Genomic DNA, 72,089 nt, shown 5'->3' on the forward strand with positions numbered 1-72,089 from the left:
TTACCGGGGAGATGCGGATTTCTTCTTTTCTTGTGCAATGCCAGAATTTTAGAAACAACGTTTTGTGGTAAACACACAGGGGCTTTCTCTCTGTTGCTGTCGGGCTATTTCACCTTATATGTGATATTTGGTATAAAAATTGTTCGAGTTTACTCTCGGCTGCCTTCACCGCATTTAATTTTTTGTTATAGTACATAGTACAGTATTGTACGGACCAAGTAGGATGGCAGTAAAAAAAGGTACACTACACGCATTGTATAAATAAATACATATCCGGCTATTACCATTGTGCGATCCCACACAAACAATATATATGCAAGTAAGAGCAAAAGAACTTTTAATACAAAAGCCGTCTTAGATTGAAAAACCCATTGTACCTTAAAAGTTACAAGAGGCAACTAAAGGTTTCCACATCAAGAGAAACAGCAAGGATAAATTAAATACCCAAACATCCAAACAGAAAGACCCCTGAATCGCGCAAGAGAAACAAGGACATAAAATAACGCAAAAAATCAGTAGCCAAACCTCTGACCCAAGAATGCAGACGATTAGAGAGCAGCAGACACCTCTGCTAAAAAAAGGTTCAGTTCGAGCAGAAAAACGAAATTCCGTAATGCGATCCACTCCGCAATTCTGCCTTGAGAGGAATATTGTTCGTATTAATTTGTGCGGCATTTGTGATGAATAAAATTGCGTTAATGCCGATGTCTGGACCATCCGGACAAGACCGGCTTAACCTAAGCGTTTGCGTTGAGCTTTAGGGGCCCTTTAGAAAGTGAAACTAGAAACGTTTAAGCGAGCTAGTTGCGTCGTTGGTCTAATTTTGACATTATAAGTTGCGCCATTGGTGGAGAAGGAGAATCAGCTAGTGGACCTGTACATCCTGAAAATGAAATGTACTGCTCGTCTTTCACCAATTCTAGCTTTTGCATGTCTTTCTTCGAAAAGGGGCGCCAAACAGTGTTAGCGTATTTAAGTTTCGGTGATACGAAAGGTTTATAAGCCATCATTTTCGCTTCTGTAGGGGCAGCCTAAAGTTTGTGGCTTATGAACCCAAGCTTCGCATAGTAGCTTCACAGGCGTTTTTAATGTTTTTAGACCATGATAATGTATTCGTAATTGTCGCAACTTCACATTTGTATTCAGGTTATTTTTAATAGTTAACCCATCAATGCGATAAAAATATAAAGGACCCGTTTGTCTTTGTGATTAGGAGTAGGATTGTTGAATCTTAGTTCGACTTTGTGGACCAAAAGGCGCACCAATATCGAATACGATTCACGCTGTCATTTAAGGTTTTTTGATCCTGAGGGCACGTACCATTTCTGAAAATGATGCAATCATCTGAAAATAATCTAATATGGGCGTCAAAGGAGACAGCTGAAGATGTATAATTCACGTATATTTAAAAAGAATTTGCGCAAGACCCTCACTTTCGGAACAGCTGATCAGACTGGTGGTGCACCTGACGAGTAACCGGAGATCTCCACATATTGGGTCCTGTTCAACAAGTAACAGTTAATCCGACTAACACGAAAATCGGCAATTCTAAGGTTTTGTAGTTCACTGAAGTTTACAATGAGGAACGCGATCCAAGGCCTTAGCGCAATCAAGGAACACTAGGTCGATCTTACTGACCCAAGCAAGGGCAGAGCCGATTTCATGAACAATAGCTATCGTCTGCGTGCACTTCGACAGACTTCTACGAAAGCCATAATGGAATTTCGAAATAAACTTATTTCGTTCGAGAAAACCCGTTATACAATGAGCAACCCCGTGTTCCTTTAGTTTACAGCATGTTGATGGTAATAAGATGAGACGGTAATTTTCGTTTAGTTAGGGGTTACGTTTTTTTTATGCCGCAATACTCAAGCCACTAGCCAATCATAAGCCAACAAAGGAGATGCAAAAGCCAAACAAAATTTTGAGTTAAGGTATGGCATAAGATCGCGGGTTCGATTTCCGGCCGCGGCTGCCGCTTTTCTGATGGATGCAGAAAGCAAAAAAGGCCCCATCTCCCCGCGAGGGGGACTCGAGTAAATGCGTCGCATAGGGGGTGGGTGTATTGCGTTAACGTTTAGTGTTTGCGGAGTTGGTGGTAGTGAATGCGTTGTATCAGCAGCTTCTTCACGTAGTTTGAATGAGTCAAGGATATAAGGCGCGTAAGTAGCCTTTCATTTTGTGTCGGTTTTGTGGCGCCGGGGGAAGAGCACCATGTACCTCGCGTTCCGCCCACAGGTAGTGAATGTGTTGTATCAGCAGCTTCTTGACGTAGTTTGAAAGAGTCAAGGATATAAGGTGCGTTCGAAGCCTTCCATTCTGTGTCGGCTTTGTGGCGCAATGGGTAGAGCACCACGTACCTTGCGTTCCGCCCGCAGGGTCGTGGGATCGAAACCAGGCGCCGGTAAGTATTATTTTTTTATATGGTGTAGGGGGAGGGGTGCGGACCTGTTGTTGAGAGCAAGGAGAGTAGCGTGATGCGGGAGAGGAGGAGTGGGGGAGAGGGCGCACCTGGAACGGCTGTTGCGGACGCCGAGGCACGCCAAAGCCGGGTGACATCGTGAGTTACAGAAATGCTCTGCATTAAAAAAACGCCCTATGTACGAGATTTTGGCGCGCGTTAGCGATCCCTAGGTGATGAAAATTAATCCGGAGCCCTCCAGTACGGCGTGCCTCATTGCCTGCGTTGTGTCGGCGCGTTAAATACTACAATCAATCAATCAATCAATCAATCAATCAATCAATCAATCAATCAATCAATCAATCAATCAATCAATCAATGGAGTTAAGAAGTGGGATATTGGTTCGGTTTGGTGTAACGTCGTAAAACGTGTTACGTATGCTATCTGGACCACCAAATGACCTTTCTCGTATATTAGGCAGCAAGGATAACACGGCGTTTGACATGAAATCGGCAGGAGGGCATGATGCAGAAATCAATCAATAACGGTTGTCGGGCGGTGCGGAAAATACGGAATGGACGTAGTCGTTTCACTTGTTAACCACTGGACGGGCATCACTGATAATAACAACGTTTTGTTTTATTTTATCAAGGTTAGCCCCCCATGCAGCACAGGACTGTTCGGCCTAACACAGGCCGGTGTACTTTGGCCGGTGATTTTCTGTACGGCCGTTTTCCGGCAGCTATGTTCGGCCCATGTCCAAATGTGGGCCTTTTGGCCGATTGCGGCCGTACTCCCATGGCTGTCCAACGGCCAGTGTCCGTCGGCCAGCCGACCGGCTTACGGTCATAGGGCCAGATTCCAGCCGTAGGGCTCCGGCCATTCCAAAGCCACCCGTGTACGGCCGAAGTAAGGCTGCCGAATTACAGCCGAGATGCGGTCGTGGGACTCCAACTGGACTAAAGCTACCGGAAATACGGCCGTGCTACGGGCATTGGAGTTCAGCCACAGTACGTTAACTGTACTGAGGCCGGTCACTGCATGTTGCGCAAGCATATGACTCATTCGCGCAGTGCAGAAGCAGCACAAACCCGGAATTTTGGGTCCAACGCGGCCACATCAAAGTGAGCTCGCGCGCAACCACCAGCCCTCAAACTTTCAGCGCAGCCTTGCTTCATTACCAGCCTCAGTTGACAGCAAAATTCATTTATTAAACAGTGCTCACAAATTGTCGTTCCTTTAATTGTTGTGCCTCTTTTACTGTCGAACACAGAAAATCCCTCTGTGTTCACGTAAGGAAAGGCGTAAAATTAGAGTTACATAATTTGTTTCAAACCAATACCATAGCAATGGACGCGGGAAGCAGGCAGCAGCAACAACGGCAGCGGCCACCCCAACCGCAACGAGACGGCGGACGCCGCCGCGCGCGCGCTCACCAACCGCGCGGCGGCTCGCCCGGTGGGCCCCTCCACCACCACCGGGATCCCCCCCGGCTCAGCGGCACCGAGGGACGGAGAACCGCAAGGCGATGACGGCTGCCAGGACATCGAACAGCAGGAGCCCCTCGTCGAGTATGCCGAGGTCCTGCGCTGGTATCGGCTCAAAAGTCGGACTATGCCGCAACCCCACCCGGGACTGACGAGGGCGCAGGCAGTGCTCTTCCGGCAGTTGCAGACCAGATCGGTAATCACGCCGGCGCTCGCGCGCCACGTGTGCCCAGACATTTATGAAAGTGACGTGTGCAGTGTGTGCGCGAGTGCCAGAGCAACTCTGACCCACATCCTATGGGACTGTTCTCGCTACCCAACGGAAGCGGCCGCGCCACAGGGGCGGCTGCCGGATCCCATCGCACGAGCGGTTGCATCGTCGGACCTGACGGAGCAGCTGCAAGCCGTCCAGCAGCTCGAGGCGGCTCTCGCCAGGCAGAAGCCCGGGGAGGCGCCGACGGAGGCCTCGAGGGGACATCCCCGAAGGCCCCTCGCGCGCCGAACTGGCGGACGCCTCCGGGGCAATGGTTCGAGGACGCCCTAGGCAGCGTCGAGAGACGGGGTGGCTCCGCGGAGCCTTTGCTCGTCCCTCCTGCAGGCGAACATTCAATAAAGTCTTTTCTCTCTCTCTCTCTAGCATGCATACAGGAAACCTTGCATACTGCAATGAATACGGCAATAAATATTTCATTGGTCAAGGTTGAATACGTATGGTTCTCAGCCCGTCGGAGGCAAACTGGCGCCTCTGGAAGTTTATTTATTTATTTATTTATTTATTTATTTATTTATTTATTTATTTATTTATTTATTTATTTATTTATTTATTTATTTATGTGAATATTTATTTATTTATTTATTTATTTATTTGTTTATTTATTTGTTTGATGCCTGCTTGCCTTTGCATGCATTACAGAAGGGAGATAAATAACACTAAGCATTAAATATGAGACAAAATAATAGAATAATTCTACAAACAGCGCTGAAAATCGTCAATATAAACAGTTAATGCAATCATACGTGGAAGATAATTACACTGCAGTATTGATGTAAAATAAAATGAATCGCGCATGGCGTCACCTTTAAAGGAAAGTTAATAATTTGCTTTAAGCTAGCGGTCCCACTTTGCGATATGTAGAATGGCGCTAGGACATACTTCTCCCCTTCTACTCCAGTTTTCGAATGATAGATATTACGAAAAAAGTTCAACCTGTGGTTTGGTCTGTGATCTTTCACGTCCTGCCATTTCAGTTTACTTTTACTTTCTCTCATGCTAAGTTTAGCGTGACAATTACCTAATACGAATCGCACTGACATATTCTGTATGTTTTCGAGCGTATCAACCAGCTCTTTGGTGTAGTGATCCACGAAAACACATGCGTACTCCAAGATTGAGCGCACATGAGTGAAATACGGTTGTTCTTTTCAGTTAGATGGAGGTTCACGGAAATTTCGTCTCAGAAAGCCAAAAACATATGCAGCCGTAACTTTTATGGTGTGAACCTGCCTATTGAACCCCTAACCACTCCCTAAATAAACTCCTAGGTATTTATATTCCTCGGCCCTTGTCACAGCAGCACATTTTACGGTATACGTATCCAATTGGAATGAAGGTTTTCTTGTAAAGGTGCCACGTTAACACACTGTTTAACACCCAAAAACTTTTCTGAATCAGCACACCACGCTGTTATTAAATTCGAATAAAGCTGCAGGTATATGGAATCACGTTCATTCATTATAGTCCGGTAAACTACAAAATACTTTTGAACAAAGCTATAGGGCCAATAGTAATAACAATGCAAAAACCGATTTTTCAGTTCATAGGATGAAATGTACTACGCAGAAGGGGATATGGAACACCATCATTTGCTTTTTTGCAGTCCAAGAATATACAGTCAACCACTTTAAGCTTATCTATTGCAAGAGCCAAATCGTGCGTGAACTCAACAATCTGCGTTGAGCAAGAAAATCCTGACAAAATCCGTGTTTGCTAGGATGCTGGCGATTACGTTTAGCCAAATGAGCCATATCCCAAGAGTAGCTAAGCTCACCTTCAAACATCGGAACTAAATTAACAGCTAGGCTTCGTCAGCGACGAGGCTCTGTTGTTATCGCAAATTTAAAATAGTTTTTTTTTTATAAATAGGCAGTCGTAAAATCCCATGAACTAACATATTGCAGGGCATGAAGTTCATCCTACCAATGCGCGAGCGAGTCTCTTCTACGTTTATCACCAACAACATAGTGCAACATTGCTTGTCGCAGTTTAATTGTACGCAGAATAACTTGCGCATTTGCTCGCACTTGCCTTTCTTTGGTGGGGAGTCCTTAACATGGTGGCGTTTTAGCTCCTGCGTGGTTGCCGCTTGCTCGAAGCCCTTGAAGGCCAGTTGTTCTGGTGAACCATCTTCATCTCGGATAGGACATCTCTGCCGGGTCGATGTCTCTAATGCTCTCCATTTCTTGAGGGGGCGAATATCCTCGAGCTGATGCGTCGACGAAGCCGGCAGCAGAGGCGTCGTAGCGGCGATGACTGGCGAGGCTTAGCTCACCCGTCGGTGTGGCACAGTCTTCTTGTCGCAATAAATGACATTTCGATGGCCTAAAAGGTTCCCTGCTAATGTCCAGTGAGTCCTTGCACCTTGCCCGTTCACCGAGAACACTCATTACTGTATGAAAAACGATGTTCGTTCATAGAAAACGTAGAAACACGGAGCGGAAGAAAAACGCGTCCCCATCGTTCGGCTCCCTAACGGCTTTTTCTGCCCCCACGAAAAAACCGGTCGGTCTCCGTCCAAACACGTCTGTGCATGAATTCTCGGCGCCCAGGCGCGTGCCGTTGTTCGGCTGTATGCCGTTTGCCGAAAAAATGACGTATAACCAGATACCTTACGTAGGCCGGTCTCCTCTTGAACACCGGTTGCCAAGTATTCGGTAGCCATTCGCTTGCCGTAATTCGGCCGAGGACAGCTAACCGAATGAAAAACGTATATTCTGGGGCCGTACGTCGGCCGGTATCCTTCATAACACTGGTTCTTCGAAGAAAACGAATATTCTACCGCCGGACGCGCGGCTCACCGTTGAAACAACGAATGCACGGCAGCCGCGCTCCGGCCGGTCTCCTTTCGAACACCAGCTGCCGCAAGAATACGCATATTCTGTGGCCGGTCGCTAGCCGTGCTTCGGCCTGTTACCGCTTCCCGAAGAAAAAACGGATGCCCTAAGGCCGGACTTCGGCCGCTCTCTTTCTAAACATCGGCAGCCGTAAGAGAACTGAATATCTGGCAGCCGGTTAGCTGCCGTTGTGCGTCCGGACACGGGCGGACGGAAAAATACCGAAGCGCGGGTTGCCGAATGTTGGCCGGTGAACGCATGATCAGTGGCTGCCAGAACCTGGATGCTGGCCGGACATGCCAGAAAGCGGCCATAGATGGCCGGTCTTGGGGCACACTTTCTGTGCCGCCTGGGCCTCATGGAGGGAAGATAATGACAAAATTCTCCGCGCTTTCCTACAGGAAGTTTCGCATCGTTGTTCTAAATTATTTTTTTCTAGGAGTTTCTAGTGCAGCGTCTGAATAAGCTTAAAACTTACGACCTTTTTTTTTGGACGATTTGATGATGATGGTTGGATGTTAATGGCGCAAGGCCAACTTGGGCAAAGAGTGCCAGAACAGTGGTAAATATGAGAGGTGAGAATGTAAACACTAAAATCAGTAAGCAAGAACAAAAGTAAAATCAATAAAAAAACAGTGAGGATGGTTGGTGTATAAGGCCAGGTTGGGATAATGCGGGGTATAAAACAAGTCTAAGAATTTAACTTCTGCTAAAATTTAAAAACGCCCTTGACAGAAAATGTTGGATTATCACAGAGGAAAAACGCTGGATGTAACGGAATGTTTTGTCTGTAAAGTTGGGTGAAGTGTTTATGTCGTGTTGTGTCGAGTGCTTTGCATTGGAGTAGTACGTGGATTACAGATAGGGCCTCTCCACACCCGCTACACAGGGGTTTTGGAGATCCTGTGAGCAGGTGGGAGTGTGTTATATGAGTGTGACCTATCCGTAACCTCGCAAGGGCAACTTCAGTTGGTCTGTTGTGTGTGTCAGTCATGTATGGTTCCAGGAGTGGCTTTATTATGTGCAGTTTGTTGTCGGTCTGTTGATTCCAAAGTGATTGCAATGTTTCGCGAAGGTGTTGTCTGATGTGTGGCTTGAGGTCGGTGTAGGGTACTCTTGCTATGTCCGGTGTATTTGTATGTGCAGCTGCAGCGGCCATCTGATCCGCGGTCTCATTTCCCGCAATCCCAGAGTGGCCTTGAACCCAACACATGATCACCTCGAGATTTAATGCATACGCTGACATAATGGTTTTATACACTACATTAGGAACATGGTTGACTATGCATGTACAACACTCAGTGAATCGGTGAAAATAATAGACTTGGGTATTTCGTGTTGCACTATGTGATTTAAAACAAGCAAAACTTCATGGGCTTTCGCCGTAAAAAGGCTGGTCTTAGAGACTCTAAAATCGGGTCCGTGTGCCGCACACGACACTGTAAGGGCAGTTTTTGATGCGTCGCTATAAAACTCTGCACATTCATACTTAAACTGCAGGGACGAGAAGTGCTGCAGAATAGCAGTTTGTGTTGCCCTGGTTTTATCAATTTTCACGAAGGACAAGTCACAACACACAGGTTGAAGCTGCGAGGGTGGTAAGACGTCAGTAAAAGAAGATGTGGAAATGTCTGAAAAGAAGATGTCGAAATGTGAAGCTTCCTGTCTCACTCTAAGTGAGAACGGCAAAGGAACGGACGGGCGGTTTGCAAACAGCGGTGATGTATATGTATCATAAAAACAGGTTTAAAAGGATAGTTATTCAACGATGAAATTTTAGAAGCGTAGAGTATGTCCATGTACGTTCGTTGGTCCTCAAGGCACCACTTATTACACTCAACATATAGACTCTGGGCCGGGCTAGTGCGGAACGCACCCGACGCAAGGCGGAGGCCAAAGTGGAGAACTGGATCAATAATCTTTAGTGTCGTTTTTGTTGCTGACCCATACACTACACTGCCGTAGTCTAACCGAGACCAGACTAAGGCGGTAAAGACCCGGAGCAGCAGTTCTTTGTCTGCACCATAGGATTGGTGTGAGAGGACCTTGAGAATGTTTAGTGTTTTGAGGCATTTATGTTTAAGTGCTTTGATGTGTGGGATGGACGTGAGCTTATTATTAAATATGACACCTAAAAACTTGATCTCCCGTTTAACAGGAATAGATGAACGGTTATGAGTAATCTCAGGGTCCGCATTAAGGCCGCGCTTACGGGAGAACAGAACACACGTACTTTTGCCCGGGTTTAGTTTAAAACCATTAAGGTCCGCACATCCAGCAAGTTTCATAACACCGAGCTGAACGTTGCGTTCGCAAATTGACAGTTTACAGGATTTAAAAGATATTTGCACATCGTCAACATAGATGGAACAGGAAATGGTTGGTGGCAATGCCTTTTGGAGGGAGCTCATCTTAACTATAAACCATGTGCAGCTTAGAGCTCCACCTTGTGGCACACCATTTTTCTGCACATGTATAGCGGACAGGGAGGACCCAACCTTAACACGAAATGTCCTTGTGTACATGTAACTAGAAATGGTGTTTAACATGTTACCTGACACACCAAAGGACTTGAGGTCGCTAAGGATGCCGTATCGCCAGGCTGTGTCGTAAGCCTTTTCAAGATCAAAAAATACCGTAAGGCATAACTGCTTATGAACAAATGCCTCTTTGATGAAGGATTCCATTGCAACAAGTTGATCGTTGGTAGATCGCCCCACGTTGAAGCCTGCTTGGCAGCTCTCGCAAAGACCGTTGTACTCAAGGAAGTACAGGAGCCTGCGATTTATCATCTTCTGGAGCAGCTTACACAGGCAGCTTGTCAGGGCGATGAAACCATATCTGGAGGGAGAGGAACGGTCCTTCCCTTCCTTCAGGAATGCAAACTACTATGGCCTCCCTCCAAGAGTGTGGAATGTGCCCCGAAAGCCATATTAATTTGTAAAAGTGTAGGAGTGTTTCAAGAGTGTCTGGGTGTAGGTGTTGTATTATGGTGTATGTTATCTGCCCCTGGATGTGAAGGTTTACATGTGCTCAGCGCAACCCTCAACTCATAGAGTGTAAATTCAGAATTGTAACCAGATGTTGACCGGTTGTTGTCATGTATGGACTTGTTTTCCCAAGCGATTTTATGTTTCAGGAAAGTGTTTGTGTAGTGTGCAGAGCTAGATACGTGTTGGAAGTGTTGTACGAGTGTGTTAGCCTGGTCTTCCAGTGTGTCCCCTGCTGTACTAATCAGGGGCAGGCTGTGTGTTTGTTGTCCTTTTAGTTTTCGTATTCGTGTCCAGACTTTGTGTGTGTCTGTGTATGAATTGATGGAAGTGAGGAAGGTGCACCAACTCTCCCCTTTCGCGTCACGACGCCCTCGCTTCCCAATAGCATTTGCCCGTTTAAACGAAATGAGGTTATCTGACGTGGGGTACCGGCGAAGGACAAGCCACGCCTTATTCTGGGCCTCTCGCGCCCGCCTACAGTCCTCATTCCACCACGGCCTCCTTTGGTTGCGTGGAGCACCGGGGGCGTGGGGAATGGACTTTTCGGCGGCGTCGAGGTTGTGCGCCGTGATGAGTTGGGCTGCTTCCTGCACGTGTAGGTGTTTTATGGATGTGTGGTCTAGTTGGGATGTTTGTGTGAATGTGCTCCGGTTTGCGTTTGATTCATTAAACCTTTTATCTGAAGATGGAATGCTCGGCCCTGAACCTGTATACGTTAATGAAGTTGGGAAGTGATCACTACTATATGGGTCCGTGCCCACACCCCAATAAAGACATGAAAAGAGAACTGCAAAACGAATAGCCAAGTCAAGATGTGAGTATGTATTGTGTCCTAAGTTATGGTATGTAGGCTGTTTTTTGTTGAAAAGGCATGCTCCAGAGGATGTAAGAAACTTCTCAATCAGGCGACCTCGGGTATCCGTTATGGAGGAGCCCCAAAGTGAGTTGTGCGAATTAAGGTCTCCTGTTAGGATGTATGGTTCTGGCAGCTGGTCAACCAGTGCCTCGAAATCGGAGCTCAGAAGTGCAAAATCAGGAGATATGTAAATGGAGCACACCGTTATGAACCTATTAAATATTATCGTAGGAATTGATATACCCTGAAAGACAGAGTTTAAAGAGAGATGGTGGCATGTTAATGATTTCTGGGCGACAATGGCCACCCCTCTCGAAGAGTGCGTGCAGCCAACCCTATCCTTTTTGAATACCATGTACCTATTTAAGAAATTTGTTTGTTTATAGTTGTAGTGGGTTTCCTGGAGACATTTGATACTTGGCTGATTGCCATGCAGCATCTCATACACATCGTCAAGATTTTTAAGGAGGCCTCTGCAGTTCCATCAGAGGATGTTTTCTGTTCCCATTATTTAAATTTAAAGGAGTACTGACACGAAATTTCTCGCTTTAGGTTTTTATGCCGTAAACAATACCTATTGGCCCAGTAATTACGAAAACCGAACCGAAAGCCGTCAGCCGCCAACACAGAATTAATTATAGCACGCTTATTGCAACCAATTTCAAATTTGGTCGCAGCGGGGGAAAAAGGCCGTTCGAAGGCCAGCCTGCAGGCGGGCCAGCCTTATATCACGGTCTCACCCGTGACGTCAGGGACGTTTTTTTTCCTCCATGCGTTCGCCGCATCGCCTGCTACGATTGCACATGATCCGCACTCGCCCGCGCAGTCGACATGTCGTCTCAATCGTCAGACTCGGATGAGTCGCTGCCACCCGACAAACAGAACAACTTTATTTGGCCAGGCGATTAGGCCGGCGATGTCTTCGCCATCGTCCGTTTTTTTAATATCACTACGGCTCGAACGGTGCAGACCCTGATAGCGACAGCTTGTCGCCACTCTTCTAATCAATCTGATCGCGAAAAAGAAGTTCCACATGCGATAAAGTAGATGTTAGTGTGTTGAAACATTGTGCTAGGGGTTGTTATCAGCGCTGAATTTAAAAGTGGCGTTCAGATATTTGCCGCAATGGTAAGCCTACGCTGACCGGCGGCGGAGGTTCGGCGCTCCGACCAAGCACTGCCGGCACCGCGGTGCGGCGAGCGGCCGAAAGATGGCGCCACCTGCGCGCTAGAATCAAAACAGGCCGCGGCAGATGTCTTGGTCACCGATCGCTGAAACGGAAATTATCCAAAATCCAGCTTCATATGCGAAAAAGGGGATGATAGTATGGTGAAAAGTTGTGTAAGGGATGGTCATTCGCAGTTGTACAGATACCAGCGATCAAATATTCACCACGACACTAAGCCTAAAGTTCCCAACACCCAAGGTGACCCGTGCAACCCCAAGCCCGCTGGCTTGCGCGACAGTTCTTGCGGCCGCTGCCGCGCACAAACTCAGTCCACGTTTTGCGCTGCATGTCGTCGCGTGGAAAATAATGCATCTTGGCATCTTCGTCGATTTGCTCGGACAGGCTTCCACGAGCAGTACTTCGCATACCGCGAGCTTGCGATAGCACAACTTGGGCGAGCTCGGCGACGCGCACCGCCGCGTCGCCGCGGTGCGCGTCGACATCGCGCACCGCGCGGTGCCGGCACCGCGCAGTTTTCGGCACCAGTACAAGGGAACACCATGCGCCGGCCACGAACTGAAGAGCAAAGACGTCGAACACGCAACATTTACAAGCATTGCTCACACAGCTACGCCCACGTCTCCTGCCCAAACGAATACCACCGACAACAGCAGCGCAGAATATCGTTTCCGGTTCCGAAAATGACTATATGACGTCATCCTGAACCGGCCAGACACGCAGGCCGATGTTTCGTCACATCGAAAGCGATTTCGCTAGTGCTGCCGATTTGTGGAAGCTCGCGGCCTGGACAATCAAAATCGATTTTAGATGTGATTCCTGCCTCGTATCGCTGGAAAAATTTCTGTGAGGCATCTATACAAACTACTGAAGCCAATTATATCATTTTTTAGGCGTCAAACTTTGGTGTCAGTACTCCTTTAGGAATAACTGGAGTGTGTGTGTGCGTGTGTGTTCATGTGTTGTCTTTCGATTCTGTTATTCTGAGATTTTTGGGCCTGTCGGTCGGCTTGGATATCGGAGGCCGCTCCTTGCGATGCATTGCAGGCAGGAACGGCGCGACATCCATCTCCTCGTCGGATGTCAGAGGGGTGACTGGTGGACCGGGTCCCCTGGACTTGGCCCCCTTTCGGGAGCCCTTCGTTTGAGCCAAGAGACGAAAGGAAAAGGCCCGGGCATACAAGGCTACCGTTCTTATGAGGTACCCCCCATTCGCTACACCTCCATTTCTGACCAAGCTACCAGCGTAGTGATCCAACAGACAGCTTTATACGTTCTGGGAGGAACCCCTCACTGCCAGGTGCCTACTGCAGGCATGTGCAACGATGTTCAGGAAGTAGTGGCCGTCCGCGTGTCCTTTGGACGGAGGACCTTACTTGTGGCATCGACCTATGTGCGTCCTGAATTACCAGGTGCAAATTTTCACTGGATGCGGCAGTTGCGTGCTCTGTACCCCCGGTACGAAGTTGCGATTGGGGGTGATTTCAATGCCCTCAGCACGACGTGGGGATATCGCGTTACCAACATCCGCGGCCGCAACCTCGAGGAATCAGCAGAAGATGCGGACCTCATGCTTGTTAATGATCTGTCGTGTCCCACGCGGCTGGGGCAGTCGCCGAGCCAGTGGGACACCCTTCCCGATTTGACCTGGGCCACTCCTTCCACGGTGTCATTATGGAAATGTGACTGTTCATCTTGGGGAAGTGACCACTACCCCATTTGGATCACGCTTTCCTGCACTGCGCGGAAAATTAACAACAAGGTCCGGTATGTAGACTGGCCCTGTCTCAGGGCGGTTCAATTTTCCGGAACAGAAAGACATCGCAACTCGAACTTAGACTCCCTCACAATTCTGCTAAATCGCATTTTGATTGCTGCAAATGGTGCTACAACGGTCGTCGAAGTGGACCAGGACACTCCTGCTCCTGACCGACACCTGATCAATCTATGGAATGTTCGCGACGACTTGCAGGAGCGCTATCGGACCTGAGGTCGCACTTATGTTGACCTTGTGCGCCTCCGCCACCAGACAGCGAACATTAGAAAATACGCGAAGCTCCTTGCCCGCAAGCGTTGGGAAGAGCACTGCGACTCTTTTTCCTCTCACACTGGGTCCCGGAAACTGTGGAGCACCTTCCGAAGCATAGCAGGGCGTACAAAGCTGCAGGGTACAGTAGATACGGTTCTACTTCGTACTGGGCAACCCCGTGAGGTCTTCGAAAGAGAGGCGGCACGTATTTTCTTCACCCAACCCCCGTCCCAACCGCCAGTTTATATCTCCGCTCTGGAGCCAGTGGACGACAGCGAACAGATTGAGATGCCATTTACATCTGCTGAGCTCACGGTTGCCCTTGAGCAAATCAATGTGTCTAGCACACCAGGAAAAGACGGTGTGTCTTGGTCTATGCTTCGCAATCTGCCAGTAGCACAGAAAGAGGAGCTTCTTCAGGCACTTAACGACATATGAAACAGTGGCGTCGTCCCTTCATCCCTCAAGCACGCTGTTGTGGTACCCATTCCCAAGGCAGCCAAGGATCCTGCAGTCCTTGCAAATTTACGTCCAATCTCGCTTACGTCTACCGCCTGTAAGTTGATTGAGCGGATGGCCACTACTTGACTGAGTCATCACTTGGAAGAAGAAAACAACTACTTCCACCCGGCTCAGACACCTTCCGACCAAATTTAAGCACCCACGAAAGTCTCTACCTTCTACGAAAGTTGGTGCAAAGAAGCCGGTATAAGCGGCCACACATTCTGGTTCCTATTGATTTGCAAAAGGCTTACGACACCGTATCACAAGCAGCGGTACTCGATGCCCTATTAGATGCTTATCCGGGTAAGCGGCTACGCAATTTTGTACGGAGCTTCCTGGCTAACCGCACATACGAGATTCAATCCGGCCGCCACAGCACCATTTCCTTCACCAATTGCTTTGGGGTGCCCCAGGGGCTACCATCTCCCCTCTTCTTTTTAAATTGGCTCTCAGGAAGTTGATTCATGGGGTGTCTGCGGTGGAAGGTGTTCATGTCACAGCCTATGCCGATGACATCACAATTTGGACTGAGGCAAATGACCACCCCACAACCGATGCTGCGATGCGTCAATTACAGAAGGCCCTAGACATGGTCAGCGCTATTTTAGCTCCCACTGGAATGCAAATATCGCTGGCGAAAACACAATTCCTGGCCATACGGGGCCCACCTGCAGAGCGCTCCCGGATTCATTTAACCATTGACGGCGTTTCGCTCCAGCCTGCTCCACAGGATTGGGTGCGTGTTCTCGGAGTGCCCGTTCACTAGAACGGTGGCGCTACAGAATGGATCAAGCTACTTCGGCCGCAGTGGCGTAGCCTCCTGCACCTCATTCGCCGCATCTCCAACACCTTTGGCGGGGCATCGCAGGACGTAGCTCGGCTTAGTACAAAGTGTACTTGTGTCCAAAGCCACATTTGGCGCCATGTGCTATTCCCTCACCCAAACACCAGACCCACCAGCTGGAAGTCCTTTACCGGGAAGTGCTTCGAGCTATAACTGGGCTTCCACGACACACACGGATTGAGGAGCTCTATCGGTACGCTGGTCTTCCCACTCTCGAAAGCATAATCCAATCCAGGGCAGAGCGGGCGAAAGACCATCGCAATCTCACTCACCAGGGCCGTCGCTTACTGTGCCATGCCGGTGAGGATTTCGACACGTCTGTGCCAACCATACATAAGCACATTCCACCTTGAGAGGATGAGCTCAATACTGAGCAACGGCCAGCACCCACTCCACGTCACCAAGGAACTTACCCATCGCATAGACATGTTCCTTCGGTCACCGCACCTCCCTTGAACACAGAAGACTCAGCAACACTTTCGGTCTTCGTGGCTGCTTTGTGGCGGGGCCATTTACAAACGGCGTCCCTCCCCGCCGTTACACACGTACAGGACGTAGACACAACCCGCACCTTCAAGATGACCATACCACCTACCGCCACAGCGCTGGAGCTTCGCGCCATCGACGAGGGGGTCCAGCTGGCTGTACGCCTACTGGCAGCTGATCCCCAAACGTACCGAAGCGTCAGCATATTTACGGACAGCCCAGAGGCTTTACGTTATCTCATTGGACCACCCAGACGGCACTCAGTCGCTCATAACATTAAACGTTCCTGTGCAACGTTGCGGCTGCGCACTGGCATTACTGTGACCGCTCGCCTGACACCCGGGCACGCAAGAGCCCTCGGTAGTCAGTGGGCCCATTCGCTGGCGATCGAGGCTTGTTGAAATTTCCCGTGACGGCTCCCGCACTGAGGAGTTCTGCTTTGATCCCCATAGCGAACGCCGCTGCAACAAACAGCGCCGCCGACAGGAGATCCTTTCAACACTGCCCATCAACCCGGACCCAGTGCCTCCTGGGCTTAGCCGCGCTGCACATGTCTTCCGTAACCGTGCGCGCTCCGGATACGCTTTAACTGATGACGTCATGGCCAGGTGGAGGCACGCCTCGAATAGAACAATGAGGAGCGACAATTCCACGGCAGCAGTTTCCGAAGACCTTTCATCTGCGGTGGCATCACCATCCGACCCTTCGTACATCTGCTACGCATGTGGGCAGTCACTGAAGCCAACCATCCATCACCTTGTATGGGACTGCATAGGTCTCTTAGGGCCACGTGAGACACATCGGCATTGAGGTCTTCATCTGCCCTCCCTCCTCTTTCCCATGTGGCCTTGAGCCATCCCTTTAATAAATGTCGCTTGTTTGCACCACAACCGCTGCTGCCTGAGCAAGCGGCGTGGTGCCGGGTTGGGCTGCGTGAGGCAACCCAGCGGGGGGCGGGGGCGGGACCAGGTCAGACTCGCTGAACTGGGTCCCTGTGGACACCAGACGCCGCTCCGCCCTCCGGCGAGCTGCGTCGGCATACCTCCCCAGGGGGAAACAGGCGAACCTATTTCGCGCCTCTAGGAAGGTGATGTTTTCCGTGACCTTCACGCTGATGATTTGCTTTTTTTGTTTATATTTTTCGAATTTCCGTGAGTATGCAGCGTGGGGACCCTGGCAGTTTGCGCGGGTGAAATTCTCAGTATTGCAGTTCTCGGATGAATGGTCGTGCTGGGCGCATTGTGCACAGGTAAGTCTGCCACGGCAGGAGTTTGTGCCGTGCTCGAAACGTTGGCACTTGAAACAGCGCCGCGTGTTCGGGATGTAAGGCCGGACTTGGCATCGGATAAAGCCTGCGTTGACACATCTGGGGACGGTCGGTTTGTCGAAGGTAAGTATGAGGTGCTTCGTGGGTAGTTGTTTGTCATCTGTACGTATGGTTATACGCCTGACACCAGTTACACCCTGACCACAAAGGCCCTCCAGCAGGTCAGCTTCAGTTTTATTCGAGAGGTCATGTTCGGAGATCACGCCCTGGGAGCTGTTTAGGCAGCGGTGGGGCGTGACTAGGATGGCTAGATCGACGATGCAACTTTCTGCAAGAAGTTTATCAGCCTGATCCTGGCTACTGACTTCAACAAGGATTTCACCGGTTCTTTGTTGTTTGGCTTTATATGATTCGCCGATGACACCTGCAAGAAATTTGGAGACGAGAAATACTGACTTTGAAGCAAGAGGGTTAAACAGGTCAACTGATTCTATCACTAAGAAGCGAGAGTAGTTGTTCGGTTTCGGAATACTCAAGTTAGGAAGTGGTGAAAAGGAAACTTCGGTGCGGCCCCTTTTCGGGGGCCAATCATGTTTGGGGGGGGGGTTGGAAAATGCCATATGATACATGGGAAAGCAGGGAGACGGGGGTACTTTCTCCTTTGATCTTACCCTGGATGTCAGAGAGGTCCCGGAGATCCCTGCCTGGTAGACAGGCAGGGAGCCCATCGGCCGGAGGTTGACCAAGGCTCCGACGGGCACCGTTTACGGCTTCTACCCTTCACCTTTCAACACCTCGCCACGGTTGGACACAGCTTATGTATGGGAGCTCGGGGTCCGTGTTGTCGCTGTTCACCGTCACCAAGAATACTCAAGGTGGCCCGCGCGGGGTTTTGTACGTTTTAGTTTGCTTCTCAACTGTATAACATTTCGATCAATGCAAGGACTTTTGCGCTGCCACTTGATGCGCCGTAATGGAACATATTTTTAATACAGTCCCTCACAGTTGTCTTGAAAATTTGCCAAAGCGCATGAAGAATCAAAATCGGAAATATTGTGGACAAGCTACCACTGTGTGTCATGTGTGGATTGATCGTAAGCATAGGCAGTATCTCTTATTGTTTCAAGCACAGGCTTATTAGGCACACATGTATCAGGAAGATCGCTTTGAAGAAGTACAGTCAAACCTGAATTTTGCAAAGTGGGCCAAAAGTCCAAAATTTTCGGTACACGCAGGTTTTCGCTACATGCAGGTTGTGAGTTAAGGCGAGCGTGATTGAAGTAGAGACAAAATCGAACTGCTGCGCGTCTGTAAAGGTAAACTCCACATTCAAGGATTTATTTCAGCGTGAAAAACTGCAAGATTGGCGATTGCTGGTTTCGAACAATACTTAAGCACTCTACAGCACTCGAAGAAAGTGAGGTCACTAACCTCGTTTATCCTGAAATGTCTTACCTTTTGACACTTTTCGGTGTCTTAAGGAGTTTCAACAACCAAACTGGTGCTTAGAGTGCGTCCTTTTGCGAAATTGCTGCTCAATTCCGCACTCAAAATTGTTAACAACACCGGGCGCCAACGTTACTGTTTCTTGGCCGCGAAGACGGCATTTAAAATTGCCAAGTCTACTTGAAAGGACAAAACTGTTGGTTTTATGGTAGCAGAACATATCACCGACGAATGGAAATCACAGGCAGCAGTGCAGACGCGTGACTACACGCCAACAGGCAGGTTTATCACCTCAAAGTTTCGAATCGACACTGCACTCACACATGGAAATGCACGGTATTCTGCAAGGCTGGCGAAAATCATTAAGTTAGAGCAATTCTTCAGCCTCTTTTAAGTGCGAATGCACTTCCTAAGCGAGCCTGAATCGTCCGCCGCCGTTGTCCGCATAGCAGCAGCTGCGGATGCGCGCGCTCCTCGTCTTCCTCCTCGTCTTCCCTAGCAACGGGGGGAGATGGGCGCGCTACTCTCCTCCTCCTCTCTCCGCTCAGTGACTGCGGGTGTTGGGCGCCTCCTCTCCACTTCGGGTGGAAGAGCTCTCGCTCGCGTAGCGGGCGCTCCGCATTCGACGCGTGAGGGCGCTCGTGTAGCCCTCGCCGTAACGGCGGGCGCTACTCTCCTCCTCCTCTCTCCGCTCAGTGACTGCGGGTGTTGGGCGCCTCCTCTCCACTCCAAGATCACGATATTCACCGTAATCGCGCAATCAACAACCGTGCATTCGCACTTACACACTCTCCCCCTCGGGGAAGTGCGAGGGAATTTTTTTTAGAACAGCAACAAATAAGGGCCTATCAGTGTAGCGGATTCGTTTCAAAAAAGTTAACAGTCGCAACACCTTCGTCACCCAGAGGTCACGAAAACATACGATTCAAAGAGGCTGGAAATAGGGAATTATGAAACTTCGTTAAATCCAAGAATTTGTTACATAGATAATATTTACATTCACGTTTAACTGCAGTATTTGTAGTCAGATAATCCCGGCTCCCGACACAATTCATATTCCGGTAATGCATATTCCGGCTAAGAAAACAAAGTATAAATTGGAACCGCCGTTAATGCGGGATGTTGCGTACTAGCTGATGCAAATCACATTCTAACATAATATTCAGCAGTGGCCAATCCAGCAAATCAACAAAAGTTTTGCCTCCCCAGTCGATTAATTGCAGAGTAAAGTGATCCGCCATTACAAGTTTTCCATGAATTAGTGACGACATATATCTGTAAAAAACAGGTAGGTGCTGCGGAGATGTGGGGGCGGTCGATACGCGGCACACACTGTGAAAATGTAGCCCAAGCGCTCCACATTCAGAATAAATTTTCACGGTGAGTTGATGGGGTCGACAATGTTGCAGAAAATGTTCTGTTCAACATAAGCGCCACCCCATGCTCGCGGGCACCACATTCCCGGTGAAATATATGGTGCGAGGTATTAGCCTATCATCCCCGATCCCCTCGTGTAGCCAAGTTTCAGTAATGATTGCCACATGCGGGTGCTATTATAAATGCAGATCTTCCAGCTTATCTATTTTTTTCGCAGCACCGTGAAAGTTTGCATTGAGCACGCGCAGATGCCTCGAGGCGCGCTATTGCCACTGTCAATTTCTTTTTCGTGACCTGGGAACATCAGTAATCACTCGGCGACTCTTGGAACAGTCCAAGATACATAGAGGGTATAATCAAATTTTAGCTTATCATATATAAGGTAGGCTTCCTTCCCGTTTACTTTTTCCTCCCTCGCCGTTGCACACAGGGAACGTGCGCAGAGTATCTTTGCTAAAATGGTTTTGTACAAATATACCTGTACCCCTCAAGTTCTTCGCGCTGCTCAAAATTATCTTCTTCTCGAGAAAGCTCGAAAGTTAACCATAACTGGTCTTTTAGCGGCACCAGGTCTTTCTATACGGTGTTTTCCAGTAACGACTGGCATTTATAGTTAGGCTTCTGTTCGATAATGCAGTCTACAAGTTTTTAAAGCGAACCTTTAGTGTTCTCAGCGATGGCGTCTGTAACGAGAACCTCCATGCAGGAAAGCGAACTTTCTCTGAAGATAATTTTAAATTATCCTGGGTGAATTAAAAGAACAAAAAACACTCCAGTGGCCGGAGTAGAACCTGCGTCCCTGGCGCTATGAAGCCGGCGACTATCCGATTCCTCTATTCGATATGGTCGAAACACAGTCGAAACTCACACAACCAAAGAATTCGTTGCGAGAAAGCTTGGCGTTCAACTATCGTCGTCATTAGAGGGACGTGTGCATAATTTTCTCTTAAGGTTTCAACAATTTTGCCCTGGTATTTTTCGAAACCAAAGACAACAAGGTTGAAACGGCTGCTTCGGTCTTTGAGTTCGACAAGATTCCAACACTGTCACTCATTTATCCGTTCCAGATTTTATGTCTTAGGCAGGCGTGTCTCAACGATGGAAAGTTCTCACAAATCTCAAGGAGCAGTTACCCAAGTTCGTTACACTGAGCACCCAGATTTGCAACAGTACTGTCAGTCGTCGTTACTTTCTTTATAATATCAGTAAGATCCTTCAAAATCTGTTCTTGGCTATCTGAATTTTCGCGAACATTTCCTCGGCGGTAAAATTGGGGTTCTCTTCCACGTCACCATACGGCAGAAGAAACTGTACACGTAAATATTTCTGAGCATACAAAACACAGGATCCTGGACACGGCAAAATAAACGATTACAGATCATCGTTGCAAACTGCCGATATGCTGTCGCTAACCTGTGTGGTGAACAAATACTTCTGAATGAGCGATGTCGTTCCGGCTGCCTCACCGTCCCAACTGGTGAAGTGCATCCGCGGCCGATCCTTTGTAGTTTTGTCAGATGACGGCACAGTGGCAGAAAGATTCCAGTGCACAACAGGGAGGCCACGCAGCTGTGGCTCCAGAAGCGGCAGTAATGATGAATAGCCGATGTCTTCAATATGGTAATCCGCTTGACATATTGAACCCACGCCCTCGCGTCCTGGAATTACGCAGGTGTATTCGTCCTTTCCATGCGCTGAATTGGTGCCGATATTTGGAGCAAACAGGCCGACCTGCGCCTTGAACAGATATTTCTGCATGAGGGACATTGTTTCTGCTGCCTCGCAGCGTTTTCATATAAAAAGCATACGTTCTATGACTCCAAAGCAGTATATGTCTAACACCGGTCCCTTTCTGCTGGTCCCTTTCACTTCCAATCCCGCTCACATGAATGGTTGCCTGTTTATCAGGCACGAGTGGGTTCTACTGATACCCATGAAACACTCTGCACTTTTGTACCTGGCGCGAGTAGGATGAGAAGAGTATTGATGACACGAAAAATAACACGACAAACTGCATTTACCGGTTGTAGAGCAAAAAGTATTTCGAACCACAGTATTGCTGACGTTACAGCCATACTGATGAACCGGGTTAGAGTTGGGCCCGAAGCCAATACTCCGCACGTGCTTTTCCACGAAGGCTCATTTAAGGGCTCTAAATGCAACAGCGCAATCTCGCCGATGAACGTCCCTCTTGAGAATTATTCAATTTTTCGCACGTTCTGTCCAATAATAATGGGCAAATTCAAGTTGCTGGTAATCCCGTAGTTGAAAGAAACGCTGCCCTCCCTCTCATACTTATCCCCTTGCCATGCGCAAATATGACCACAGAGAGAAATGAACATCGCTTCAGAAGCCAATTTTGTAGGCTTGCACCGGCAGTAGAGGACACGCCACACACATCTGCGAAACCAACGCGTTGTGATTGAAGTTGACCTGTCAACTGAAGCTGACCTGTCAACAGAAGCTTCAGTGTTCAACACGCGTTGTCGTAGGACACGACACGGGCCCAGGATTTCCGCGTGAGTTGTGTTACTGTTAGCGACCTCGCGAAGACACCAATCAAAATGAGGGCACGCAAGATGTGCGGGTTTACTGTTGGGGCGTGTCTTGCTGCAAAAAATGCTTGCTTGCTCATTCATTGCTGTCGCCCCCAAGGCAACGCGGCTATGAAAAAAAGGGACCTGGGATGGCACCTCATGTCAGTAAAAAAAAGGACGCAGCACCAAGCTGTCACACCCCGTCAAATCTGATAATGTCTACACAAGGTAACTTTGTCCTTTACCAGAAGGGATTGATATAAATCGCGTACCTTCTCAACGGGGCACCGGTATTTCTGTTTTGCTGTTTTCTGTATTGTTTCTTTATTTGAAATGATTCTAGGAGCACCGACAAGTGGGAAAGTTTTTATGGAGACATGCTAAATATAAGCGCAGAAAAACGCGGGACAAAGGGAAGAACTACACCGGACGAGCGCTCGCCCTATGAAGTTCTTCTCTTTGTCCTGTGTTTTCTGTGCTTTTATTTAGCATACTTCACATGAATTCACCTTTTTATTTTTCTTGGAGCTTCTTATATTGCTGCACCGTAGCTGTCAATGGTTTTTGCAATTTTTATGTCTGTAATAACTCATCGAGGTTCTCTAAACAGTCATTGACTCTGGTATCATTTTTGTAGTGTTTTTTCCTGATGTACTTTCCTTAGGCACGTCAATAGACTCCTTCGGCTTCTTCTTTTTCTTAATTATCCCCTCCCCCTACTATGAGTATTCGGGAATACAGATGCTACATGGTTCAAATTTGCTGGGACTACAATTACGGCTAAATCAAATCAAAGTCCTAAGAGTCACCTACTCATAGGAAATTTGAGTCAGGGTGCTCAAACTCGACATATTTGTATGAGCAATACTTATTCGGTCATAGTAAGAGTACGCGCGTGCAACCTGAAACCCATTCCAACCCGACGTAGGTACAATCACTGCATTTGGCCAAAATCGCGTGGCAATACTCATTTATTGTATTTTATTATTGCCCAGGGATGCCACAACTCAAGCCGCACGTCAATTGGCTTGCGTTTAAGGCATGCCGTAAGGTTTCAAGGCTTTGCCCGTTTTTTTATCTTCTATCAAGCCTTCGCAGCGGTTCCACCTTTATACAAACTGAGTGCTGCTAAGTTTGTTTTACCTACTTCAAAAAGGCTTACCTACAATGTGTATGCGCAAACGTTCAGCATCACTAATTGTTCTTAGATGCTACTTTTGAGTGTATTAGGCTGCCTGCGAGTACAATTTATCGAACAAACCCTAAAAATTTTAAGACGCCATCGAATAAATGTTATTCGGTTTTACTGGACTAGTCTCATGTTAAGGACTAAAATCTCTTTGAGAGGTTGCAAAGTATTTAATAAAGAAAACAAATAAACAAATAAATAAATGTTAGCCACTCAATTTCCGAAATTTATAGTTTGTCTAAGTGTATGAAGTCGAGGCTTTAGGCATTTTCGAGCCCAGGTTTTCAATTCTATTGTTGCAACAAATAAAATAAGCCGATAGGTGCAGAGAATTGGACATCCTTTATTTTTACCTGTATTTTGTTTGGCTGCTGCCCCTGTGACGGGAAGAAAAACGAGTGAAATCGTCCCTCTGGCCCATTTTTAAAAGCACTTGCTTTAACTGTGGCTGATGAACTGTAGCGTAAAATTCGCGTTCCAAAGTTGCATTTCCTATCTATGCAGATGCCTCAGCAGAACATCTCGAAACACTGACACCTCTTCGTGTGTGCGTGGGTATAGGCAACAGCAGGCTGGTTGCGTGAGGGCGAGAGGTGAGAAAATCGTTTAGCGAAGAGCCAGATTCGCCGTCCCGAGAAGAACCGCGTGAGGCGTGAAAGCGCAAATGCGAATTCTAACAGCCACCTGCAGAAATTCCTAAGTCGAAGAGGCGTGAAATTAGGCCCTTCGATCTGGGAGCTAAGAATGCAAGAAACGCTTTGTATTGTTGACGAGATGTTTTCTCCGGTGAAGAAGAGGTTGATAAGGCGAAGAAAAAGAACCAATTTGGAAAGTAAACTACAGTCTACGCGTGCCAAAATTTTAAACTAAAAGCATCTGCGTGCTCAAAAAGCACATCGACAATCGCGAACATATCTGATCCGCCATGAAGGCGTAAAATGTAGTTTAGGTGGGCCCGCTGTTACGCAGTGAGAAGTGGAAGGGAAACGCATTAGCTACGAGCGCTCAAGTTGCGAGGAAAGCCGGAAATTCAACTTGTACTTTCGGCTTTGGTATTGTTGCCACCATTTTTACAGTATTTGTGTCTTCATGTTTCCGGTAAATTGTATCGGACGTGCGGCTCAGTGTTCAAAATAGCCTAAAAGGCCTGTGCTGCGTGCTGGTTATAGGTTTCGAAACGTCAACTACAGCTCAGAGATTCTGCATGATCACTCATTCTCCGAAAAGGCACTCATCTCAAAAACGCAAAGTGAATGGCAAACTTTACTAGATGCATCTGCCGGGTGGTATTTTCTGTTTTATTTTTCTTACAACTGCAAAGGCTAGTGTTCCTTCGGCTACCTTGGCTTTTCTTTATGCTCGGTTTTCACCGTTTACCTTGTCGCTCTTAATGAAAGCAGCAATTCAGTCATGGAGCGTGATGCGCGCTTAATTTTTCTCTCCTAGGAACAGGAAATACTTTTCTCAAAGCGCCCTTTTTTGTACCAAGAAAATGGCGGAAGCGTTTTTTGCGAGGGGGGGGGGGGGGACATTACTACTTCGAACCATGGTATTGAAACCTTAAACACAGGTCGACTTTCGGGCATGCTGTTTATTGCAACAGTCACTTTCAGCTTCTTCTTTATTCCACACGCACAATAAGGGAGAGACCATGCCAAAGCAGTATTTTGTAGAGCTGTGAGAGCTCCTTTCTATTTCATGTAGTGCACCGGCATCGCCAATCGTCATCCAAATCGTAATTCATGTCTCTCTCTTGCACGGCAGCAGTGTTAATAGCACGTACATGTTCACCAAACATAACTTCCTGACTGTTATAAAACCTATGGGCACAGAGATCACCTCCTGAGTGTACATGGTACGGCCTAAACCTATGGTGGGCAAAGAACGTTTCCTCGCCATTTACCCAGTGCCGACAAAGAGTAGCTGAAAGCGGTGTGAAAGTTTAAGCCACGAGTAAGGTGGTTGGAGTCGAGTTGTCAAGTTCTAACTACAACACCTAAGCACATGATTTATAAAATTCGAGAAATACCTTAAATTCTTGAAAAAACTACCAAATTTATTTGCGGAAAAATGTCGCCTAAAAATGCCTTATGGACATTTTGACTACGCAAAACCCCAAGCGCTACTGCCATGGCAAGAGCAGTTAGGAGCATTTGGAATGTACGCTCAATAATAAACGAGCTCGAAACGGGATAGAAAACGTGGTTCAGAACTTAAGGAATACTGAAACGAAGTTGACGCGAGTTGGTCATTCGGTGCTTTTATTTTGTCACTTCTTAAGCCCCACTTCTACACTGAGGTAAGGCCTAACAAAATTGGGACGAATAGAAGCAGGTGCTGATAACTGCTGGAAGCGTCGTCTTTGTAAGTTCAATATGTCTACATGCAATCCACTTAAATTCCTAAAAAATGTAAAGCGCCCTTCTGCTGCTCGATGGGACATGACAGCAGAGATGTGCCCGCCCCCAGCTGGGTGGTCTGTCGGGCCGGATCGATGGTAAATCGAAAGCCTAATGTCTCCAACACGAAATGCTTAAGCCACTTCCTCTTTTCAGCCCGATATTCCCACATCGAAATCACTCACTGTGAAGTTCCACAGAGTTAGTGTCATCGCCACAATTTTCCTCCAGCTCTCTGAGTAGAAATAAAACTTTACACATCGTCGTTTCTCGGTCGCTTAGCCGCATTGTGTGCATGGCCGAAATCTTATTAGTGCCTAATTTAAGGAAAAAAAACAAATAAATAAATAAGGAGATTGTGCGTTCTTTTTTTATGCAGTATCTATACCCTAAATATTCATTGTATCAAATAAGGTGTCCTTAATTTTAGCTGAAATGTAAAATGCGCAACCCAATTAGTGGTACGTGGGTTATGGGCTTCTACAGAAGTTTGGCTGCTTGTGAGGTAATTTTAACTGAAGAAAGGAAAACATGAAACAACCATCCACACTCTGTCGATGTCGGGTGTCCTTTATTCTCGGCATGTTGTTTCGCGAGACCAACGACAAGTTTTTGTTACGAGGTTTGTGCGACCGAAGCAAAGGCTGAGTAATTGATGTTCTGGAAACAAGCTGCTGCCACCCTGGAAATGCATGTGCAACAGTGTTGCGGAGTAGCCACTCGTGAATTGGAATGACGCCGAATTCACCCACCTTTCCGGTGTCCCAGAATAGAATGGGAATGAAAATGGCGAAAACATTTGGAAGGGGTGAATGGGAATACAATTAAACGTAGTTTGCGTGCAATCGAATTGGAATAGAATGGACGACATTTAGACGAGCTGTGTCTAATTTTGGGTGGGATCTTCAGCCAAATTTCTTCATAAACCAGCATCGCTACAACAAAAGCGGCCAATTGCTGCCTGTATTTTCTCGTCGGCCGATGTGAACTTGGGAATGAAAGCTGTGATTCCAAGGCAATCCACCAAAATATAAGCTTTAAATGGGTAGGATGTTCCTGCATACTAAGAGGCGACACAGCGGCTTCTCAGTGCGCCTACCGTCGTATTCCGCAGCCGCGAAATCTCCAGAATCTATGGCAGCAGACGCGGCCACTCTTTCTTGACGTGCAGATTCCAACTTCTTCAGATTTTATAAGGAAGTGAATTGATGTTAGCGGGAACGTAATATTTTCTAACAAAGCGTCCATATCGGGTGAAGCATCTTGCTACCTCGAGGTGCATATGGTGTAATGGTCGTAATGAACATGAAGATCCCTGCGCCAAAAGTAAGCACAAATCCCTGTTTGCAAAAATATACTCCCAAAGGAAGGCAAGTGTAAGGCTGAAAAGAGACTTCGACCATTTGGAATATTGATATCTCAGGCGACATTGTAGAGTATGTTTTCAAAATGGAGTTGATCTTTAAACGTTACCTAATTGAACAGTGGTAGTAAATTGCAATAGAATAGCTTAAAGAATTGTAAACAAGTGTGATAAGAATCGCTTTGGAAGTCTGAAATGGCATAAGATTATGGGAGTGATAAAATATGTACGAAACTCTCTTGAGCCCACTACGAATATTAGCCAAATGAGTATTCTTTGTCATATAACATTCAAAAGAGGTCCCCAAATATTTTACAGTGTCCGAATACACAATCGGGGCCCATAGCAGGTAATACAGGTAGAATGACGTAAAAAAAGGGGTTCACTGACTTAACTTTTCTTGTTGTGGTTGCTAAAATATACACGATTTTGGGTTTTGGTCTGTCACCGTGATAGAATTAACATCAAACCAGTTCATGGCAGTACGCACACCTTCTTGAAGTGCACCAAAGAATGACAGCAAGTGGAGCGTGCTGAAAAAAGAAGGGTATCGTCAGCGTATGGAAATGGACGACAATATGACACCACAAAAGGCAGATCATCTGCATAAGGTTTAAAGAGGGTCCATGAAACGTGACCTTGAAGCAGGTCATATTTTAAGAATAATTTCGAACAAGAGAAGCCCCCCACCCTGTGAGTCGTGTTGTATAAGAAGGCCCTTAGCAATGCATTGAAAAGACACAGAACCTGAGGAGCCCATTTTTCGAGCAAGGGATTATATGAGTTAAATGGTTTGCTTACGCCAAGAATCGAAGATTATTAACTTGATTAAGAGCGTCATAATGTGGTGTGGGACCCCCAGTGCAGGACTCCATTGAAGACACCTGCCGCAACGGTCCTTTCCACCAGCCTAAGCTGGGAATAGAGACCGGACCTGGACAGTTCCTTCCCCCCTACTCACGAGAAGGGTGCGGGATTCTTGAAACTTTGGAATTTGCCGAGCACTCCATACCATATGATTTAGGGTGCCCGGGCAGCGCAAACTTTGCATAGCGGGAAGTAATGCGTTTTATGAAGAAAGTGGAGTTTCGTCGGATGGGGAAAGGTAGGGTGCATAAAACCATGTTATTTTCAAAGGCTGAATACAGCAGATCGAAAAAAAACCTATGAGAGCGTAGTTTTGCAGATGTGGGCCTCTCCTCCATATTGTGAGCAGCTCGGCAGATGGCTTCGTTTAAATTCGACTTTTATTTAGTTCTCCAATACTCTTTGAGCTGTGGTTTTTATCCTCTAAACGGCACATGTCATTTTTCTAATTGAAGTGCTAAAATTACACATGAGCCAGAAACGGCGACTCAAGAAAACTTCTTTCCTTTTAGCTCGTGCTTCTTATTTAGCCACGCACAAACTACTAGCCGGAAAATTAATGCAATCTTTTTTTGGAACGTTCACTTCACTGGAAATGTAGACTGCATCAATTAAATTACTTCAGCAGCAAAGTAGAAAACTTACACATTTAGAGTTTGCAAATCGACAAACATTAAGGCAGTAGCTTTCAAGCTTACTCACCTTAGTCATACCGATCACGTACCTCAGGATTCCTAGTGGTTCCCGCTTACTAGCTCAGCAGAAAGTTTGAAAGCTTTTACGGTCTCCCTAATTAGATTTGTACGCATGCGTTTCCGACGGCAAGTGAATCGCGGAAGTGTACACGCTACCAAACGAAGATGATAAAACAATGTTAAGCGGTAAACGCACCACCACTTTTTACCCGTCCGGTTCTCCGCAAATTCAACGACGAGCGCAATAACCGCTCCTCTGTGGACCAGAATGGGTAAACCCACAGAGGCAAAATGAATAATTCTGGAACAAATCCGGCCGCTATATTCACCTCATTACTAAGGCGTTGTTCCTATAACACACCACAAAGAGTCTTACAAGTTCCAGCGGTAACAGATATAACACCTCCCGTGTTTTTCACAGCGGCACTTGTGGGTAGCCGTCGTTAACTTAAAAATGGTGAAGAAGCTAATAATTGTCTACAAAGGCTTTGCGGGTTACTCACTTTCTGAGAAGATTTCCGACTCTAAATAGAGAGAGAGACCGCGTTGATAACTGGCTTACACAGGGAAGGGGTTGGTTATCAAGGGTCCGTAGCCCCCTTCTCCATACCCCCCAAATGGGAATACATGGGGTTTGGTGGCGGGAGAAATGAATGACTCCACACAGTGTTCCTGTCATCAAGAAACGATTAGCGATTATTCAGCTTTGTCAGGGGCTGCGCACCAGCGATATGCGGCTTCCATAGATGATTTCATGCTCACAATCACACATTTTGAAATTTACCAAAACGATCAAAAAGTTACGAAGAGAGTGTCGCATCATCCCGACATTTTATATGTTCCTTGCTTTGGCTTTCTTATGTTTTCTTCATTTTCTGTTTTCATTTATGTCATCCCTTTTGTTTCGCTTGCTGTTATCTAACGTCGTGTAATTGATGAGCTGCGTGATATATTTACCGTGAATTTGGCAGAAAAGGGACAAAAAAGGCTTATATGTGCAGTCCAAACCCGGGTGACCGTAAGTGATAAGTTTAGAAAATAGGTTCATGTGCCATAAGTACAATTAAAACTTTACACCTAAATAATTTTAAGGAAGGTCATTTCCACAGGATCTCTATATTTTATTATTTCAGCTTTAGTGACTTGGAATTTGCTGGTCAAAGATGCGATAATAAGGTTTAATATCTTATTTGCGCTGTGCAACAATGTGAAATGGTTTAAAGCGGAAATACAGGAACAGGAATAAGAACAAAACAGGCAGGGCTTATGAATCAGCGAACGTATATGCTTCGAAAATTGTTATTGAAGGTGGAGTGGCAGAAGCGACTAACGTTGAAAACGCGTAATATATAAACGTACCTTAAAACATCGCGTACGTCAAAAGTTTATGTGATTGCGCTAATTTGTCACCTATACAAAGGGCGTTTGCGGCAGCACCAAATTACCAGTATTGAATTAGGCAAAGAATAAGGCGTATTTATAATCAGGAACTCTAATGGCAGACTGCTGGTTTATCTCAAACACACCTGAGGCATAATTTGGCTGTTATCAACTAATTTGGGCACACATGTAGCTCAGTGGGGGATTACTTTGTTTTGTGGCATAAATAGCTAAGCGCCCTTATCATGAGCGGCCATGCCCTTTCTGTTTGTTTTGCCTCTAGTTTTGTTCCTGAAGTATTGCTGAAAGTGGGTGCACATTGTTTATTATGCTCTCATAATTTCGGCTTTATGACAGCTACTTTTCTTGTTTTACATGTACTGCTGCCACGATACACGAGACATGGCACGAGTGGGCATATCAGACAACAAAAATACACCAAACAACAAACAAAGAAACAATGCATTTTAAACATATTACAACATATACTGAGGCATTTCTATCGCCAGAAGTTCATTTGGTGTTTCCCTCAGCGAACCATCTAGGTTGTTCCAAATATCAATAACGCTTGGAAAAAAAGAATACTGAAAGCAATTTATGAACGGCTGGAAGGGAACAATATTAAGTGGGTAAGATCGGCGCATGGCACTATAGAAATCGGTGCTTCAATGTAACTGCGGCCGATTACGACCTTCTGTAGCATAGTGATACGTTCAAGCACGCGTCGATGATTGGGGGTTCCAGCGAAAATGCGCGTGCGTGAGATGAAGAAGAAAATCGCGGTCATCTCGGCGGAAAACGAACCGTATTGCTTTGTTTGTTATGTCCTCGAGCATATTTATGTCATTTACAGTGTACGGTGACCATACTACAGAAGAGTTCTCTAGTAATGCTCGGACGAGGGATTTACGGACAGGTAATTTGCAATCCTTTGTAGAGTGCAGGAGTGTTCGTTTTAAATATCCCAGTTTTCTGAGCGACCTAGCGCAAATGGTTTTGATGTGAAAGTGCCACGTTAGGTTTGGTGTGTAGGTAAATCCGAGATATTTCAAGGTATTCACAGAGTTTGCGTAGCACCCATCTAACGACAACTGATACTTAGGGGCTGTTTTTAATTAGTAAAAATCATTTCGGCAGTGTTTTGATAGTTAATACTCATTTACGCCGTGGTGACCCCGGAAAAAAAGGGCGAAAATACATTGCTATGAAAATCTTGGTCACATGCGTTATATTCACTAGCGTACACCACGTAGTCATCAGCGTACACTCGCAGTTTTTTTCTGACATCATTTTTTTCTGACATTTCTGACATCATCAATGTCAATAATAAACACCCAGGGCCTAAGCACCAAGCCCAGCGTTACTCCGGAAGTAACTGTTTATGAGGATGACTGTGTGCGATTAAAAGTAATAAATTGCAAGCGAAAGGGTAGCGAATCAGCTATCCAGCCCAATATTTTGTCATCGTTACTAATCTGTGTGAGCCTAATAAGAAGTTTTCTCTGGAACACCACATCAAATGATTCGCTAAAATTTAATATAGGCGTCAACCTGACATCGATTATGTGGAACCGAAGCGATGTCGTGAGTTAAATAAGTGAGTTGATTACTTTTAGATTTCTTTATTGTAGACAAATTGCACAGTTTTTTTTGTTGTAGAGCAGAAACAATCTGATTGCGCGGCAATACGTTTTTATGGGTCAGCTGCTAAAGAATATGCTTTTGAATTATGTGCTCTAAAAGTTTGCAACTGGTCAAGTTAATAGAATACGCCTGAAGTTGGAATGCAGTTGCTTATTACTCGATTTAAACACAAGAATTACATTGGCAATTTTCCAAATGGCGGGCACTGGGAATTTGTTCGACGAGCTCAATGGGTTCGTTTCATAATCATCGCTATCTCTTGTAGCCGATTTCCACCTTTCAACTACACTCTTCGAGCCAATGAGCCTCTTTAACACCGAATATTTCAAGGCCTAAAAAAAGGTGTGTTGCTGAACAAACGCACCTAAGCACAAGTTTAAAGCGCAAAAAAAAGAACCCTGGGAAGTCTTGGGCCATTTCCAGCCTGCCTTCTTGGGAACTCTATCCAAGTCATTTCGAATCCCGAACTCTCAGTATGGGCCTGTGTAAACAACAAATAGCCAATCTGTGAGTTTGCCGCACCGTAAGATGGCCGCCTACTAAAATAAAATGGATTGTTGGGCAAGTTGGTTCATGGCTTCAAGAAAATTAAAAAGAGCGCAAAGGACGAGGACAAAGAAACACAGTAGACGGGACGTGCGCTGCACAGTAGACGGGACGGGACGGGACGGGAAGAGCGCACGTCCCGTCTGCCATGGCCTCCTACGTTTGAATAAGTTAAGCCTGTCTTGCTGCTCCTGAAAATACTAACTGGCGCACATTGTGTTGCAAATGACCGTGGTCAAATTTTGTATGCGACCGAGCAAGCATTACCAAAAACTAGGTTAGGAACGCACAAAAGGCGAAAAAACGTTTCTGACGCGCACAGTACGATGTTTCTTTGATAAAGCGCTTGGGTGCAGTCGAGCTTGAAAATACCGTTCGCACGGTGCCGCAAATATATTCGAAGTGCCTCTATTTGGTTACGGACATTTCGGTGTTTCCTTGCTATTTATTGCCAGAATTACACCAGCTTTATCTAAAACTCTGGCAGAGCGAGAGACTGGCGCATAAAATATTACGCCACATAAATCAGGCAGAGGGCGGCGGGCTCAATCAAGAGTCCGTTCACTCAGCCTTATTTGGGCTCAAACTGACGAGTGAGTTAGACTTTGAGAGTAGTGTCGCATCATAATTTTGAGCGCTAGTGAGTTTAAACGCGAGTGTCCCTGAGTGAGTAGGAACCCGACTGAATTTGAGCCCGGGTGATCGCTATTGTCTTTCAGCCAGAGTGTGTTGGAGCCCGAATAAGTTTCAGTACGCATGAGCGCGAATAAGTTTGCGCCAAAGTGACCTCGAGTAAGTCTAAGCCACAATGAGTCTCAGCGCAAGTGCGACTGCATATGAGAACACTTGTGACTCCGTGACGCTAAGTCCGTCTGAGGCCGGGTGAACTGAGCCGGCATCCGGATGGGCATGGCCCTCAGTCAATTTACTCAGGCGCGAATATAAGCCATAGTTGTTGACATAGCTTTGGTTATTAGGGCGAAAGTATATGCATCAGTTGAGTAGCGCTAATGAGAATACTATGTAGCCTATTGCTAGTGACTACTCGTGTTTATACATAGTTGATGAGGCCAGTATTCCCTGCAATTGATTTGGTCTCCAGGAATGCCGTTGTGATTGTGGGCGAAGGAGCGCCTTCCTTGACACCATGAATGGTCGCTCACACGCTTAGCTGGATCATCATATTCGACGTCAGCGTGGAATACACATTCTGCACAAAAACTATTCCATCGAAAGTGGAAGACCGAAGTATCCCCATAATCTTAAGAAAAACGGAGAAATTGGGGCCAAAAAACCTTACCCCAAGGCCAGGAGGAGACGATAAGTGGCTGAAGCGCTGTCCCACTAAGACGGTGGACGACTGTACAAGTCTAGCACTGTAATACAATGAAATAGCGCTGCCCAGGCTCATGATATTAGTTGTTATACAGCCACTCATTTGTATATTCCGTTAGGGGGATGAGAGTTTTTTCAAGCCTTCCATTTAAACTTTTCAGCTAGATGCAATTGTGCTAGGCTCCATCCGCAAAGATAAGGCAAGCGCGCTCGTTTGTCGTTAGTTGCCTGAATCAAGGTTACTAGAATACCTTTAGTTGTAAAACTAAGCGGCGCATGGGAATCCACGGGCTGACCGTGTGCCTCGTGGCGCTGCAGTCACATCGAGCTTCACTTCTCGCAGAGCCGGCCGCGTCGATGAAGCAGGGGCGAAGTACGTGAGGCACCTCTGTCGTGTCATGTGTTTAATTGGTAGCGCGAAATTTCATCAACCGGTATTTACAGCACTGTATGGGCCTGGGATTCCGCGAACGTCAGGGTTCGGCTCGGGCCGTGCACAGAAATGTTTATAGGCGGTTCCGGGCCGGGATCGTGCACCATGCCGGAGGCCTTGTCCAGTATTGGCCTTGAATCCGTGGGCTTGGGCCGGTTGTATTTCCAACGTAAGGTGTAGAAAACAACATTAAAAAGTATGTTTGGAGTTTAGTTCTCCGCGCTACTTCACGTTCATTGCACTTATTGTTTTAAAAAAGTTTTGTCTTGGACTGATAGTCACTGTACTCTTATTGTCGTGGAATGTTATCACTGCATCAATATTTTACATTTTGGGGTATAATATACCAAAGATACGATTACAATCAACGCTTTAAAAGGGAAAGGTTTAACTCCGACGACCTGCAGCAGTGCACCTGTATCTCGGTACACATGCTTTGCATGCCGCACCCAGCAAAATGCGGCTGCTGTGTCCGGGAATCAAACTCACGGGCTAGAGAAAACAGCGCCGCTCAGCAACCTCTGGTAAAACATTTAAATGCACCTACAGTACTCGCGGATCAAACCGTGGCGTCAAAAATGTTTGCATACGAACTGTTCCTGAGATAACCCCATGACGCAAAAATTCTGGTCAGAAACGGCGATGCTGGTTCTGGTGTGAGAAATACGTGGATGTGACGTGGGAAGGAAAAGTATGTGCACTGCCTAATTACCCTACCTTTTTGCATTTCCATCCATGAGTGCTGTGCAGGGATAATTGATCTTCCTTCCTGCTGCGAGTGGCAATAAACCGAATATAAAAAAACTAATTTTCTTCAGTGTCTAAACCCATGCCTGGTGACGCACATGTGGGCCCTCCGCAGGCTTAGAAGAAAATTACCAGCCCAGGACCGGGCCCCGGCTTGAGACGATGGGACAGCCCGGGCTGGGCTCAATGAGGGTAGCCCAGGACGCAACTAGCCGGGAGAGGGTCCCGGCTAGTTGTTGTGGGCCCGGGCCGGGTTCGGGCATGGGGTTTCAGCTATATGTGTAGGCTATACAGTTGTTTACTTTATTTTCTTGTCCATTAACAATAGCTGGGCTATTATTTTTATGAATCATAAAAGTGTTGTCGCTAGCTATTTGATAACTCTCCGAAAGATTTTTTTTCCAGACGACATGGGGTTGGTACGGAGTGCAGGGGAAGCGTAAGAGAAAATTTGTTTCCTGGTCAGCGTCGACGGCCTTAATTTCTAATACATACATAGGCGCACCAATTTTAGAAGCGACGCATCTCATGCACTCGCCTTGTCCCTGCATCCATCCGGAGTTGTTGTCTGCGTTGTCGGAGTCCACCCCTCCCCCATTCTCCTCTCCGCGCCAGCTGCGCTCTCCGCCGCTCACCCCCTCTCCTCTCAAATAGCGAAAACTCTCTCGCGAGGGGCATTGGATTGGATTCGATTGGCTTGGCTTCGCTTGGCTTGGCTTGGCTTGGCTTGGCTTGGATTGGATTGGATTGGATTGAATTGGGTTGGATTGGATTGGAACTCTGCGATGCTTCGCATCAGCCCAGGGTTCCCCTCGGGGAAGATGGTGTTATTTTTTTGTTGTGCCTATTGATCTTGAATATAGCGGCTACTGCCTAGTCTGGGCAAAGTGCATATCAAAGTGATCATACGTATGGTTTTAAGATCTTTGCGGTCTAACTCATGTTTAGATCTTGAAAGTGGTGCACACTGAACCTAAGACACGTGTATGCTTGTGGCTAAAGTCTTGCTTTGAACAGAGTGCGACTTTCGTGGTGTCCGCGCGATTATATCAAGCACACCGGGACTTCCATTTGCATGTAATGCTTGCCACATAAGCCCCGTTTTAAGTATTCACGACGGAGGGTCTGCGAAATCTCAGGGGTACATTAGCCCCTTATGGTAGCGGCTGTACAAGGAAACCGACGGCAGGAGAAACATCTGCTTCTTTCGCACGGGCAAGCGATACCAGCCCTACAATATTGAATGATGCATTGACTAGAGCTTAAACACTTTGTTAGCTGCTTCTGGCACTTTTTCAAACTTGATGCCCGCATCATCAAATTTAGCTATGTAGAGGCGCTGTTTTTATTCTAGATTCCTAAACAATCAGCGGAGATCCAGAATTCAAGTACCCAGCCGCTGTATTTGGACATCGGCTTCTTCTGATATCTCAAGTTCTTCAGCAGAAAAAGCCAGTGCCCGTGAACCTATGCGTGAAACGCCCGCAAGCCTTCTGCCTGCACGGGTTTGGCCTGCGGCTTGCAGCGGCGGGGCGTCTGCTTCGGAGCTGGATGGAGCGGCGGCACAATCTGGCGGCCTGCAAAGGAGTAGTGACACCAGCAGCATCGACGCGGGTGAAAAGTGTGACAACCGAAGCTATTATTCTAGTAATTTTGACGTGGGTTGCGATGTGTTTCCATAAGCTAGAATTTAGCTGTGGAAGTTGGCTGTTCGGCTTTGTGCGTCGCTTTGGGCCGGTATACGCGTTACGCGCCGGTGCGCAGCATTCGCGAAACGCACTGTATCCGGAGGTAGCGCCTGATCTTCAGATGTTTCTTGTACAATATTTATAACCAACGGAACTCGCTCTTTACCACTTCATAACGTCGAGACGTAGTGACTGGACATAACGACTGGACGTAGACGACTAATGAGGCTTTAAAATTGCATATCTTTCTTCTTCCCCGTTACGGAGCTTCTGGGAAAATTGGAGAGGGTGGTGTAAAGGGACGCGGTGGCGTCGCGCTCTCGCTAACTTTTTGCCTGCTTCTGTTAGCGGTTATTGATATGTTAGCGGCCAAAAATTAAAAGTAAGCGTAGGGCAGATGGGGGCGCGCGGGGAGACTTCGCCATGCTTGCTCCCGTATGCCAAGTGCAGTGCGAGCCACCTCCGTTTTGGAGCTGTTTGTCCCGCTACTATAAGACGCGCCTGAAGATTCCCCTCTGTTGGCCCTCGCGTTCGTTTAAGCCACACGTTTCCTCCAGTAAATAAATAAGAAAAGCAAGAAAGCACGAACGAACGAACGAACGAACGAAGGATTGAAGGAACGGGCGCATAAAATAACGAGCGAACAAAGGAGGAACGGACGAATGAACGAATGAAGGCTCGAACAACCAATTGAAGATACGAATGAACGAACGAATGAAGGGATGAAAGAACAAAAGGACGAATAAATAAACGAGCGAATGAACCAACGAACATTCGGAGGTGTAAACGACCGGCCAACCGAGCTACGGAGCGACCGAACGAACGAAAGAGCGTGCCTGTGAGTGCCTTTTTCAGCGCTATATGGTCTCTGAGTAAAGCGTCTACACCAACGCAGGAATGTGGGGAATTAGGCGTGAGCGGTGTAGAAAATGTGGAAGACGACAAAGCAGGCGTGAGCCACGATCATCATCGGGAGTTGTATTTCGAATACATCTAATAAAGAAGTACGGGTCTCTCCGTTTAGTGACCCGCGGTAGCCTCCGCGACATCTTTGGTGCTGATCTACCCGGGAAATCTCCCTTCGCAGCATTACCCGCATGGCGTTGTCGATCAACCGCCTTCGGAAGACTCGTGGCGTCGTCACGAGCGGCGTCACGCGAGCACTCACCAAGCTGAATGTCCTGTTGCGGCAGCCCTCTCCCGACGCAGCAACAGTCAGCTCCCACGTAGACTACATCGTACAGCGAGAGCCTGAGCTCACCGCCCTCAACAAGAAAATCGCCGCCGACGCGGATGACGACGGGATGGGGCGCTCGAATGAGCGGCGGAGTATACCCGCAAGATATCTTACACCATCTCTCAAGCAATCTTCCTCCAACGAAATTCAGTTTTTTTCTTGGAAGCGGCGCAGAAGATGCCCATTAGGTTTGATCAGCTCATTCTGATCATTTTTTTTCCTTTTTTTTGTTTTTTTGTTTTTTTATTCCCTTTGATAGATTACCTTCATTTGCGACGTGATAACCATTATTGTAATATTTCCGCCCAGATTGTATGTTTGTTACAAGGAAAGCCCTTGCATAGTTCTTTATTATTGCTGTTTGTTATTCGTGGTTCTGCTGGTTTCTCTGGCTTTTTCATTTTCGTCTTGGTTTTTTTGGAGGGGAGGGGTGAGGGGGGTACAGAGCGGCGCATCTTTGAATTGGTGAGTTGATTTTTATCAAACTCTATACTTTATTCTTTGGATTTCTCGGCATTTAAAAATTCAGTTAGACCCATTTGCTTTATATCCACTATTATACGGAATAAATGTATAATTCCCACCAATTACGCATTTTTGTGAAAATGCGAGGCGTTACACCGTTGGGGTTGGGAAGGGGGGGGGGCGGTACTCGTTAATGTTATCTCCCCATTAAAATTCTTTTTTGTGCCAGGAAATTGAAAGGCACCCAATTCGTTCCCCCGTGGTTAGTTCAACGGCTGGCAAAATGGGCAGTGTTGTCGTAGCAGTAGCTCCACTTAAAAGCGTGTCGTTCCACACAGGCTAATAATTTTGCATGTAGTACTCTGAGACGTTAGGTGAAGTTTTTCGCTGAACATTGAAACACGGGTTGTCCTTTTTATACAACAGCCTTTCCGTGTATCGAAGATTACATTGCCAAACGGTGTTATCTGCTCTTACCAGGATTCGCCCCTCGATCACCGCTCCCCTTCGTTTCTTTCGCCTGGTAACAAGGGCTCCGTCCTTGTAACAGATGCGGCCTCCCTAACTAGGTCGATCGATGAATGGCTTCCAACAACGTACGCCTGCACTTCCTAAGCTCCATCTGGCCAGACAACTTCGTTCGATCTTACTAAAAGAAAACAGTTAATTTAGCTTCAGCTACTTTACTTTCCACAATTTGAAATGTCCACTTACCAATATAAAACCCATATAGTAGCAAACGTTTTTAGAATGTCATATGAGCTTCTAAAAAAACCACAAATGTAGTCGACTAAAGCCGTATTTGTGGTTTTTAACATTTCTTATAGATCCTTGCGATTTGAAGCTCAATGCTGGGAAGAAACGTAATTCTCCACTGTTATCCGGCGGCCCCTTGAAGCCATGATGCGGAAGAACCACCGGGAAAGAGGTTGACTCGGTTGTTCTGCCTTCTCAGCTTTCACATTACTTCTTGGTGTTGGTTTTGCCAAAGTTAGCAATGTCGCCAACATCATATTTTTTTGTCTGTCAGCAACCCTGCAAAAATACTTTTTTTATATACTATGGTGAAATTTTCCAACCCGCGATGGATGTCAAACACGCACATCCTTTCAGCCAACTTTAAGGTTTCAGCCAGCATAGCCGTCGGCAATTAGGATCTTTTCTCGTGAAGTCTGCCTATAAAAGCCAGTCATTTGGACAACACGGTGTGCTGTCCTCATCCCTCACCCTCTAGGAAACCACCGCGGTTAGGTATGCGTATACTCCCATGTTTATTGAAGATTAAGATGGTGCAATTATGCCCTGTATTTTATGAATGTAAAATGTTATAATTAGCTCTCTTGTGGAGTAGCATATTTATATAAGTTTGCGCTTCGTCTGTGCTGCCGGAATAGGGTCATTTCTTAACGTCAGAACGTTGCTATGTTCATTGAGTGATTCTGAGCGGGCACTAGGCGTCCGCAGTGGCAAATCAAGAGCAAACTATGAAGGCGTCACCGAGAATATATCGGCTAGATGATGGATTTAAGGCAGTAGCAACAGCGTTGCGGAAAGGAGGAGACATGCCGGTGAGACTGTGGATAATGACAGTACAGGAGAAAATAAAAAAGAAGATACATGATTTCAGCCTGCCCCACACGTGCAATGTCTGCTTTGTTCTACGACGGCCTGCCTTTGCGCTGTAGTAGTTTTTGCGACCCGCGGAGGATAAACGCTTGCTGCTTGTCTCGTTGTTTTAGCTGATTTCACCCCATGGCGAGCACGGCCGTGGAGCGCAGCTGCTCCGTTCGAGAAGGCTGCCTTGACTCTGGGCTAACCCTGACGTGTCCCACATCTTAGCACCTAAACGTGGATATCATCTTTAACACCATTCTTTCCATCAAATTAAATAATCCACAATTACACCTGCTTATTTTCTCAAACCGACCACCAGAAACCATGTTTTACTTCAGTAGTGCACATATTTGCAGGGATTGTGCCAATTAGGATTACAGGTCAATGCAAAGATGACTCAGGATCGTGCTCATAAGTATGTCTTTGTTATTTTCAAAACTACTCAGTTGCTTTGCACAACAAAAATTTTGCTTTTTAACGCTGTGTTTTTTGGGTCTGCCTCGATGTGCCCACCGAGGTCTAACCGCAGAGATCATTGATTGATTTTAGGGTTTAACGCGCCGACGCAACGCAGGCGATGAGGCGCGCCGTAGTGGAGGGCTCCGGATTAATTTTGACCACCTGGGGATCTTTAACGTGCGCCGAAATCTCGTACACACGGGCGGTTTTGCTTTTCGTTTACATCAGAAAAGCGGCCGCCGCGGCCGGGAATCGAACCCGCGACCTCGTGCTCAGCACCGCAACGCCTTAGCCACTGAGCCACCGCGGCGGGTGAACCGCAGAGATCAGATGCCCGAATTTCCAACGTTGTTTACCAAGCACCTTCTGCAGACAACCTCATCACTATTAGAAGGAACGCATAGGGCAATGCGTGTGCCATTGCACGTATTGCCCTCATCGGCACAATCCCTGCAATGATGTGCACTACTGAAGTAAAATCTGCTTTCGGGTGGTCGGTTTGAGAAAATAAGCAGGTGTAGCATCAAAGTAGTCTGAAAGTAACGTAAACTTCCAGGAATATTGTATAGAGTAAAAATAAAGGAATTTAGGAGCATGTTCACCCAGGAGCATGTTAGGAGCATGTTCAGAAAGAAAATATTAAACCACATACTTTCATTCATTCATTCATTTTTATTTCTTCAAACATGGGTTTACAGAGGACTGAAGAGATCATCTGGGCCCTTAGCAGTAATGCTAGTGCCGGGCCCATGCAGTTGATACATTTATAACATTTCAAGCACTCAGTTACACAACATGTAGAAACGAAAGAATATAAAAAAGCAGACTATAGCATATGCAAAATATACGGTTTATAGCATGACACAAAGAAAATATCTCGTAAACAAAGTGAAACAATACTCGCGTACAGAGTTCATCAGATATTAAACACAGGAATTATAGCAGAAAACATATAATAAAAACACGTTACGAAAAATACATGATTTCTTTCGTACACAGCTGAATTTAAAGTAAAGTTTCGGTGAATAAATAAGCGATGTAAGCTCCTTAGATTGCACGTACTTTTTGAGTGTACTGGAAGAATTCTGGCTTTGTTTGACACGAAGTGCTATGATATTCCATATTTCAGTTCCGACATATTGCAGAGTGCGTTTCCCGTAACAGTTATGTACCGGGGGAATGTTCAAATTGTGATCCGATTGAGTTCTAGTATTTCTGACTGGTGTTATAAATATTGATGATGGTAGGGGGTTATTGTTTGATATGATGTTCCGGGTAACACAAGCTCTTTTGAAATCGCGTGCAAGTAAAAAAGGCATTATTTCAAGCTGTTTGAAGAGTGGTGCCGAATGAGCCGTGCATGTGGAAAACGTCATAATTTGCAGCGCGCGTTTTTGCAAGATGACAACCGGTTCATGATACGAGTGACAAATATTGCCCCATGTTTCCACGCAGTAAGTCAAGTGGCAGTGAAAAGTACCGAAATAAATGGCTTTTAACGTCAATACAGGAAAATGATAGCGTGCCTGATAGCGGGTGAAACAAGCACGGCTCAATTTGCTGCAAACTATTTTTATGTGTTCTTTATAGTGCAAAGACGTATCTAGGGTGACGCCCAGATATTTACAAGTTTGTACTTTTGTAATTTCTTCTCCGCCTATTTTACAAGTTGTCTATTGGCGGTTTGTTCTAATTTGGGAATATTCGTTAGGTAGATCGTTGACGTATAATGCGAATAAAATTGGCCCCAAAAAGGAACCCTGCGGTATTCCGTGTGTAACCGGTCGAAATTCACTTATTCTATTTTCTATATGCACTAGCTGCGTGCGCTCGTGCAGATAGGTTTGGAAAAAGGCAATTGAAGGACCTCGAAAACCATAAAAATTTAGCTTTTGGAGAAGTATACTGTAGTCAACTGTATCGAAGGCTTTTTTTACGCCCAGCAATAACCTGATGACATGGTTGCCGTTATTCAAAGAGGTGTTTATTATATTTGTAACCGTTGCTACAGCCGTGGTAGTGGATTTACTGGACGGAAGGCATGCTGGTGAGGCGCTATGATGTCGTATTTTATTAGAAATGCTAAGACTCGTTTAGCTATAAGTTTTTCGTACAACGTGTTAATAACACTGAGTACAGAAATAGGCCTGTAGTTTTCTAAAACGTTGTAGTCACCACTTTTATGTACAGGGGTCACTTTAGCTTGTTTTAACAGGTGAGGGTATACCCCAGCATAAAAGGGTGCGTTAAATATTTTCTCTAGGTATGTACTAAGCACCTCTGCATTTTATTTTAACATTCTCACCGTTACCTTATCATATCCCGCTGCTTTGCCTGTACAAAATGAATAAATTGTTGAGCTTATCTCGGCCGCAGTGATGTCAATGAAAGCAAACGAGTTAGCAGTTGGAGCTGGCAGTCTAAGATTGGTTAGAGGAGGTAGTCGCAAGGCCAGATTGCTGCCAATGCTCCTAAAATATTCGTTGAAGCAGTTGGCAAGGTTTATCGGGGATGAACCGTAAAGAGCAATATCAGGAAGGTTACGCGTGTTTGATTTTTCCTTGATGACCGAGTCAATTACCTCCCAAACCTTTCTTGAATTTTTTTATTGCATAAAACCATACGGGTATAATACTGCTTTTTATTGCGGCGTAAGACAGCTACTACTTTGTTTCTTAGGATTTTATACTGATTTCGGTAATAGATGTTGCCTTTATTGTCTTTATGTTTTCGATACCAGTAGTCTTTTGTGCGTAACAGTGCGAGTGCATGGGCTGATACCCAAGGATGCATCGGTTGTTCATAGTTTTTTCTTTGGCGGAAATGTGTTGTTTTCATGCATTTGGTTACGTCATTTAAGAGGCATTCATACATATGGTTAACGTCAGTTCCATTTATATTATCACTGCTTGTTGCGCACAAGCTATCGCGCAGGGACTGATCATCGACTCGATTCATCGCAGATAAGGTGACTTTGCTCGCTCGTGGTCCGAAGGAGCAAAAATGAAGATGGGGTAATGGTCGGTTATATCGGTCTCGATAACGCCTGAAAAAACTACTTGATGTGTCGAAGTTGCACAAAATGTGGTCTATAAGTGTGCTAAATGCGTCACTCACACGAGTTGCAAGTTTAATGGTGTTAGTGAAACCGTAGGACTCGAAGATTGTTTATTACGGTATGCTACATTTTCCAAATAGGTCTATGTTCATGTCCCCACACAGCACTGCCTTTCTTTTGCTCGTTGAAATATTATGTAGAACGTTCTCGAGTTTGTCAACAAAAGAACTGATTTTGGAGCTTGGTGAACGGTAGACAACACATGCGGTCGTTCCATTACTAAGTTCAACAAAAAGCATGTGATGTTCTCATGGTAGCAAGCTATTTAAGGACGCACATAATTTGAAATTGCAATTATCCCTTATGAATAGCAGCCTCCCTCCTTCTGTGGTTTCCGTCGGACGACTGCGACAAACGACTTTATATCAAGGCATGTTGACAGATTCACCAGGCTTGAGGCATGTTTCTGTTAAAGCTATGACGTCGTATTTGAAAATTAGAGCGCCTAGCAATAACTGAAGGATGTTTATGTTCTTATTAATACTGCGTATGTTGCAATGTCAAAGACTGAAATTGTAGCTCCAATCGTAACAACTGTTCAGACGGCTGACTGACACCATGTTAGGTAGTATGAGCCGTGCTTCTGACTTAAACTATTTTTGCGAGATCGGTTTCTCGGGCGATGTGAATTACTGCGAAATTCTCAGTTTTGCGCACAAGTATTTTTCCTTCTTTGACCAATGAAAATTTCCACCCGCGTTCCTTGCGCAAGTGTATGGCTTTCTCGAGCAGCACTTTTTTTTCCACACAGAGATGTTCGTTAACGTAAAAGGGTGTGTCTTCGGTGAAACCAAAGTTGATCGCTGTGAGCCTTTTCTTCCTGGCAGCCTCTAGCACCGTGCTGCGCGAAGATATGGAGACGAACTGAACAATAATGTTCGGCTTCTCTTTGTCTTTCGACGGCACCCTATGAAAGACGCCAATCTCAGAACTGTAGAGCTGAATGTTCAGTTTGGTGCCAAGCGTCTCAACTGTGTCCTCCAGCCTCTCTTTAGGATCAAATGGCATCTCTTTAATTTCGACATTATTTGGTCTACTGTACTGCTTAAGCTCAATGATGTCTGCTTTCGCAGCCGCCAGCTCTTTCTTGGGTTCGGTATTTTCCGTTTTGAGGGATTCATGATCCTTACGGAGACTTTGGACGTCAGTGCAGACGCTCTCCAAAGTTGTCTTGAATGCGTCAAAGCTGTCACTAACAAACGTGATCGACTTCGTCACCTCCTGCACATCGTGTCAAGTTTTCCAAATTTAGTAGTCAGATCTTGAAGCATTTTTGCAAGTTCTTTAACTGTAGAGGGTGCTTTATCGGTCATGGCGACACCTTATAGCAGCAAGCGACTCAGAAGTCTTATAATGAATGGATTATAGCCGTACCTGGAAACTTCACATGGAATGCTCAGTGGCGGGTTGTGCCTGAGCGTGCCTGAGTCGCTCGCTGCTATGACGAGCGATCCCCGATGCCGGTCCTTTTATATCCGCTGTGGTAGACTGCGCTGGCTGCAGGCCTCCACTCCACGCAGGCGCAGAGGTAGCCGGGCAGAATCCAGCGATAGCAGGGCTTCTTTTCGGCGCAGCGACTGTTCCGGGGATCGTCTTCCTGGAAAATTCACATGGAATGCTCAGTGGCGGGTTGTGCCTGAGTGTGCCTGAGTCGCTCGCTGCTATGACGAGCGATCGCCGATGCCGGTCCTTTTATATCCGCTGTGGTAGACTATGCTGGCTGCAGGCCTCCACTCCACGCAGGCGCAGAGGTAGCCGGGCAGAATCCAGCGGTAGCAGGGCTTCTTTTCGGCGCAGCGACTGTTCCGGGGATCGTCTTCCTGGAAAATTCACATGGAATGCTCAGTGGCGGGTTGTGCCTGAGCATGCCTGAGTCGCTCGCTGCTTCCAAAGGTCAGTCAGAATAAGTGGGTACACAATCGCCATTTTGGCCGGCCATGCTGAGTCAGCCACCATAACCCCGTGTTCCAGCGCAAATATTCGAACTCAGAAGCTAAATTATGTGTTTTTATAGGACTAATGAAGAAACATTGAACCGATATTTTGCATTCCCCAGCGATGAGAACCTATTTCGTTGGGTTTCTTTTGCCGGCTGAGTTATATTGCCGTAGGAAATACCGGCACATTATTGTAGATATAAGAAAATGATATCGTAAGAGTTTAAGGAAATATTTCCACGGTACCACTAATTCAACGTGGACAGGGTACTCAGCTCAGCTACGAATTCGGGTTCAGTCAGAACGAAGAAGTAAGCGCAATTCTTAATACGCTGCTCCCGCACTATCATTACATGCTCTATGTGGATGTCAAGGGTCTACCTTCGCCTATTCGGAATTTAATGATGAGTTTCTTCGCATAGGAAATGTTTTTTCTAAATCCTAGAAGATGACTTCGGAGATACTTCGATGATTTTGTTTTCGTTCTGTTCGCGGCATTGGCTTGCGGGGTGTAACAGCGTGGGGGCCTTTCTCATTTGAGAATACAAAACTACAGCAGTTGGCTCTACGATAATATAATTTTCCCTCGGCGATAAAACCGTACGTTCACTAACCGAGAGGGCTTAGGTGGTGCGGTGATCCACAGATTGTGGCTACAACGCGAGCCGGGGAGGGTCATTCTCTTTTCCGCGGCGGAGAAAACGAAAAGCTCGTTTTTACAGATATATCTGCATAAGCGAAATGTTTCAGGACCTTTAAATTAGATTGTAACAATTAATTGAGCAGCTTTGCATCATTCAAGATAAGTTGCTCTAAAGCTGTTACACCGAATTTCCTTTTCGTGGTGTGAAAAAAATAACGTTATTCTCTTGTACAGCAACTTAGAGACCTTGGAAGTCCGCTTTTTTTTTATAGCTTTGTCAAAAGTACCAGAGTAGCAGCGATTATAGCAAACTGTGTGAATATTCAACTGATAGCAGGCAAACATTTCAACGGCCTTTGACGTCAACATTGGCACCGTGTCCGCGAAAACACGAGTTGGGAAGTGGTCACTAAGTTGACCATAAACCTTGATTCTGCAATCGTCTTCGTAAGCGAAGTAAAAAGATTAGGAACCGTAATACTGATCATAATCAACTGTCAACGCCATTACATGTCGCTAACAACAGTATGCCAATGTTACGCAAATTTAGTGCATGTTCTAGCCCCAATAATAGCAGCGGTGAATACTATTTACGCGCTTGTATGAATACCTATTAGACAGAAAGGTGAATGAAATGGATATGCAATATTTTGGTCAGAAGCACTAGGATCGTGTTCGTAGGTTCGTTCGCCCACAGCACGTAATTGTAGTTTCTAAACAATCGGTTAAATGGAGTCCGTGTACACTCGATTGCATTATGGTGTTTACATTTTCAGAGCCGGACATTTTACCCTTATCAGATAATTGTCACAATTTAAGACACGCTCAGGAGGTCAGCGTGACCTCTGGCGAACGTAGGGGGTGTGGTGGCCGCGGTAACCTCAAAATTTCTATGAGGGAAAGAAAGCGGACAAAGCCACTAACCTAGTATAATAATAAATAAATACCACAGATACTTTTCTTTGCGTTTTAAGTAATTTTGAAGAATCCTGAACGCGAAAATGTTTGTCTGGAATTCGGTCTTCTAGGTTTTTGTCTACTTGCTTCTCATGTGTGCAAAGAGCATTTCCGGTGGCTTTAAATGGCTACTTCCACCGTTTTCTGCCCAGGCGCAAGTAAGATAATATTGCTTAATATGGTAATATTGGACTGACGCAGCGATATCTTTGACCGTATTCTTCAAAAACAGCAATTTCTTCAAAGTAAAGGAAATGGGTAACAGTGTTAAAAATCTCGTTTTAATGTGTACCTTTTCGTTCGTTCCTGACACGCTTTCTTCTTGATTTAGTAAAAGCATGACAAACAAAGAATGCTAATATTTATGCTCGAGAAAACTTGTTTCCTTTTCCGCGCAAACTATGGCTGACAGAGAAATTGTATTCACAAGCTGCACAGAGAACTCATAGTTTCCAGGCGAAAACCGCATATCCGTCACAGCGACTGACCTGCGGGTGTGGGCGGAAGCCACTCCGATAGAATACACCGCTTTTCTTCTCGAACGGAAATGAATGGAATCTCAGGGTTATGCGCAAATCCCCACACAGTCAATACAAGGCTTCACGGTGCCGTATCAGCGAGGGCTCGCACCAGCTTGCGCACAAAATGTTTATAATTTTCGTTCACTAAACGAGTGTTCTCAAAGTGTTTTTAAGGTTTTAGTGTAGAAAATATGCAAAGGTGAATATCTAGCCATTCGCAACCAGCAAGTGCTGCAGCGTCAACGAGGCGGTGTTTTCACCTCTTTTCCGCAATTCTGGCACCAAGCCTAACGTTCTACGACGTTAGCACGAATACAGGCGGATTTAGTGCACAGCGCCTTTTATTAAAATGTTTGTTATGCTTCTTCACCTGCACATGGCTAATTGTGAGAAATGACTTTAGCAGAGCTAAGCACGACCGAATGCATTTATTATACTAGTTTTACTGGCTGTCCAACAAGGCTTTTAAATGTAGCGTGCAGTTAGGGAGCCGCTTTTTTGTTAGACATATGAGAATGTGGTAACATAAAACTCGGTAAATTATTATACAACTGATGACGTTGCAAATCAGGCATTCTTACCAAGTAATGAGCCACAAAACGACCGACCGATATCAGTCAAATAGACATACCGGTAAAAGATTAAAGAACAGTTTCTAAACAAAATGTTCGTAATGGCAGCAACCTTTTCGCGAAACTTCCTATACCAGAATAGAAGGAACACATAAAATTCGTACATAAAATTAGTTAAATTTTGGTCTAGGAGCTGAATTCAGTTCTGGATTGCGATGCGAGTGCGTCGCCTCTCAACGACCAGAGTTCGACAACTTTATGTCAAATGTGCACAACAATACTTGCTTGTAACCCTGAAACAAAAAGCCGAGTCGTAGACGTAAAATGAGGCCCACATTAATATTATAAGCCTTATAATTACGGAATTTGTGGTGGGTTGAATAGCAAATAGGGCAGCGGTCGCTATGCTTGATTGGGGTTCGAACGTTGGTTCGGTTTCAGTTTCTTGTTTATAAAAAAATATACAATGTGTGGAAAACAATGCACAGAAATGAGTCCAAGATTATCGCAGCATAATGGCCCCGCTTGAAATTTAATGACTTGAAGAAGAAAACTTATCAGAAGTAGCAAATAGGAACAGTGGGTTATTCAGGAAGCGGAAAGACGTTACACAAAATATTAACATAAAAAAGAACAGTCAGCAAAATATTCTGCACAATAATTATTTGTAAAATAGTAAAGTTCAGACACAATAAGACATTCAAATCTCATTAAAACGGTAAAACACAGTGAATAAGGCTTAAAAACTTTTTGATACAGAACATTATACACATTGTTGTAATGATTGTCTACTGCTCTAACACTTCAAAACGTAAAAACAGGAAGTTAAATGACATGTAATTGTTCCGATATGTGTGACTGCAGTAGTGTTGTGAAACCTGTAATCGGTGGCACGGAATGGTAGTGAATAGGATAAAATTGAAAAACAAAAGTCCGGCAGTACGTCGTTTACACTTTCGCAATGAGCGTATCATAAGGCGTATATAATAGTACCTTTGTATTTTGAAGATTTCAAGAAACTGAATTCAGTTTAGGCTAAATTATGTTATCTTTACAAAGAAAGCATGGATTATTATGTTTATTTTATTAGGCATTATTATCTTTTTGCTTGCTCTTGGTTGAAACTTTTATACCGTGGCTTTGGGGTGAAGAAATCTTTCATTGGAGTTTCAATAAAACAATAGTGCAACTTTTTGCTGCAGTGAATGGGGACGTTTGTTCATTGCCACTTAAAGGAATACCTTAAATTTCGTAGCCTCGAGCAAGACGCAATTTAACTAGGTTTAAGTGCGGGCATTTTCAATGAACAGTTTTTAACAGAGGGCGTTTTGTTACGGTTAGCTTTGTTCATGTTTTTTCGGCTGTCATGCGCAAAATATTGGTGCGGAATTGTAATTACTAGTTGGGAGGCCCTCTAGTAGCGTTTAGGCCATTATAATATGGTTCCCACTGTGTTTGCTATAACGTCTGTGCTGTGGTCAAAGCAAATAATTTTTTTTGTTTATTCCTCATACTTAAAAACAGCTGCAGAGTGTGAAGTCGAAGAAACACACGAGGATAAAACCAGGTAGTCAATTTGGTAAAAATGCAGCTAACGCACTTAAGGGCGAAATGAGTTAATTTGCGACAACCTAATATCTCTAGTTTTAAACGTCTAGAAATAAGGAAGTAGACAAACATTTTCCCCAAATTTTATAGAACTCAGATAAGAAAATCAAGCATACTACACTGGCTCCACAGCCACAATACGAAACACACTTGTGGCTGTGGAATTATAATATGGAGTGATGAACCACTAGATGAAATCAATTTCAAACGTTATTTGAACTAAAATAAATAAAATCACTCTAGAAAATGTCATTTCCTTTTCGTCTGTTTACCATATGCTTGGTAAACAAAAGTAACTTCGTAGCTGTCTTTAGAGTTTTCAATTGCTTTAAAACATTTACAAAGAGAAGTGACAGGGCTTTTGGAACGGGTTTCATTATGTCAGCTGCCACGCACAGCTGCCGCAGTTCCTTTTTGGGTTTGAATACATGTTGTGGGATTACGGGGAACAGGAGAAGTTAAAATATCCTTGACTGCCGGCTAAAATGGTTTAATAACGGAGAAAGCCTGTCGTCGATGTGTAAACGCAAAGTAATATCCGAGATAAAAAATGTCTTCAACCAAACTTGCTTTTATTCGCATTACACGCAAAATGATTGTCAATGATTCTGGAACAAAGCACAAAAATGTTGCACTCGAGAAATTGAAATTGTGTACCATAGGTAGCCTGTTAGGTACAGTTGGTAATACGAACTGAAGGTTTACTGACCAAAAAGGGCAGAGACAAGCAGTTTAAACAACAGATTAGTCTGCAAACTTACGACTAACACTATTGACTAAGAACCGTCACTTAACTACGACTGCTTGCATGGCTGACGATTAACAGTAACGAACAGACTCTGAATACCAAAGCTATTTACACTACCTTTGTTTCACTTCATTCAGTTTGCCAATTCAATAGTTCGATTCCCGACCGCGGGCGCCGCTTTACTGATGGAGGCGAAAAGCAAAACACCCGTGTCCACGTGATCTCGGCGCACGTCAGGGATCACCAAATGGGCAAAATTAATTCGGAACCCTGCACTACGGCGTGCGTCATCGCCTGCATTGTCTCCGCACGTTACCCTACAATCAATGAATTTCCAGTTCAATCGACGCGTCCATTACTTTTAGTTTGTTACATGGATGAAGCACATTGCACTGCTACAGGAAGTGCATACTTTAGTACTTGCCTTTGAGTCGCCCGATTTCGTAGGATTTAATATTTGCGGAGTTTCCATATAACCTCCCAAAAGTCAGTGTCGTCCCTGTTTCAAGACTCGAAAGAATTGTTTCATGCGAATTGGGCGTTCCAATTTAGGAGTACACGCGACGTAGTTGCATTTTTAGAAACCGATGTTGAGCATTCCTGTACCGGAGTTTCGAGAGACGTAGATAATTTATATTGCATGGTTGTTCCCGATTCCCGTGTTGAGTGTGGCTTCAAGGTTTTACAAATTCAACGTGGTTAGAATCCAAAATTTCTCTTGTTCTACTGCCACAGGGTCGCAGCCAAATGAGTCCACCAACACGAGCAGGCAAACATTTATGTTTTAGTTATTACATTTTAGTGAAAAGGGAATTGTAAACCATTTATTCTTTTCAGTATAGACAGCAACTTTTCGCGGTATATTGTGGTGGGTTTTCAGAAAGACTGAAAACCAAAGTTCCGCTTCTGAAGTTGTCAAGGAATGGTAGTTGTAGATTGTATAATGTGCAGATATGGGTAGAAACTCGTCATATACAGCAGAGCTAGTGCTGCACGGGCTCAGCGGGGAATGAAGGGAATTAAAAAGAAAAAAAAGCCTAACTAGCAATGACAATGTTGTATGTTGCACTACGCATAAACCCGCGTAACGGGAAACATAGTCAATACAGGCAGTTTGGTATTTGCACGTCAATTGATAAATTTCTTGAATTTAATGTTGAAATTTTCTACTACGCTTTCTTCTAATTTTTTAGCATACACTCGTTAAGCCTCGGGTCATCAGTATTGAGGATCGTGTAAAAAAAAAAACTTTTGTAGAAGAATACCTTCACGCCGTTGAAATATAGGTGGGTAGTGGGCTGCAACCAGCGAAAACGTTTGTTAGTGTTTACCTTGACGTAGAAGATGCAGCGCGCATGTCAGTTTAGAACTACAGGGTCCGAACACTAAACCCACCACTGCATTTTTGGGAAGACGTGGTAGCTGAGTGCCGATACATGTATTTCTCGGTTTGGGACCGAAGGAGGCGGGAAAGAGAGTGTGAAGATCCCTCAGCATCCTTTAATAACACTGGTCTAGAGTTGGGCTAAAAGCACGCGCAGGTGTTTGTAGTATTTCTGGTGATTTTTATACTTACCATTGAAAAGGAACATTGCAGGGGAAATAAACTGTCAAGTGTCATGGAGCCTATAACGACAATCACAGTTTTTTTATCGAGAAAAATACCGCGTGCTGTAATAAAATTGGCCAGAGCGTGCGTTCGGAGCTCTTTCAAGTTGTCTGCATACATTTGTCTACCTCACCATGTTCACGTTACTGCCACAACCAATATTTGAACATCATATTCGTACAGAAACATTTGTGTACTCATAGGGACTACCAAGCAGCACAAGTACATCGCCAAACTGGGAATCACGGTGAAGGACTTTGTTAATTCAACAAATTAAGTTTCACTCACGGAATAATAAGAGACAACATATAGAGAATGTACGGGCCATCACATAATCAGCCTAAATCAAGAGAAGCAAGGCGAATGCGGCAACGTGTGCATTGAACTAGAATCGGCGTTTTCTTTTTCGCTTGCAAAAACCGTCGCCCATATCTCACGGCTGGCAAGCACGCAGAGAACGGAACGCTCGAACGGGCAGACGGTTGTGCACAGCCCTTGTCACGGAAGCGCCCAATAAATTATCCGCGCTCGCGGCACAGCGGTCTTCTGTCGCACTATTGTTGATGACAGAAATGGGGCACAAAAATCAACAAGATGGCCAGAGGCAATGCACACTTTTTGGTGTCATTAGCAGCCTCCGTCCAGTCGTGGGCACCCAGACGTGAACGCCCAAAACGAACACAGGGCGTGCATCTATGAACGCATATGTTTTGCTTCTTCCGAGCTGGTCTGCTAATTCGTTTCGCGCCCGTCGCCCTGCAAACAGCACGAAGTAATATGTGGTGCTTGTCTGTTTTTGTATAATTAGCAAGCGAATAGTGCGGTGCCCATAAAGGCCAGAATTAAAAGGAGTTCCCCAAACAAATGTACAACTGCAAACCTAACATAAAACAAAGGAGAAGTGCTTATCCCATATCAGTCGTCCATAAAGGCACATTTTCTACATTCACCATATTTTTAAACAAAGAGGTCTTTCCGCTGTAGTTACCGCTCTATGGAATCTTGGATATACTAGGTGTAGTGGTGTAAAGCATAATTCCAGAATAGGTTTCAAATGGTGTATAGCATAGACGAGGTCGCCTCTACCATCAGAATAGTGCACCAATTGACCGTGTGCGCTGTTTCAAGAGTTTTTAAGGCTACATCGTTGAGGATTTGTTTCAGTATGCCCTATCGAACTGGTTACCATTGATAAAAAAACTGTTAAGTTGTTGAAAAGAAACAGTCAGATTCATTTTATTGACGTGATTTTTAAGTTTTTGAAAAGAAACAGTCAGATTCATTTATTGACGTGATTTTTCTAACTGCTTTTATGTCAACTAATCCACTCCGTCGATAAGCGTGCAAAACTCCCAAGACTGGTCAATCAAAACGCAACATTCGTAGGCAATTGCACCAAGTGCGCAAACACTTTCTCCGCTTTGTTGCAATATTTATCCTGGGATATTATACGTAGGGAGAACAGTGCTGTAACACATGATGATAGTTGACGCCAAGGGTTGAGATACCGGGCCAATCATCTCGGTCATTGTCATCGAGTACTTTACTCGCGTTGTGTGTAACTCAAACACGGCTACTATTAATTTATTTTTTGTAATATTCCTAGCTTGCAGACTGAGTAAACTATTCAAGTGCATAAATGTGTACCTTGTTTTGTTCCTTTTTTGCAGGGGCACTACTTCGAGTTCTAAAGTCGTATAAACGTGGCCAACACATCACGTTGTACTCATTAGGAATGCTGTTCCAAAAATGCGGATGCCCAACAGGAATTTCTTGCTGCAGGAATATGTGACTTTAGAGAACAAAATACACACTGGAGCAAATATTCTTGTGAAATGAATTAGGACAAGCCAGTGAAAATACCCTGGTACAAAAACGACAGAACTGTGCGGAATAGGGGCAAAAAATATTGCGCGAAGAAACGCTGACCAAGCACCGATAGATCACGCAGCCGTAATTTATGAAGCTCTTTTAGTTCCATCTACGCTCTTTCCCTGGTGTTCACTGCAGCTAAATTTCCTCAAGCAAGAGACTGATAACCATAGTAAAAATAACCGGTACAAGATTTGTCGTGCATATATAGAATTTTTGCGTTTATTTGACGTGAATGGCACTTTGTTATCGAAAAGACAGCTGAGAAGAGCCAGGCACCCTCTCTTTTATGCGATATCTACGTCGCGTACAAACAGCTGAAGCACAATAATATATTTCAGGTTGCTTCAAAAGGAGCAATACCATCAAAACTCACCTGATTTACTAAAATAAAGTATTCAGCTAAAGAGCGGGCACCTGCTGAGCATACCTAAAAATGGTCGACCGAGTAAACAAGGTAACGATATAAAAAGCGACACTGTTCTTTTGCGAGCCTCTTAAACAAATAGGGCTCAGAAAGGTAAAAAAATTACAAATGCAATTACTATTCAAACCTGCAAAGCCCAATTTTTTTCACGTCAGTCCATTTGGCTCTACAGTGTTTGTATTACAGAAATGCCCTTCTTTAAACTCGAGTCGTTCTCCTGTTTTTGACATTGAAGCCAAATACAAAGAAGGTTTTTATTACACAAACACTAAAAAATCAGCACAGCTATTAATTTTCGAGTGCAATTTCAATATCCCCTATTAAGCACCACAGCTTCTATAGCTAAACGTACCACAAGTATAACACTTTAATCCGACGGGCCTCGTCTTGGACGGGCTCCTTTCCTACCTTCCGCGAACAGAATGGCCCAGTGATTGTTGCTGCAGGACTTCCCTTAGTATCTATCATGTTAAACGCTTTGAATCGTCATTACTTTCCTCTATTATCTATGCGTCGCCCTCTGTTTATACCCTGGGAAAAATAACTCCTTGAAAAATATTCTCCCTTCGTTGACCGTTCACTGGCCTTCACAGTTAACGCAAGTGACGAAACATCAAGCGTGTGCTGCTGTTCTAAACCAATAATTGTTACCCATTCTTTGCGAGTTTGCCAGGCTTTTAGAACAAATACACACGCACCCGCTCACGCGCACGCACACCGGTAATGACAAATTTTAACTGTGAATAGCGGGAAGGACGCTCTAACGTTAAGGTATGGCGCTGAGGGATCTGTGGCGTCACTAAATTGTGCGTGCGAATCATGAACATTGTGGGTATGAGATACAGCCAACATTGATGCTGCGATAAAAACATTGATTTTCGAGGCGCAGCATCATTCGTTTTTACGTCCGCACTCTAGACCGCATTTAAAGCGAACTTTTCTCTAACGCGAAAACGTCCTGCAAGAAGGCGAACTTTCTCTGATGATGACGCTGAATGATGGCGGTTAAAATGAGAGAAAAAAAAGCCTGAGTGGCCGGAATCAACTTGCGTCCCTTGCGTTATGAAGCCGGCGTTTATTCAATTGCTTCATTTTGACATTGTGAAAACTCACTCCAAACTCAGACGAAAACCAAAAAGTCCGTCAAAAGAGAGCTTCGCGTTCAACGACCATCGTCATTAGGCGGAAAAATGCACTATTTTATTAGCTCAAGCACGGAAAACTTGCACTTATCTACGGCCACCGGTGGCTGTAAGGACTCTCGAATGAGTATGCCGTGCTCGATGGGCAAATGAAGAGTCCAAGGGTGACCTCAAGCGCGTAGGGTGGTGACAACGTTCAGCATACCCGCTTCATTGCCTAAAGTTACTATTCAACAAGAAAAACCTTGGTTATGTGACACCAGCATAATTCACATGCTCAATCTTGAAAGATGCATGTTGGGCAATACAGGTGTGGCTTCCCCTCGATTTTTTTTGTTTCACGGCCTGTTCTTTGCAGCTACATTACTGCCTGTCAGGGATACGTTGGTGTCAGGTTTATCAAACGTCGCGTTTAATGCACGTGTTTGTAGCGTATTCACGAAATGCGTTCAGGGCCCGTGTTTGTACCTGTATGAGTCAGTTATTCCAAATTTGGCTGGCGATGCCATCTCTGCGAACGGTATGCCAAATGGCACAGGTGAAAATTGTGCTCCTTTCTGGTAATCATTCACCTGTTTATTAAGCACGGCGTTCGCTTCCACAATCAAGGGCTTTATTGTTGGTGTGCTGAAATGGGCTGGTGTTCTGCAACAATTATTCTTTTGTTGAGTCCGACAGGGTAGCAAGGAGTCGTGCTGTTTTATATTGGTATACTAGGTCGGTGCTGGGAAGGATGTAAAAGGTGATTAGGAACTCGGCTAAAAGACCCATAACAAAAGACTCATCACCAGACTCTTCCCTTAGCTAAAAGACACATCATGCCATTCGACGACAGCAACAACCTTGTCTTTTCATAGGCATTCGCGTGGTTACCAAATACATATTCATCGGGCCTGGCCTGCACAAAACCCCTTTGGGGGAAGGGGGAGTTAAACAGGCAGTTAAAAATTATCTACAGAGTCTTAGTAGAGATGAGCTCGTCGGGAAGTCGTTTTCCCATGGCAAGCTGTGCCATGTGAGCACAAAAAACAGGAGGATGCAACTGTGCAATCAACGTTAGGTGGTTTTGGGAGGGCGTATGTTTTCCGTGAGACTTCATAAACGTGAGAAATCGTCCTTGAGAATAGCAGCGGCTAGTCTGGCGCACTGTTGTGTCATTCACTCACAGCGGCGTCTCCTGGTCCCAAATACATCAAGCGAAAGGCTCATGTTCTTTCAGGCCGGCAAGGGCACTCGAAAATTGCATTCAGCTTAAGTGTGATACTTTTGTTGAAGCTGCAATTGAAAACCTGGCGGGATAGCAGTTGAGCCGTGGTCATGGTGTAGGCGTTATCAGACGACTGGACCTTTCTGGCGCAAACCGTGGCGGGAACCGTAGGAGAACAATTCATTACAGCTGTAACGAAATTATCATGGGCGTAGGGCGTCTCCAATATGTTGTACGTCAAAACGCTCGGCAGTATGGGGATTTTTTTTTGTTGCAATACCAACTACTCATAAAATGAGTAAAGAATATAGCCTAATAAGAAACCGATACTTCAAGTGGTCTGGCCACCGATGGCCGGCAACTTTTTTAAATGGTTTTTTATCGGGCCCTGAACAGCGGCACATAGTTTCGCTCATAGTTTCGCTCAAGGTCCTCATGCGGTGCTACTCGTGCTTAAAAAGTACAGCGGTGCAAATTGTGACCCCGCGTTAGCTCATGCCGTTTTTTTAAGAAAGGCGCAAATTGTCGTGTGCAGATGCTCATGACTTACGATCAAAAATTCTGTTCGGCACAGAAAATTGTTAAAAGGCATGAACGACAAATGATCGGGTAGGAGACACCGAGGTCCTTCAGGAGAGAAAACATGTGATATGTCCCATTTGATGTAAGCCATCTTTGAGCCATTTCATTTTTTTACTGTGCGCGTTGGTGAAAGAATGGGGTATAAACTATTATTTTACACCAGAAATTGTGCAGTGTCTGCGTACACTAGAGGAAGCAGAAGGTATCCCTAGGCAAGAAATATTTGCGGCCGAAGGGATATCTGGCACACATACGTACACCAGCACTCATAACGCTCTCCGTAGCCGCTAACAGGAATGTTTTAAGCCAAACAAAGAGCGTGCTTCGATTTGCAAAGACGTCCAGTATGTTGATATATTATTGCGGTGAAAACATTTATGGTTCAAATACATTGGCTTAACATTGCAGGAAGGAGTGGTAAAATTGAGTGTTTGTAATGCTACTGCTCGCAAATCACACAGACCATAGTTTGCTCAATTACATTTTTGATCATGACCCCACTCACAGCACTTTTAACACTTATGGTTAAGTTCGGGTTACAGCGTCGTACTGTAGGTGGGTCCGTAAGAAGTCTCCGTCACATAGCGGTCGCATTCCGACAAGCATGACATGATAAGATTACATAGTTAAAGCTGCAGCTGAAAAGTTGTTTCACTTGTGCATTGATTGTCTCAAAGATACGCGCAAAGCGACAATGGCGTTGACGAAAACAGGAAACCTCCCGACTGTTCCGAAACAAACTGCTCTTCAGGCGATCAATACCTCCGGAGTAGGTAGAAATCGAACGCCTGCCATCGAAATCCATTGAACGCCTGCAGGAACACAGTGGAAGCTAACGCATATATTAATTTGGTATAACAAAATTTAGCGCTTTTAGCGGCAGTACTATCTCGAGTAAAGCAGATAATGGCCCTGAATAGAATAAGTACACCAGTGTTTAAACTTTCACCTCGACTCGCTAGAATTTATGAAACGACGGATAAGTGGATCACACACTGCTTGAACCAATGTGAATAGGTAGAAGTGCCACTGACCGCACAGGCGTGCATTACGGTGGGGGGACTTTTGGTGGCATAAAACACACAGGTTCGCCCTAGAGTGTACAGAGTTGCGAAAGAAAAGCAAAGTAGTAGTACAGTACGTCTGTGTCTTTAGTCCCAATCACTTCAAGAAGAGGGGGTTATTTGGCGCGCTAATGATGAACTATTCTTAACAAAATACCTACGCACGCGAAGCCGATAATTTTATTGCGACAAAGGAGGTAGCCTCAGCAAAAATTTACGTAAAAAAGCAACAGCACGAGCGTACTCTAACCAGTCAATAAAAACGTCCTGAATGGCGACGTGAATTGTACGCTCAGCGAACGCCTCGTTGCTTCCTCGTAGCTACAAGCAGGGCAATGCCATTGTGAATTGTAAGGAGCATTACAAACTACGCTTTGTTGTCCTCATCGAGAGTGTTTGACGTGCATGTGCGTAATGTCCCTATTAATGGCTTCGCCACAAGCTGCCGATAAAAACTTAGACGATACTAGATACTAGACGATAAAAAACATTGTAACAAGCCCTCCCAGAAAAAAAAATGGCTTGCAATGCTCTCACAAGTCAAGATACAGGTGCACCCTTCACATTATGCACAGACGGTATGAACAGAGCGTGATTAAACGTACGCAAGACAGCTTCCCAAACAATAAAGTATTAGCTAGGATGGAAGGACCCTGCAAAATGCATTCAAATCGAAAGGTACTGAGAATGGTGCCCCACCACTAAAATCGGTCGTGATCTTGCAAGCCTGAGTGGGTGTGTATACGCCAAGAAGGTCTCCGGACAGAATTCTCAGCAACAATCAATATATCGAGGATAACTACTTAGACTGCTGGGCGTGTTAGCTGCCGCAGTAATCCTGAGTTTGTAATCCTCTTCATATAAGAAGGTTCTTTGGAGGGCTTAGCGAGAGCCGGAGTGAGCAACCGTAAGCCCTCCTCATAGGCCACGTTGCAAGAGGGAATGACCCGTGAGTCCCCTGAGAGGCTATGTTTTTGAGGAGCTCTAGCACTCTAAGGACGATAAATATCAATTTCGGTTATTTTTGTTGACTGGCTTCTTGCTAAATAACAGGTTGGTGGTAGACCTATAAAAAAGGCGAGCTAGACATCCCTAGCTAACACATGGAGGGCTTTTGTGGTGCAACAAAAACCAAGAGAAGAAGTACGTTAGGAAAAAAAGATTCACACGTTTTACGGGATCCACGGGCCTAATTTCAGCATGGTATATTCAGATCAAACCTAATTCCCGCCTAAGGCGTAAGTGCGGTGTTATGCAGACTTGTGTTAACTTGTCGTCATAACCTTTCTTTACCACTACCCGCAAAACTCATTGAGTATTTTTGGACTGTTCAAAGGAATGTTATAGTTCGGGTCACAGTCAACTAATTTTTAAAATATAATACATCCGCATTGTCCCCATGCTCACTCACGCAACCAGGCATGCTATAGCTCCAAATTACAGCAACGCGGCGAGTACGTGCGAATTTGACCGGCCATCGAGAAGGGCAGGTGAGTGGCACAACGGCAATACAGAATTTATTGCTGTCAAACAATAAAAAAACAGCCCGCGCGTCGCATTTTTTAAAAGGAGGCTTCGGATCGGGTGCGTGACTGTGATTTCTTTGTTTCTATTCTACAGCCGAGGCTTGGAGTAGCTAGCCTTGCGTATGTAGCACATGTGTCATTGGTTTTGGGACTTCGTGATGAATGTAAACCATGCAGAAGGGAACTGTTTGTTTCTTTGAGTTAGCACGTAGAGTTGCATAATTCGTGTGTATCATTTTGTGGATGCAGGAGACTTGCAATTACTAACTCCAAGAGTTATTGCAGTGCTGAATTTCTTTTTCAAACATACTTTTAAATTCACTTTACCTTGTATTACGTCGCCTTTTACCCTAAAGAAATTTCCTCAGATGAAACTCGGGAAATTTCTGTAGGGTAATATTTGAAAAGCAAAATGCATCATTGTGCAACCTCTTGTCTGGGAATAGATTGGTAAATGGTCGATTTTGAGTGCGTGCTTCGGGAGGAAAAATTAATTACAATAGTTTCATTTTTACATTTTATTTTAATATAAGCATAAATGTGGACTTTTGTCATATCTCCAAAATTTTCTCTTCCAAAAAAACATTATTTCAAGGTACAAAAACACTGAAATGTCATTCGCAGTAAAAGATTGCTGATTGATTAGCACTAGAGAGCAATTTATATACACAAGGCCACATTTTCAGCGCCCAAGAAATCCCTGGCGGAAAAAGTGGCAAGCTATAGCAGAGGTTGCAGGTGAGCGCGTACTGGTTAGTTTGTACATGACAAACAGATATACCAATCGTCCTTGTTTAACAAACTAGATGTCTATTTTACAAAAGCGTGCCATTCGGTAGCAGTATAATCAAAGATGACAGCATACTCATTAATACCTGCTCAACAGTCAGTACGCGAGTGGAAAGCTGCAGAAAGTTTCGGATGCTGTGACTGCAATTGGTTGAGCCGGTTTTCTCAAGTTTGATCACTTGCTTTGTCACCTTGAATGTAAGGTGAAAAAAATATTTCTTTCCGACTACTAAAATTAACAGCTTTAAACAGCAAAGACCAGCCTACCTTTTTGTTGCGAGCACGTCCTCATAACAAGCTCACCATAGCAACAGTACTCGTAAAAAGCGCCAAAATAGTTTTGCTCGCCAAAAAATCCAGAACAACATAATAAAAAACGAGTCAGGAAACACGTCCTAGTGCACCCTTCACTGGAATGATGAAATATAGTGAATGCATTACATTCACACAGAAACCTCAGAGATGTTTTCTGTGTTTGTTTTAGGTTTTATTAAAACTAAACACTACGGAATCTCTGTACGTCCAGCATGACATGTCGCATACTAAAACAATGTCGGTGTAGCCTACATTACCGCTTCCTGATCGCGATTGACAGAACGAGCTCGGTAATTGTTTCTGTGCTCTTCCAACCACATGACTTTACCTCGCAAAAGGGCAGTTCGCTTTCGTGCGTAGAAGCTCGATTGACGACCAACTGTTGCTCTTGTGTTTTTGGTGCTCACTCTACTCTCCGAGTTTGTTTAGATTTTTTGTAGATTATGAAAGGGTTTAATGCAAACAAGTGTGAAAATTGTTTTTGATGTACAGGTGATTTTCCCCATTGAAAACTAAGAAGAGTTTAATTTTTTGGTTTCCAGCTAGGTACGTTGCATTATGCTGCACGTCAAACGTTAAACTTTGACATCACCTCATATACACCACCCGTAGGAACAGTGTTAGAGTGTCACAAAGCGAAAGTACCTATAAAACACATCACACATCTGTGCGTTCAGTGGAGGATTTGGGAGTGTATATGACGGCCAGTTGGAAACAGAAGGGCTCAAATGCAAAATAAAACATATTCTGAATAACACGTTCAGTACGCTGATATCTTATTGAGCAAGTAAATATCGTGAGGCATCTTGTTATCTACCAAACACATGTCGCTGGAGGCATTCACATGGCACAGCGCTTCAATGCACACCCCAGCTAGAACTGCCGCGGCGCTTTTTGCACCTGACCTCACTGCGTGAATGGCTCCCATAATCCGTCTTCCTTCTTACGCCCCTGCTTCAGTCACGCATTTGTAAATTTGGACGAGGATGCCCCGACTCCTGGTACGGTTGAATATTTATGTTTGATTTCTCCGCATAACAAGATAACGGAAACGTTCATTGTATTTTCGAGCACCCAAAGACCACGAAACGCTGTGGCACGTTATATAAAGTCATGTTGGGGTACTTCTGCTAGAATTAATATTGCTATGATATTTAGTGGTGGTTCTTACTGTTTGTTAACTGTATATATTAATACGTTTGAGCAACATCTGCAAGACTAGAAAACCTGTAAAGGACTGTCAATGTTTATCAATAGTGCATTTGGCTGTTGCGAATCGCAACCATGGCGCAAAACGTTTCCACGCAATATAAAAGAGTACGCACAGAGTTAAAGCAGCACGCACAAATGGCTGTACGTTTAGCGCGCGGCGGAACGTGCTCCCATCAGTTCCGAACCACGGGCGTCCTTTTTACATGAACGTCAGTCAACAGTAAAGTTTCCCTAGGATGTTACCCTCTCTTACATCAGGGGGCGGTCACGTCGCAGTCCGACGTTCAACGTAATTGCCGCACCCGCCTCAACAACCGTATCTAGACGTGCTCCGACGTACGCAGCGCAGTGGCTTCAGACGCTCCAATTAGCGTCGAATCCACAATCCCTTTTTAGGCACCGCCCCTCAATTAGCTCCCAGCCCAGCCAAAGCGCGGTCAGTGGAAGGCTCCAATGTGCTACCCCAACATGTTTCTGCCCTGAAGAATATTTTTTGAAGCTGCCATGTAATGAATACGCAGTGATTTAATTATCCGCAATGCATCGTTGCAAACACATCACACAGATTCATTTGCTACCCATAAGGTAGATAACAGTTCTCCCGCCATTACGATTAGAATGCGGAAGAGCAATTAGGATGAATGGATGAGGCTGCTTCGGGACGATTTTCTCGACCGGTTTCAATGATATATATGGGTAAGCAGGATTGAGATTACTGCGTGGGCTGATACTTGCTGCAGAAGAATGCTGAAGCCCTGTAACCTTTTCGTGCTGACAGCGTTGTAGGGTACACGTCACATTATTGAACACCAGTACACCCGCCGGAGATTTCTTGTACCAATGACGGGAATAAAAATCCGTAGGTTTGCACGTAACATATTTCTGTTCATTATTGAAAATCAGGTTGCCAGACGCTGCTATATAGATACTATTCAAAGTTTTATATGTTTGCCTGCGAAAGCCATCAGTGTGTGATTGTTTACTAATCCTTTGTAGTTTTCTTATACATGCAGTAGTATGTTCTTTTGCTGTTACACAAAATTTACCATGAGTTAGGGATAATTCTAAATAACATAAAAGCACGAGTACACGTCGCTGTCACAGCGATGCTTTCAATTATTGCCTTCAGTTATTTTACTTCAACCATTGTCAAGCAGATATAATATCTGCATTAGAAGAAGCATTCGTGGAAGTTAAGACGTAAGCCAAACAAACAGTGTTAACGCGACACTGTATATGGCTTTGCAAAGTACCTTGAGAACCGTTTTGCAAAATACCGTGAAACAAACCAAACATTGAAACGAAATGAACCTTGAAACGAACCTTGAAAAGACCACAAGATATACTTACCCATTATAAGGCGTTTCACCTATATGGTTCAGCTCAGTCGTTCAGCCTGCTTAATAATACAAGCAATGCCTTACATATAAACAAACACTTGCATTGTGACGGAACACATTCTGATCTTTTTCATATTTACAACATTTGTTGTTATTTTTTAATAGTTCGTTAGTCACACTGGAAGCCGCGTCGAGCAACACGCGAGTACCTCCGAGCTACACGGAACATGTGAACAATCCGATAAGAAAGCGAGCCAGACGTCATTTCTGGGCATATGGTCATCCGTTTTTGGAGATCCCAGAACAAAAATAACGCTTTCCTCCGTGACCTTTTTTACTTCCAGAATGCAGCCAAAGGGTTCGAGTGATTGGCTATTACGGAGCCAGGAGAGCCTTGTTAAATTCTGCTAACAAGTTCCGCATTTCAATAGAGGCGAAATGCTAGAACGCGTGTTTCCTGAGCTATACCGTAGCACGTTAAAGAAGCCTATGTGGTTACCCATGGGCCTCCACTACAGCATCTTCATAGCAAGAGTCGTTTCCGGCATGAAACCCGATAACCCAAACCAAACCACTCCACAAATGTTTGGAAAATCTGGGATCGTAGAGGAAGCGCTCAGTTTTCGTACGCAAGAAGTACACAACGCGCCGTAGTAAGTGAAATGCACTTTCCCGCAACGTGGCCGCAGTACGCTAGGACGCTACATGCGTGCCGAAAATGAGGCGTGCTTCACAGCAAAGCAAGCTGTCGGTGCTCCCGCATTTTAGCCGACGAAACAAAGCTGCGCCGCCAACTCATCGGCACCTGCGCCGATCAGCTTCAATGCGCAGCTGTGGCTCATGCTCTGTAGCTGTGGGGAGCACGGCCACGCTACAGTGAACTAGAAATTTAGCTTACTGTAGCCACGCTGTGCCATGTTTGCCCCTAGAGTGGCCGATCCACTTCTTACACGTGTTATATTGCCGGCGTAGAAGAGCCCGTACAGGCTGCGTGCACGCAGCTTCTTCGCCGTCTATGGCTGAGACAATGACGGAATGCACTACTGTCACCTCTGCCTTCTGGGGACAATATTTATTAACGCGATAGCGTTATTAGGCTGATTTTTTTATTTTCCAAGGCATGCTGGCCGTCCGCTATCAGCCATGGCCATCAAGCGTCCACGGAAATTCGTCATTGCTGCCACCCCAAAGCTACGACTAAGGCTGCGAGAAGCAAGTGTTCGCACAAATCTGGAATATGGCACAACGGCAACTGAACTGTGGAAAGGAGGATAATGATACTACGGTGGAGATAGAACTTGCAGTGTTGTACACGTTCCTCTAAAACAGGAATGAAAGCTCGTTCCTCGTTCTTTCCAAATTTTGAAATGAGTTCCCGTTACAAGTTCCTTTGCGACAAGAACGCGTTCCAGTTCCACTTCCAACATTGGAACGTGTCGTTATAATTAACGTTACATTTAATTTTTAAAAATTAAAATACGGTGTCGCACAAACCTGAGGCGAAATAAATTGACAAAATGAAAACTCACATCGAACTACGTATAGTATGCGAATATAACACCGCCGGCAGCAGATTATCGACATGAGAAGAATCCAAAGAAACAACCCGCCGCGGTGGCTCAGTGGCTAAGGCGTTGCGCTGCTGAGCACGAGGTCGCGGGTTCGATTCCCGGCCGCGGCGGCCGGTTTTCTGATGGAGGCGAAAAGCAAGAACGCCCGTGTGTGCGAGATTTCGGCGCACTTTAAAGATCCCCAGGTGGTCAAAATTAATCCGGAGCCCTCCACTATGGCGCGCCTCATCGCCTGCGTTGCGTCGGCGCGTTAAACCCTACAATCAGAATCCAAAGAAACGCTCCCAGACAAATTGTTTCAGGGAGCCCCGGATAAACTTCCGACATTTCTTACCGTGCTCCTGATATACAAAGTTCGCATAAAAAACAGAGTAATGCTTAATGATTTCAGATAAACATATCTAACTCGCGAGGGGCTCCTCGTTCACTCTCGTTCGGTCAACTGATCGGGCTCAAGCTTCCCTATATCACGAGTATTTTTGGTGGTTCTGGTAATCGCGGTACATCTAAGATTGTTGTTTCGCCATAACCCTAGCATGAGAAAAGTGGAGCGACGCCACGTCAGCTGTGGCTCGCAATTTACGGCTTTACCCGCGGCAGTGGCGCCGTGGCTAAGGCGTTGTGCTGCTGAGCACGAGGTCTGGGTTCGATTGCCGGCCGCGGCGGCTGCTTTTCTGATGGAGGCAAAAGCAAAAACACCCATGTGCGCTATATTTCGGTGCGCGCTAATGATCCCCAGGTGGTCAAATTTTATCCGGGGTCCTCCACTCCGGCGCGCCTCATCGCCTGCGTTGCGTCGGTGCGTTAAACCATACAATCAGAATCAGAATAAAGTACACCAAGTGTGACCAAAGCATGGTAAAGGATATGTATTCACTGCTACCATGCGATACATGTAACTTTCCCTTGTGCCCTCCTGCTTCGTCCTTAGAGGACTGCAGTATGTACTAAATAAAAAAAAATCGCGCCAATCCACCCCGTGAATGTGGTTGGAAAGCAAAGCTGTAAACGGCACCCACAACGATTACCCATGCGACGTCACTTCAATTCACTCACATCGCTCTACAAATAGTAAAACCAGAGAGAAGTGAAATGCCCTTAACCACACCATTTATTACTTCAAAGAGATATTCTTGGCAAGGTTAAATCAATGCATGATGCATGAACGGTGGTTGGTTGAGTTGTGTCGGTGTAGCACAAGAGTGGAAACTTAAAAAAACTTTAAAGTAAGCTCCAACCCGGTGTTACACGATCTGACTTCTCCGTCTCTGCAGCGCGGACGGAGGCAACGCCGTTTGCGGCAGAGACGAAGGAAGAGGAACAGGAGGAAGAAATACTTCTGTTCAGATTTCTGAACGGCCCAGAGGGCAGCCAGGGGAGTGATTCCTTCTCCTGTGGGGCCCATATGCAGACCGCGCGGCCTCTGTTCTGTCCACCCGCTGAATCCTGGTAGGTAGAGAGGACCTGGACAGCGGCATCTCCCATTGCTCTTGTTGGGTAGTTGACGGAAAGAGAGGAGGGTGCTCAGGGCTAAAGTCACACACCCCGTTTACGGGGTGGAGTGTTCCTACTTCTGAGCAAAATTTACATTCAGCGTCGTAGCGATTCGGATGCCTTAATTGAAGACGCGTAGGCTGTGGGAAGGAGCCCGGATTGTATGAGCCGTAGGGTAGTTTGTTGTTCTCTGGAAAGGTCAGGGTTAAGCGAAGGTACCGTCTGTCTCAGAAGGCGATAATGCTGGGTTATCTCCCTGAACGTGACAAGCGGGTACTGTCCTCGTGCAGCTCCATAGCACGGGAGGTAATAGCGCAGACTTGTTGGGTGGGTGTATTCGTTGCCCTCCATTGAAACGTGAGGGGCTGTCCAGATGAGCTGAATGCGACCGTTTGGGGAGTGTTTTTTAGCACGCGCAGTGAAGGTGAGGACACCCAACCAGACTGGTAATTCCAATAGGCTTTTTGGGAATCGGTGACTACCCCCTGCACCCATGGTTGAGTGAAAGCCAAGGTGATGGCTGCCTCTCCTCCGGCCCTCTTTTCTTGGGTCTTAAGCGAGCTACACGCAAGGAGGTTGGTTCTGGAGGTAGCCACGATGATGGCGTATTGCTGCCCTCGATGTTTGGAGGCGTCTGTGGGGATTACTGCATGATCCCCACCGAGGGTGGTCTTTAGCACTTGAGCCCGTGCTTTTCGGTGACCCTCGTCATGTGAGGGGTTCATATTTCTAAGCGAAGCGAGCATATTTAGTTTTAGTTGCCAAGAGTCTGGGAGTAGGTCAAGCGGCGTGACATTCTGGGCTGCCCAGACAATCTGGTGAAGCATGCGGTTACCCACCCCAGTTCTGATTCGGACCTTCTGTTTAGAAAGATGGCCTTCTATCAAGTCTTCCACCGTGTTGTGGAGCCCCGTGCTAAGCAGTCTCTGTGTGGACGCACTCATGAAGAGACCAATGGCCTGCTCGACCGCCTTTCTAATCACTATATAAAGCATCTCTATGTCCTCCGTGTCCAGAAGAAGACAGGGGGTTGACGTAAGTAACCCTCGAGGAGACAAAACTTTCCAGCGGTGTTGTGTGTGTGCCTCCTCTTCTTGTCTTGCGTTCTACTCGCTGGTTTGCCCTTTTCTGAACAAAAGCTTCAATTAATCGAAAAGTAGCGGATTCCTTTAGGCCTCGCTTCTTGGTGGCAACTCGCCTGGTCATGTGTATGATTTGATTAATGCTGTTTTTGAGGCGCCGCAAGGAGACGTCACTCTTGGTGTTAGCCTGGAGATGTAGGCCCCGGATCTTGATGCTGGGGCTTGGAGTGATGGCCTGGCCATCAAGGATTATTTGAATGTATTCCTTAATTTGGCGTGAGGGCGGACGACAAGGAGCGGTGATTTTTTACGTGAACACTGGAGGCAACAGGCTTTAGCACATTGGCGTACTAGAAACGAGATGCCATGCATTGGTGTGAGCTTCCTTTAATTTTTGTAACTCTTAGCACATGAGCAAGGTGCACAGGGCCGCTAGATGGGCGTGAGTGGTCGCGTGACGATTTTACGTGGCATTCAGCGAAAACGCAGGGGGAAAACCCGTAGATGTGCTTGGTGAGTACACCACCTGTCCTCCCAGTTTTCGCGTGAGCTCGTAGCTAAATCGGTAAGACATCGGGCTCTCGCTTTGTTAGTCTATTAGTTCCAGGTTCGATTCCCGGCGGTGCAAGTAAATTCTTTTATTTGTTAGCTGGAGTTTTCTGGTGACACCAACGGTCGCGAAAGAACTCTTCGGCGGTAGAGGAAAAAAGCTTTGCTTTAAAAAATATTATAAACATGTCCGAAAATTCGGGTTTCATTGTAATTCCAAAAGATTTAAGCAATATTTATTTGGTTCAGGTCAGACGACGCGCGTGTGATGGAAACCAGGAATTCCACCCTGTCGGTTTATGCTGAGTGGTGTGACTCGAACGCCTACCACTCGGAACTACGTATCTTCTCAAAACGGAAGCGAAATGGCCATTTTTGACACTGACAGAACAGGGAATCCTGCCCCACAACTAATCAGTGTTCGCTATCTTGTTCTAGGTTTTAAGCAAAACCCTCAGATATCTATTATTCAAGCATGTGAGTTGCTGAGTACCGAAGATAGCGAGGTTTGGAAAACGAGGGCGAGAGCGGGCCCGGGATTGCCCGAGAAGAAAAGGAAACAGCAGTTTGGAAAGGGTGTTATGAGGTAGGCTCCAGGAAAGGACGGTAGAGTGCAGCGCCTGAGGAAAGTAGGCCGCTTCTGCGCGCTAATTACGAGAAAACTTGAAAGGGGAGGGCACCGACGGAGGGAAGACCGAATCAGCGGTGACCGGTCATCATCAGCGATGACCGAATCTCCTGCTCAGAGCTGGAAGAAGCTGCGCGTGCCCGGAAACGCGCCTTGCAGGGCGCGGTAAAGCGCGGCATAATATTGTAGCCCGCTGTGGTTTGGCATAGCTTGTCATTGCGATATATTTAATTGTAAGCCGGCAACAAAATTACCATGTAGATTTCCCATGTACAGATATTTTCATTTTTCGGGGAAAAAATCTCGCTTGCGAGATTTCTTCTTTTGTTTTGGTTTGTCCCAAGTTATTGCTGCCAGTAAGCCCAGACCTGCTCTATAGATAGGGAAATACAAAAATGTCCATGCGGTGGAAATTCTGTATTAGAGAACACCGTAAAGAATAGGTACAATCGTTGCCTGCTATTACAGCGGGTCTCATAGGGCGAATATTTTGTTGTTTCCTTAACCATTTTGCTCCCGTTGACGAGGATAGCCGCCACGAGATTTTGTACCAAATTAACCGATTAAGAGTGTGGTCTCCATCGGTTATGACGACTATACTCGTCATCAATCATTTGTGTGCCTTGACGGCGCTTTTCTGCAAGACTTTCTACTCATGTCGTGAAGCCATCTTTCAATTCAATACGGAGTTTCATTTAAATCTGCAACACTTTCTTAACTAATAAAAGGTGCTCGTTAAAAATAACAACGTCGGTTTTAATGCCACAACAAAATATGCGCCCTATGAAGCCCGCTGTAATGGCAGGAAACGATTGTACCTATTCTTTACGGTGTCCTCTAATAGAAAATTTCCACCGCATGGACATTTTTATTTCCCTTTCTTCAGAGCAGACCTGGACTGACCGGCAGCAATAACTTGGGACAAACCCGAAAAACGAAACTGTCTGTGAATGTGCTTTCTATGTTGTACTTGGAAATTTTGTTTCCGGCTTACAATTAATTGTATTGCAATGACATGCTATGCAAAACCGCAGCGGCCTACAATTTTGTGCCGCCCTTTACAGAGCACAACAAGGCACGTTTCCGGGCGCGCGCAGCGTCATATAACTCATGCGCAGCGGATTGAGTTGCCGATGATGCTTGCGAGCGGCAATGCAACCAGCGCCCCTCTATACCCCAGCGCTGCCAGTTGAAGATTGTCTCGCCGAGCATGACTCGCCAGCAGAGCGGCGATTAAACATATCAGATAGGGCGGCGGAGGCAGTGCGAACGCACTCTGTGACCGGCGCTACGTGGTACCCGTCGGCGCCCATACGTGGCGCCGCGATGCAGTTCGGCCACCGCTCCTGTGCTCCGTTTACTTCTGCGTGGACCTGTACATCCTGTTTGCATATGCATCATTAATGCCCATTGTTGCCTATAGAGACAAAGGGCTTCAGCACTAATTATTATTCTCGGGAAAGGAGGGCATCTAAATGTGTATCTATCGCGTTATTAAGCAGTACTTATGCTCGTTAGCTCGATGTAGTCAGCAAACCAGAACATTGAAGTAACCAGCATGTTATGCAGCGTCGAATGTTATCTTCCTTCACCCCTGCAGCGTCACCGTGAAGGGGTAACGGTGTCGTCTAATCAACATTGCAAGTGGTTGTATTAATCGCAACTTTTTTGCACTCAGTTCAGCTTTGTTTCATGAAATCGGGAAGTGGTACCATGGAAAATAGGAAAAAAATGTAGAGAGAGAGATAGTTCTCCTGACAAATAATTTTGGCAGGAATCAACAGGTATCAGTGTACTGGACGTTTCAATGCAATAACGGTTTCGTTCATATTGCACACACTTGTTTAGGTTTTGACAACCACAAGACGTTGCTTTTTTGGTAGGCGCAGCGACAATTGCGAAGATTCTTGTGCTTTCGTCCGAGAAGCCTTGTGAAGAAGGGAGGGCAACGTTTATATAAATTTTTAAATCTCGAGCTCCTTAAGAAGTGACGCCCTAGAAAAAATAGCACGAATTGCCGTTTTTTTTTTCTAGAGCTTCTCGCAATATTTTCGATGTTTATGTAGAGTTTGCATGAAGAGGAATATCGTAAGTTGCTGGAAATCTGAGATTCGCTTGAAGCTTTCCTTCTATACAGCCTTTTTAAAATTAAAACTCCATAAGTTGCAGATCGGGAAAAAAATCCCGCATCCCGCGTGGTCGTGTTCATCTAGTGTAGAAAAACTGCTCGTTGAAAAGCCAAAATGGATTGTACGTCAAGTAACTAGTGCCCTTGCTGACAGCAGCTGCTGCTCCATTTTTTTCCAGCACTGCTCGACATAAGAGTACTCCTGTCGTGGGTTCTCAGCTTTTTATTGCGCCCCCTGGCGCCAGTGTAGCAAGTACACTGATATCAGTTTAGGTTGCGAGCTCCGCAGTAGAATGAAAACACAAGTTGAGCAACCTGGTACTCGGCAACGCAGAGCCTCGTTTAAAGCGGATAGTTGCCGCTGTAATTGTGAATGCGGTGACGCGCGGCCTGTAAAGGCACGCACCCCGCTGACGTCTAAAAGCTGCCTAAGAGCCACTACAGCTCGGAGGGATAAACTGGAGGGGAAGCTCAGAGCCATTCGATTGGACACATTGCTATTCCATTCAGACCTCATAAGATGTGTAATGTGTCCTCGAAATTTGCTTTCTTGGTAGCTGAATGCTCTCACCAGCCGAAATAGTTCATAAAGCATTCTTTAACTCTGGCTGTTTAGAGTGACTTCACTCCTAGTTACACTCACTTTAGAGAAGAACTGGAACACTGTGGGCAGCTTCATAGAAGAACTGCTATTCGCGTTATTTTTTCGGGACGCCACTAGCTCGATATTGACAAATATAGATAGAAAGAGGCCTTCTCTTCCTCACAAGGCATTTCGGAAGAAAAAAAGCGCATCTTAACAATTTTTGATGTTCCTGCAAAAAAACAACGTCTTTTGGTTGTGAAAGCATAAGCATATGTA

Source organism: Haemaphysalis longicornis, unplaced genomic scaffold (assembly GCF_048455015.1).
Source record: "Haemaphysalis longicornis isolate Haplotype H1 unplaced genomic scaffold, Haemaphysalis longicornis Haplotype H1 scaffold_4, whole genome shotgun sequence".
In the NCBI taxonomy this organism is placed as follows: domain Eukaryota; kingdom Metazoa; phylum Arthropoda; class Arachnida; order Ixodida; family Ixodidae; genus Haemaphysalis; species Haemaphysalis longicornis.